The following is a 70,657-nucleotide window of genomic DNA, read 5'->3' on the forward strand; positions in this document are numbered from 1 at the left end:
AATGCAATTCACACTTTAATCTGATTAATATTTTATAATTGGGATACATAAATCAAGACTATATCCGTCCCTATTGATATTCAAAAACCCTCGCATGTTTCATCACGCTCCCGAGCAGGGAATTGAACATAAAGAGTCTTAAACTATCATTTCCATAAAACGGGCATCGCAAGAATCCTGTTCTCGCTGTTCAAACGCCAATCCATCCGATTAGGGTTTACAATTATTGACAAACCGCGACGGACGCCCGCAAGGACCGATTATTTCCCACCCACGCTAAGCCGCCTTGACGATGTCAAAGTGCGTGCCTTCTGCCAAACGCTCTCGCTGCCTGCTCCTAAGGCTCAACTACCGCGGAAATAATTCCCAACTAATTACTTCACGAGAAACGATCGCGAAAAGCCGGAAAAGCGGCGCAGCCAATCAGTGCGCGGCATAATTGCTTGAAGTTTTCCAACCACCCACCCCCAAACCCCGGTCAGAGGGTGGAAAAACACCGCCACCACAAAGAGGGCACGTTTTTGGCATGTGGGCGCCACAACGAGGGAGAACCGCTTTGACCGAATTAAATCCACAATTTGGTGGTTGTTTTGGAGTGGCAAGCGAACGGTCCGGAAAAGCAGGTAAGCCACGATGCGCGCCCTCAAGCGACTTGGGTGACTTAAGCCCTCACAGTTCCACGACGATTGGGTGTTCTGGTGGCGTGTCCTGAAACACGACCTAAACTGTTTACGCCCGCCGGTTACCGATGGCGACCCAAAACCCAAAGTAACGCCCGTAGGACTCGGGCCTCTAGGCGCTCGTTGGGCGATCATTTACCACGCCAACGCAACCTGGCGACCCTCGCGACATATGAAAACGACGAGGACGAGCGCATCTTCTCTCTCTCTCTCTCGCGGTGCGGCCAATTATTTCACTTCGCATTCGAATAAACTAATTAACCTGATTGGATTCACCGGATGCGCACGTGCCCCGTGGTTTGTGGGGGGGGTTTTTTTTTGCCGCAAAATTCCGAAGACAAGCATTAGGCGCTTTCTTTTCGGTCCAGTATTACCTTCAAAGACACGAAACGACATCATGCACCGTGGTATTAGACGTTCCTTTGAAACGGGACAATCGCGGGTTGTACGGGTTCCGTGCGCACGTACCAGTGATTACAAATGCGTGCCATCAAAACCGGCACACGGGGACGTTTGGCTTTTCATCACGGCAAAGAAATGGGCGAACAAAAACGCCCGCCATGCGACACATTCCAGTGAACTCGCGTCTGAGAACCGCACATCAAATGGTTGGGTTTTAAGAGCGGATCCATTCGTTAGTTTCTGTGCGTATTTTCTTTTCCTTTGCTTCACCGAAGCTCCCCAAAACACCGGGTCGAGGGTTTCAGTGTCGCAAAAAATTGTGATTAAATGTGATTCGCTTTAATGGCCACTGGAAGGTAGGGATGATTGTAAACTCTGCAAAACCGTTTAAGCTTCGCTTTGATTGAAACATGATTTACTCGCCATCGAAACGCTGGCCCCTTAAGCTGCTCCGGTCTGGTTTCACCGTCGATAAATGCAAAAGTCCCACCCTCCTTTTTGGGCATCCCACAATGGGGATGGACCGTTTTCAGGTCTAGCCACGCCAAAAACAACCATAAATTACCAGTTCCCGATCCCGAAACTGGTTTGCGTGTATCAATCAATAGCCAAACCGTACGATCGTGCGTTTGTTTGAGCACGATTGGAGTTATTCGGGTGTGCCCTTTTTGAAAATTCCTGCCCAAAAGTGGCATTTTGGGGTGCTTCATGGGACGCTGTGAATTAAAAAATTGGGTGGCTTATCATAAAACATAAAATCGAAAAAAAGGGAAAAGACCCGACGAGCGCCTCACCAAACTGGACAAGTGATTTCGAGTTTTACGACATGTAAATGACTCCTGGCTGCACCCGTGGCCAGGATCGCGCACACCCCAGGCCCCAGCTCCGTGTTACCGTTAGGATCCTGGGCGAAAGAAGGGGAGAAGAAGAAAAAAAAACTACCGTTCACCGTATTTTATCGATTTTATCGATGGAGTGCGATCATCAAAACATCCTAATATCTCAATCAATAAGCTGTTCGGGTGGGGAAGGTTTTTTTAGTTTCAGTTGCGGTTGCGGCGTGGCCGATGCCTCGAAATGGCCTCATGTTTATAAATATGTTCATCTCCGACCATCGGTAGAATGTTCGCAAAACAAATTAAAACCACCCGAGCGCCCGCCAACCGCCAGCACAGTGGCTGAACCGGTGTTCTGGAACCACGGTGATGGCGCTTCTTCCCATCGGGCAAGGCCGTTTTCGGGGTACGCGCTGTGGACAAATCTCTTCGTGACAGCGACAGGCGAAGAAAAAAAAAAGACGAAAAGGAACTCGTCCGCGCCGGGGGGAAAGATCCCTTTTTTCCGTGTGCGCTTTTGCGCCGCGAGCTTTCACCGGAGGAATTAATAACCTGTCAAACCAAAACTAGCCGTCTTAATAAGCGGCTCGCGGTTGTTCGATTAATTATTCATAGCCTTTTGCGGTGTCGTTTTTTTGTCGTCTCTCTATTTTGCTCTCTCGCACCTCTCTTCTGCCTTTGCGAGGATTAATTTCGATCACATTGAAAGTTTAGTTTTTTTTGATCGGTTTCCACCCGCGGACCGGCCGGCGCGGCTGCATAGCTAAAATATAATTTCTCAATTTTTCACCAACTCCTCACACCATCGGAGTCGCGTAAACGCGAGAAGTCAAGCACCCGTACGGCTGAGCAAAAAGCAAAAAAAAAAAAAGGAACCACGGAAAACTGGCCTGGGAACTGGGCAAGATGGGAGCAAAAACAGCTTCACCCGAAACTACCGTTGGAGTCGCAAAATCAATCCCTCGGACAGCGTTTTTTTTTTGTTTAAGTTGTACACCACTATAAGCGGTTTTTGGGAGCTTTTTGGGGGGGGAGAAAAAAAAAGCTCACCGGAGGAAAGAATGTGGCCTACGAACTCGAACGCCCAACGCGTGGGACAAATTTGGGTGGAATATTCAAATACATAAGCCTTACGCCAGCCAAAACAATGGAGAGCCCGCCGCTGGAAAGCTTTCATAAAGAAGTGTAAGAACTTGTTGTGATTGCTGTTGTGATGGGGCACAGCAAACAAAAAAAGCGCATTTTCTCGTAGCCGCATACGCTCGCGAATGCACCGTTAACGTATTCCGTTAATCTGTGGGCATTAAAAAATAAAGGCGATCCTAGCTTAGGGAAAAGCTCTCGCTCCCCAAAAAACTCCCGGACGAACTGCATTTGCATAGGAGTTTCGAATGCTGAATGCCAGGTGTTTTGATCAGTTTTATGTTGTTGTCCTTCGCGCCTGTCATGTCGAGACAATTTTATGGTCGAGCACTTTTTCTTCCTTTCCACGGCGTTATGGCGTAGATTGATATTTTAATGTAAGGTGGCAGATATTTTTTTTTCTCTCCCCCTTTTCAAATTTTCTCCCAACATTCAAAGCTCGTCCTCGATCCAAAAATCAGCACCGCTTAGACACGGATGCGGTGTGCATCAAAGCGAACCGCACCCAGCGCGAGTGATGAACAGAAGTTGAGCACAAACAGTGCGCAAAAAAGCCCGCCCGTAATTGATGATCACGTTAATTAGATGCAATTTATAATCACCTGCGCAAAGTCGCACCGCGTCGACCGAACGCGGAATGACACGAAAGCTCCCAGGGCTTGCTCGCTTTTCGAATCGCGGGCAAAAAAAGGGTCAATAAGGTGCGCCCGCTAGACCGCTGAACGCCTGGGTCGGGTGCCTGGAGGAGGCAAATAAAGTTATTTATAATTTCGAAAGAAAAATGTCCGCATAAAGCTGGTGTACCTGGCGCGATGGACTCGAGGAAAACGTGGCCCCAAACCCGGTCCGGTCCGAACGCGAGGAAGTACGGTAATGATTAAGTGATGAAGATTAATTTTCATTTGGAACTGTTGACGTTGTTTGATGGGTACCGGTACTGGCGGGTTTGGCGAGTGATTTAGGAATGATTCGCAGATGGTGTGCGAAACCGAGCCATGGAAAAGCGAGAGAGAGCGAGAGATCGGGCTCTTATCGAGCGTTGTCGCAAGTGGAACACAACAGCACGCGGTAATAAACTTCACACAAATGCACCAACAACAGCTCGTAGGGGGCATAATTTATTTATTTTTCTATTACACCACTCAAAAGCCAGTGAAATCGACGTGACGACAGTTTCATTTTCGATCGCATGAATATGTTTCCTACTTTTAATTGGCTGGGTGATGGGACACAGGCACATGTGAAATAAAATCCCACCCCAAAACGAACCGTTTAGAAGCGCTCGCTTCGGACGTCTTATTTAACGTAATACTTACAACTCCTCCGTCATCAATCACACGATCTGACATCGATCTCGCCCCATCCCACGCCTGCTCTAATGGGTTGACGTTTTTCCGAAGGAGGGGGCTTTTTTTCTACCCCGTTTAACGTGGGTGAAAAATCATAGTAGGCTACGCCACTAAAACGCTCTAATCCTCTCGCAATGCAAACAGATTACTTGCGCCTCGGCAAACGGACCCTCGGTTGTGGGTTGTTTTGTCGATTCGCACCCACTCGGGCCGATTTTTGTGCGCTCCTTTTTCGCCCAGGAAATGGACACGAAATTCACCACCGTAATCGAGGGGACAACTATATTTTATCGTGCAGTTTTCCCTCGACCCCGGAAGGGTCGGCCACCCTTCTCGTGGCTCGTTATTAATGAATGTGTGAAAGTGTTTTAAATTTATGCACCCTTCGGAGTTAGGTTTTGTCCCAGCACCGGGGCATTATCATCGCGGTGGATCATCCAGCAGTAACCCCTTTTTCCCTTCAAGCTTCGTTTGCTACGGTGGTTTTCCGTTTTCCGTCCCTCTTGCCGTGGCAAAAAAAAAAACATCACGACTTCGGTAATTGTGTAGGAGGGTTTTTTGCGGTGTGCGGCAACCAACCCGGCAGCATAAACGGCATGCGGATAGTTCCAGGCCTGCGGGAGTTTTTCCCTCGCTTCCGAGTGAAGCACTTCAAAGTGGGCGCAGATTTTCTTTCGTCCCCCCGGCCGGCATTCCCATGATTCCGCGCAAACCCAATCAGCCCGATCGAAAATCTGCAACCACCGTGTGGAAAGGGGCCCGGATTTTCTGGCTCGCGTGGTAATTTAATTCGATTCGCCAGATTTATGGGGCAGTTGTTAAAAGTGATTTTTTTTCTTGGTTTTAAATATTTATTACGCACGAAACATAAGTCACCGGATGTGAGCGTGTGTTAATGCGGCAAGGGCGAAGGTTATCCAGCCCGGTTTGGTTGGAGTTGGCGACGGTTAGGTGGATGTGGTCGAAATTCTATCGCTCCCAGCAGGCGACAGTGGGCCTGGAGACGGCTCGGTGACCTTCTTTTCGCGTCCTATTCCCGCCCTACGCTCGCTGGGGGTTTTCGCTCTCTGTAGGAGTGTGAAATTAAAAGTGATTCAAATCAAATATTATGGTTCGCTGTGGCCGTGCCTCGAGTGGGTTGATTTCAGTTTAATCATACCACGGGCTACCCACGGTTTAAAGCTCTCTCACGGATATACAGGTACAGGGTTGGAAATCGCTTGATCATGCGGTTTGGCTTGGGGTTGATACCGTTTGAGATAAATTACATGAGCACTTTTTGGATTGAGCATTATTTGCTTTAAATGATCGTTGGGACAATATTGATGAGCTTTGTGTGATGTGTTTTTTGGTCGATATATTTTTCAAGCTTTTATGTTGTTTCATACTGATTTTAACATCGCTTCTTTCAACCTTTTTTGTTGCAATATTGCGTTTATTTTTGTGTTTCAAAACTATGAATCGATTTAATGATATTTGATTTTGAAAAGTATGCAAATAAAAATCAGCATTCGGTCAAAGGATTCAAAACATCGATCATTAGACATCACAAGAAAAATAAATAACCAAAACTTTTTAGAAGCTTTCGAGGGTTATCAAACCTGTTAAAAAACATTGATGAAAAAACCATCACAAATGTGAAAATTATATACGTACCTTTTTGTGAGTTTTGTTACTTCAATTCGTCTCCATTTAACTTTAAGGCATTTAATTCAACAAGTATTTGAACCAATAGCGTAAATTGTATTTTGATTGCCATTGAAACAAAAAAAAATTCAGATTTTTCCGATTTCGTGCTTTGATAAATTTGATCATACCTAGTTATGTGACGCTACAATTTATTTTTCTCACATTGTGCAGGCATCAAATTATCAAATAAATATATCATTACAGCGTATATTACAGCATACTTTAGAGTTTTAATTTGAAGCTGCGTTAATACTCCTCCTACAATTAATTATTTTAGCACACAAATCTCCATTTATTCCCATTGTTGCGCTAAAGTTAGAACTAATTACATTTCTGCGATGATAAAAAAAAACCCCTTCCCACTGGCACCGGACGTAAAACAGACAAACTGTTACGCACATTATTTCGCCCAACTGCACGGACCAGCTGGGGATGAAGGTGCAGCAAAAGACCACCCCTGGGAGACAGAAGGGCTCTCCCACCTCGCAAAACTGCACATAAACACACTCGCATAAACTGTGCGCAACATTAAGCTCGCGCGGCCCCAGACATCGATGGCAGGAATTCAATTAGCACCTCATCAGAGGTCCACCGGTGGCAAATTCGCGAGCACAATCACGCCGACCGGTCACAGTTTGGTCCGGAATAGGCTCAGAATCGGGCGGAAATGGTGGCCACGTCCACCATCATTAGCCCGTCCAGCGGATGGCGCGCGCTCACGCTTTCCTACCGGCGTACCCGTTTCGGTGTAATTAAATTTAAATCGAACGTTCAATGGAACCAAAAAATAATGACCCAATATTAGCGTGAGCGGTGCCGCGCTCAGGATATGCTGGGTAGGTGTTGGGGAAAAAGGATCCTTCGCTCGAACACATCCTCGACACAGGGCCAGCCGGATGAGGAACCCTATTGTCCAGCACCGGACTCTCTCTCTCTCTCTCTCGCTCATGCCAGCCGGTTGATTGGCGTAACTGCAACGGATGTTCGATTGATGATGTATAAAATGCTGCAATCACAATCGCGCGCGATTAACAGCACCAAGAGTGCCCCTGGGTCCACGCTGGTTGCAGCTAATGAGTGCAGCACATTAATGGGTCCGTTGCGTTGCGCGTTCACCAGCGCACCATCGCAACCGCAGGAACCAAAAGCGTCCGTTGTTCCAAACGTTCGGTGGGTGTTTTGCGGTTTTTGGCGGGTTCCGTGGCGGTGGAAATCACACGCCATCCCGAGCCGATGATGTTGATTGATGGCTGCCACCGGTCGGGTCGGCGTGGAACCGAAGACGCATTTCGCAACAAATTTGCCAGCCCAAGTTCACCTTCATGCGATCGCGGGGAGAACATCGCGACATCCAACGTGCCCGGGGTAGGTTTGTTCAGTCACTTTTCTTATCAAACTACCCCCGTGTTGTGAGGGGTTTAACTTCATTGCATTCTCAACTCAATTCTGCAAAAAGGAATGCTGTTTCTTGCTGGCAAAAGTTCCCAACCAAAACGATCCAAGCCCACTGTGCGAGCGCTTAAAAAATGTGATTATATTTTCGCAATAATTCATCATATCGAATGAATCGGCAGAATAAAAAACGGCGGCGGTTTCTCCGCCAAAACGATTCCCCAACCACCGGTTGGAAGGACACTCAACAACAAAAAGAAAAAAGAAGGACCAACGTGGCATGGCCCGGTATGGATGCATTTCGTTTTGGAACCAACGCGCCTAAAACCTGGTGGAATAATTACCGCACTTATGGAGCCGGCGTTTTCGCGCCAAAACGCTTCCGGTCCATTATTGCAGTTTTTTGGGGGGCGATCGCGCCAGTGATCGCGCTTAAGGACACCCCGTTGGGTTTCTCCAGTTTTTGCATGCCCACGGTTACCCGCGAATGCGTGGGCTAACGTTCGCCGACCCGCGGGGTTTTCTCGTCGTGTTTTTTTATCCATTCGTCAGACGAACCCTTCTAAACCAGGTGAACAAGCCGATACCAGCCACATACCATTCGATCGTTTAATTACAATGTTCTCGTTCGAATGTACCACACACTGCCTAATGATCGGCGGTGGTGCATTGCACTGCTGGGCGACTCATAATTAGAACCGATCGTGGCTAATACGCCGCCGTGAACTCCGTGCGGTAATTACGGCAGGAACAAAGATCGCTTCGATCGCAACGTCTGTGAGGCCTCGCAAACATGATTGATCGACAGCTAACGGCGGGAAACTGAGCTGAGATGCCTGGCGTGGCACGGAAGTCGACGTTGACGTCCTGCATAAGGCTGTTCGTGAGAAACTGAACGGGGACTCAGGTTTGGTTTCGACTGATCTTTTGTGTCACATTTGGAGCATTTTGTGCGTCATGATTTACAATAAACAACCGTCTAATTGATTATGGGGCGTGAGAGGACTCAAAATCGCCTCAAACGGCTACAAAGGAGTTGTTTTGATCCGGTTTATGTTTGATCCATCGCAAGGATCGAGGATTTATGTAACCAGTTAGCTCACCACGACTAAACTGGCTCTTTTCTTCGTCACTTGCGTTACTATCCAGAAAGGTCGGGTAATATTTCTGTGGAAGGTAAAATTATTAATTAATAACGTCCAATTGTTTGGTTTGTAAATATTCTGCCGTACCTTCGTTATTCTTTCGATGCTGATACTCTCTCTCTTCAAGAAAGTTTACATCTCACACGTGACAAGACGACTCATGCCCTCCATTGTGTGCACCACCGATAGGTTGAACGGTTTTTCTCGCTAAAATTATTAATTTACGTACGCTGCCAGCGTACGCCATCGAGGAAGAAGAAAAAATCAAAGCCCACCTCAATGCGACACAGCTAGCCGTAGGGTGAAATTTGCGTAACAATTCGCGCTGCATAGCGCCATTGTTGTGGCGTGTATAAATTCCCATCTTGCGAGCTGTGTGCATATATGTGGTTTTACCCTGCCCTGGTTCTTTTTAATACTCCACCAACCGAACAATGCTGCCTGCTTTGAACGGTGAATTATTGATTTCCACGTGCTCAGCCGGCGTTCACGTTTCCTCCCGAAAAAAAACGCGGCCCAAAACCCCAAGCGACCGACGCTCTTAACACCGATGGGGGGATAAGGTTGTTTCGAGAAAAAAAAACCTCTGCCCTTAGATTGGGGCGCTCGTACAACGTGAACGAGAATGAAGAAATCAAACAAAAATTCCACCTTACAGAAGGTGCTCCTTAGTTTAGGCTTTTTTTCCCGTCATCTCTCTCTCTCTCTTTTGTCAATATTCTTTCGCCGTGTTTGGTTTAATATCAGCCCCAAGCTCAAGATCGAAGAAAGGTAACCCATCGTCGGTGCGCCTTTCGCGAAGGAGCTGCCCGAGACGTGATGAGCCGCTACATAAGTTCGTGTATTTTATGGTGCACCCCAAGGCTTGATCAAGCATGAACACCGGGTTTCGCTTTTTCCTTGTTTTTCATTTCTGTTTCTTTGCCCCAAGTGAGTATGTGTCCACGCACCCTGCCGTGGGGCATTAAGCGTGGCAAAAAGATGGAAGCTGCTTAAAACAAAACCGAAACCGAAACCGGAGCCAAAAAAACCGATAAGAAAAAGCGAAACAATCGAGCTTAGAGAAGGAGAGCAAACGACAAAACAACCAAAAGAGGAGTCCCATATGGCTACTAACTAAGTGTGCGTTTAGTCAAATTAAGCCTAATGAGCGGTGGTCGGCGCTCGCGGCCCATCCGGACGGCTGGTGCTCTCGATTTCTCATCACCCAAGGATTATCCTTCGCTTTTTCCACGGCCTGGAACCCGACCCCAGCCTGGGGCTTGGGGAGAAAATTATGACTTTATTAAAACAGGTGTAAAGGCTCATTTGCTAGTCGATTAATATTAACGTGCCTTCTCCACTGGGGTTGGGGTTTATTTTTTTTTTTGGGGGATTGTTCCCGAGCCCGTTTTCTGACCGGAAAAAGCCGTGACGATCGCGACGATCGCGGCGGCTAAAGGTATGCGACAAATTTCTCACATTTGTCATCCCCCGATCGCATCGGGCAGCTTGGAAATGTGGAGCTGTGACCAAGAAGGTGCCCGATTAATGCCGGTGCCAAGATGAGTAAGGGCGGTAGTTTGGGATTTGCTTTATTTTTAGGGCGTAAACTCGTTTCGTTGGCGGAAGGTTCACAAATCAACGCGCTAATGATAAATCTTTCCCCCAAACGCGCGGGACTAACAACGCACGGTGGAGCTTAAGTGATAAACGGTACACGCACAAACGATGCCCAACAGATTGTGTCTCATTTGAAACGTACAAATCAAAAGTATGCACAAAAGTTTGGCACAAAGCGGCGCTTTTTAAAATGTCGCTCGTAACAGGCAGGGTGATGATAAAAGCTCTCGCTTGAAAGTTCGACAGATCGGACACCATTAACGTATTTGAATAAATCTTTACACACACACGCGATGGTTTCTCCATTTCCTTAACCGTGCCTTTACAAATGACACCCATCAACACCTTTTTTCATTGGAAAGCTAAATACGACTCGTTACGAGGATCATAATGAGTCCCGAGGTCGATGCGAATCTCCGCTCAATGGTTCTCAACACCTTTACTATTGATATTTTAATCGCAACTATTTAAAAGTGCATGTTTTTCTTTTCTCGTACATTCATCAACAAACAAACAGAAGCCCCTTTTTCCGGGTTCGCAAAAGCGAAGCATCCTATTTATCTGTGGCCGCGTGCCTAGAATCCTTGTCTTTCGATAAGGATGTCGCGGAAGCTGAGAAAGCAAAAATAGGGAGTGGAGAAGAAAAAAAAGCTCGTCGCTGCGCATCACGTCAACGGCCGCAATGAAATGTTAATTGCAATTAACGCTCGCGTTTGCTTAATTGCTAGCATCATTAGAGCGTAACGTTTCGGATTTTTGTTTCGCCTCCCACCGATCCTAGCGCTTCTGTCGCTATAATGGCCGCTACCGAAAAAGCGCGTCGAGTCTCCGAAGGGCTGGTTGGGGCAGTTCTTTTTTTTTTTTTCTGTTCAACACTCCCAACACACCGTTCTCAATCGATTTTCGAGCATAGTTGGAGTTTGTTCCCGCTCGTTTGCCGTCGCTCATCAACATACCACCGCTAACGCTAATGAAGACGTCACATCGAAGCAGGCGATGAAGATTCTGATGATGATGAGCCCCATAGCTCTCAATGGCAAAAGGGCGCAGGTTTCTTGGCCCTTTGCCGTCGATGGATTCCATGTCTGTTGTCAGAAAATTGTTTCGCAGGCATTGCATTCAAGGTATGTGTGTGTGTGTCTGTTTGTAGAACCACTGATTAGTGGAGGCCGGGAATTTGAATTGGGGGGAACTGAGAATTTTCAAGGGATAAAATAAGAAGGATCCCTTGTACACTTCTCAACAGATTATGGCAATACAACTGTAAAATAAATTTAAGATTTTCTGCTGATTTTCGTGTCTCTTCTAAATCATAGATTTCACAGAAATGGAGCATAATGCTCTGCCCTAATGAAAATCAAACACGTCGAAAAAAAAAGAGTTATTTTTTTTTTCGATAAAAAACAAAAATTATATACAGATGTATTTAATCGTTTGAAAAGTATTTAATTTAATTTCGTAATTATTATTATAATTTATTTAAGGACGGCCAGGCGGTATTGAGATTTGAATACTTGTTTCTAGACTGAAAGGCATTGCCTTCCAACAGTCGCTTAGAGCCTTATCCCGGGCAGACTCAGTTAATTTTTCTAGTTGATAATTCCGTAATTCCAATCATCAAATTATCTTCAAAATTTTTTCTCTAAAAACATGCTTAAAAAATGCAAAAGGACAATCATTTCGAATACCCTTTTTTGGCCCTGTTTGACTACGATCTAAAACAATTGCTTAGTTAGCAGCTATCTTCCAAAACCTCCAGAGTAAAGATAATTTTCGGTGAGAAAAAATAACAGATAACATGTTTCTGCAGCTGTACCTTCGCCACGTTTTGCCACAACGCACCCATAAACCATATTGTTGCACTGCATCGTTACATAGCTCACGTTTTTCGTTGCGTTTTTAAGCCATCTAAACCATCTAAACCCTGCTCCTGCTAATAACGTTCTCGTGAAAACCGCCTGCAATTGTTGAGCAAATGTCTATCATTGTGCGGTCACGAACACGGCCGAAATTAAATCAATCATATGCTACCGGCTTTTGCTAGGTCCTGCCGATTTGCCGCCCAAACAAAACAAAAAACTAACCCCAGCCCCATGAGCGCATAGTGCCCTTGAACGAATCCCGCCAAGTGCAGCGGGATTACGCCACCGACGCCCAGCGCGTTTCCTTTCGCAGCTAATGAGTGTGATTCTCATCATTACCAGAAACGCCAGATGAGACGCCTAAGAACCACACCGAAGCAGGTTGCATCCAAATGGCCCCAAAAGGAACGGACACGCGGCGCCACTTCCACGAACTACATCACAGATGGTTCCGAGGATCGTGCACGAGTCTTCCGGAGGGAACGTGTGCTAAAAGACGTTCGTCTGGTTCCAGCTGATACTGATGGCTCCCCCCCAAACCAGAGCAGATGCTGCTCCAGATTCACGCCAAAGGCATCAACGCTGACGCCGCACGCATGCACCATTTGCGTGGCTTTTTTTTCTCTCTCTCTCTCTCTCTCCAGGACACTCGGCGTACATCCGGTAGCCTGCCACGGAAACCGATCGATCGAATCATCATATTTCACTTTAATCTGCCCGCCAGTCCCGTACGTCAGTTTAACACGCCACCGTGACTGCTACCGGAATCGGCTTCAACCGCAGAGAAGCTTACTGGCCCTTTCAGGATCACCGCTCGATACCGGCTGCGATCAGATCGCTCAACAGCGATCGTAAAAATGAGCATTTTATCGATCACAGAGCGCTTGAGGTTAGCCGGTAGCCTTCGTTGAGTTGCCTGCAACATTGTCGATAATCTACACCGACGTTTAGCGTGCCCGCGTTGTGATGTGAGAAAATTCACCCCACCGAATGGGTTCGTGGGGTTTTTTGTTTCTCCGGAATGGCATTGCGTTTAGCGAGCGTTTTTGGTTGTTTGTCCTATCCGCTGCTGCTGCGAAAGCACAGTCGACAATGCGCGGCGAACGATTAGAGCTACGAAAGGTGATTAGAGCTGGCAATTTGAAGGTAATTTTGCGAGCACCAATTTGAACGCATTCCCTCGGCAGCTCGGAAGCAGCATTTTGGGTGAGAAAGAAACGCACTTTTACAATAGGGCTGCCGTTCGTGCAACTTTGTTTCAATGGTAATGCGCTGTATGTTATCGTGAGTTGATAGCCAAAAGAAACTCATCGTTTAATGTCAAGAAGCGTGAGAAATGTTGGGCAACACCCTTATTAGAGTTTTTATTTATTTTAGCTTCCTGGCATTCAAATATACAGTATCGGTATGTATTGAAACAGCAAGACCATGAAATTAAATAAAAAAACAGCCCTTTTTAATGCTTGCTGAAATTTTATAATTAGTTTATGCAAAAGAATCAAGTTAGGAAGCTAGTGACACAATAACTGCATAACTATAATATGCTTTGTTGATTGATTTAATTTGCTTACTATGTCAGATTTGTTCATTGTCTTTCAATTTTAAGACATTTTTACATCAGTTTTTATCCTCTCCTGTATCTATTACCACTTAATAATTAACCTCGAGATTATAATCATCATTTACATGCGCTAATAGTTCAAAATCCATTTAACAGCTTTAAGAGCATTCACAAAAACCCCTTCCTAACAAATACAGTTAGATGTACATTATTATTATGTGCATTCACAGCTTCAGCATGTGCATCCGAAGCGCAGCCAAAGGACATTAATGCTGTAAGATTAACGAGACGAAGTATCAAGATCAACCATCCGTGCTTCGTTGCTGCGTGACCTGCTGTACTCAAACCATTAAACTGGGGTGTGAAAAGTGGCAATGTTCAACAGTTTCTTCATTTCTTCTAAAACATAGCAATTACTTTAAGCACTGATACCCCATGCATTGAAGGAGCAGCTATTTTAGCTTTTTTTGTCAGCCTTTTTTTTGTCGCCCAACCGTAGCTGCCTTCTGGGTGGAGGTTTGGTTTTTTTCCCCCGTTGGCAAGGGATGTGCTTAATTTGTCGACACCACCGACGAACGGTCAGGTCATTCGGTGCCATTTCGGGTGCCCCGGGTCCTAATGATGGGGTTCAACATGGACAGTCGAGCAATCGAGTCGCATCGGGTGCGGCTCCCCACGGGCAGAACAGAAGGTACTAATTTCCTGTGAACAACTGTTGCTTGGTTAAACGCAGGACACGCAACCCGGCACGTGGCTGTTGCTCGTTGGTCGCTGGCCATCGTTTCCCCCCGGGTGCAAGAACGTCACAAAGTCACAAAAGATCCATCGCGTTAACGTGTTTTTGTGTCTTTTTTTTAGACCAACGACTTTCTGGCGGCAGCGCAGAGTTTTTAAGCAAAAATATTTAAGCAGCCAAATCTCCTTTACAGAACTTCCTTCACTTGATTGAAACAAAATACTCAGATCGTAACGAAATACGCAGCGCGATCGCTCGATACGCTGACGATCGTTTGCATCGGTCACGAAAAGGCATTTCATTCGCTGACCATTTCTCCCTTAGCTGCGTTGTTTATTGGGATTTCCGTCTTTTTTTTCTGCACACCGGGGGCTATCGGTAAGGAAATATCAAAAATTGAAAATAAAAACTGACCATAAAACACACATCCGCTTACTAGTAGCCAGGGGGCGAGTGCAACGCAACCTCGTGTGGTCGTCGAACTATGGATGAATCCGGTCGAACCCGGTCAAAACGGCGCTTTTCTGGCTTCGCGGGACGTTTGTTTCATGTTCGGGGAAAAGTTGTGTTGGGAGGCTAAGCTCAAAGCTCAAATGAGCAATTAAAAGGTTCTCAGAATTTCGCATGCGTTCTGGCATCAATTTTGATGGTGATGGGGGATTAGCTTGTTTATGGTGTTTAAATGCTTACTGTTATTCGCACATGAACAGAACGACCAATTCTCGAGATTTGGCTTAGTCGAAATACGCCAAACACATTCTATGAGGCACAAAGAGTTCATAAAAGTAAACCTTTGAGTATCCTTCAAACTGACTTAGAGAAAAAAACATAAAAAGAAACTTGCTTTCAACCGAAATTAATCTTGGAATAATGATTAATTCATACATCAAAAAAAGGATGGTGCATCCTTTAGTTGGATATTTAATTAGTTGTTATGACAATTTACTAAAACAAATTTGTATGTTATGGCAATTTACTAAAGCAAATTTATATAAGTCGTATAAGCCACACAAATAACATCCTTTGTACTATTAATCTTGTTCACTTTTGTCCACCAAAGCGAAGAAAAATCGTGCATAATTCGACGCATACCTTAAAGGTCTGCAGCCATGGCGCACAAAAAATCACATCCCCTGCCGAGCCAACGCGTGGTGATGCGCCTCCAAAACACACCGTGCAGTCGTTCAAAAACCCCTTATATACACTACTCGCTCCTCGACCAGCCCGACAAGGTGAAACAAGGCGAAACGCGAACGGAGAAGCCCATCACGATCATGCTACTGAATTTAGCTCATTCATAATAAAACGGACACCATTAATATAGCGGATGTTATCGGTTTTATTACATCTTTATATGATTTGTTTTTCTCGCGCGGAAAACAAAGAACTCTACGGCGGGGTGTATGGTGAGCACACACACACACGCACACAAACACTCACACAAAATCGGCAGAGGGCAAATAAAAAAAGCATAAACCCCGCGTTCCACGCCGGCCTGCCTCGCGCGTTACGAGCCTCCCAGGACGCGGGCGTTAGGCCGTCGAATGTGTAAGCGAAGAATAAAATATTCTTCAGCCCCGGTGGTTGTTTTTCACGCGCGAAAACTCTTTGAAAATCGAGCGAATATATGTACATTTTTAGCGCAAGTTTGGTGGGGTTTTTTTTTCGGGTTTCGTTGATGTATTGATTTAAGACACGCCCAATGGCAGTTTTTTGTTGTTGGCGAAATTATTCATTACTTTGCCCAACTTACTGGGTGGTACCGTCATCAATTTTTATATGCTTTTGTCGCATCGGCGTTCAAAGTTGTCGATTACAATTTTTTTTTTCACCCGACACTCTGCCACTCAGTGGTTGCTGGGTTCGTTGTTGTCGCGAAAAAAACCCCGAACCTGTGCGAGTTGTTTAATGTTTTACGATCTCATGGCCATCTAGGGTGACAAATGGGGTGTTAAAGCTCCCACAGCTATAGCCTGGTTTTAATTAACAGTCGTGACGTGATGAATCGGTCTAGCGGGTGCTATTGAAAATGTCCTGTTGGGTTTTGGGTGCAAAATGCATTTTATTGGAATATACATTCGCCTCCTTATGACAGCGACAGTAAGCTTCATCCTCCTACTGCCTGAGGATCATCGATCCCCGCGATCACCAGCGTCATTAAATTGTATAATATCTAATTGTATTACTGTTCGCCATCGTAACGAGAAAACGTTTCTTTTTTCACCATTTAAAATTTTGACCGTCCAACCGACAACACCGACAGGCGATTTATTTGGCCCACCACTCGAGTATTCAATTACGCCGTTTATGAGCGATCGCGAGCCTTCTCACCACCAGTTCTGGTGGCTGTTCCTTGTCACCTCCCCCACACGATCGCTGGCTCGAGCCGGGCAGATCAGTTAATTTCAAGGTAGTACGCCACGGCTACCCATGGGGGCGTTCGTTCTCACCCCCCGGGGGTTGTGATCTGTGCGCGATGGCACCGACCATGATGCATCGCTTTACGGCAGCCAACACCGTGTCGGAAGCATCAGCGATCAGACCCACAGCAGCAGCGGCAGTAAAAGTGTAAGGTTTCAAATTTATAACCCATCCCGGCTACCGCAAAACGTGCTCGAAGTGCCGGATCCGGCGAAGCATCCCGCATCTATTCCGCTAGCCGTAGCTTTAGAACCAACGAAATACGCTTCCTTAGCAAAAAAAAGTATGCTACAAGCGAGGGTTTAACTATAGGTTCGTTGGGCAAAAGTGTTAAAAACGGTGTCGTGAAGCTGGTGAAATTTTATTCAGCGAAAGTAGGCATTCTACCAAATAATGCACGCATGCTTTTATGCCCTTGCCTGTAGCAATAGTGGGTCGTGAGAGAAAGTTGCATCACCGCCATCGAAGCGAATCTTCATTTCCCGTCCTTAAGCACGCGATCCTGACGCACCCCCGGGCAACCCCTATATCCGGCGGGGATGACGAATCCATTCCGGAAGTGCCGCGTCGCGTAAGGTTAGTCTACAAATTGTCGCCCACCGCGTTGCGTGGCAACCCCTTAAAGGGCGACGTTTCATTTTTCTTTCCTTTTTCCACGGGAGTACGGGAAACTTTTCACCCATCAGGCCTCAAGCCGGATTACGTGGCTCGCTGTTTTCCGGGAAAAGAAGCTCCCGACGCGGCACGAACCGGTGATTTTGTAGTAGCCATGTTTTGGGACACGCTTGTAAGACGAACCGTGCGGACTCAGAGCTCTCGACTCAGGTGGATGGAAACGCACCACACGTCGAGTTTCGGAGGGCATAATTTATCACACCGCACGCCGTGGGTATTAATTCAACGTGACAAACAGTTGGATGTCTCACCGCCAGCGGTCGGGTCTCGGCGGTGCCCCTGAAGGTGCGTTACTTACTTTGTCATGATCTCACCGTCGAGATCGAGCATCCTGCGAGCTTTTCGCAAAACGCATTTTGTCCGCATCATCCCGCCCGGTGAGCATCCCGCTGGTCGCGAGACGAGTCCAAGTCGTGTTCGACGGTGCCCTCAGCGAGAAAAGGTTCCGGTTCGTGCCCTCGCTGGTTGGTTGGGCCATTTCGGGGGCCTTCCAGGTGGGACCTCCCGGGTGTTTTCTTCGGAGCAGGTGAACCGATTCGAACCGCCTGACACCTGGGGCGGCGTCCTGGGGAAAGCGACCTCGAGGTTGCCATAATTCGGGCCCATCGAGGCGGATCTCCAACCGGTGGCCTGTCCGAGTGTATTACCGCCGGTTTTCTCTCGCTGTCAATTGATTTTATTCGATTTGGCTTCTTTATGGCGTTGCGAGGCGGTGTCTTCATTACTTATGTCACATTTGGTGGCTTTTTTAAGCGCTTCATCAAGGCGGGTTGCATTATAAAATGATCACAATGGGAGGATGGGCTTAAAATATGGGACTTAGAATGAACAAAACATGTCGTACATCATGTACCGATACAGCAGAACAGAAGCAGCGTTGTTTTGCATGTGTTGACGATGGAATTGTGGCTCGTGAGACGGAATCATTAACTAAAAACAGGCTAGTCTCTGTCTTTTATGCCATGTGAAATGGGAGAAATATAAATGCATCAAGGATTTAATTTATTGCAGAACTGGCTATTCAATTGGGCTTTTTTAATGTTATTTAAACTCAAAGATCATATTGATTTTGCGAAGATATTATTAAAAAAAACAAGTGAGAAACATCAAGAATCATTAGTTTGCAGATTTTTTGTATTCATTCATACATCCCTTCGTACATAATTTTAGTATAACTTATCTTATACAAATTTATTAAACATAAATCTATCAATATTTACAATATACATGTATTGTAAGTAAAACGATATGTGTAAGCTATAAGTTTTTAAATCAGTCAATAAAATATGAGGCATAAAAAAGTTATTTAATTAAATGTGTCATCAATTTTATTAACCATTTATGTTCGGAAATGATGAAAATTCGAATTTAAAAACTATCAGTTTAAAAAAAGGATATATTATAAGAATTGCATGTATTTTTGCCAATTCTTTTGAATAACACATTTTAACTGTTCTAATTCACTTGGTAGTTATCAAATTTCATCAAGTATAGCTTACTACAGTAATTATATCAGTTAAAATATACCTCAACTACTCACTTTCTTGCATAATTACTTTATTAGGGAACTAGTAGGAAGATGTACTAGAGTCTCTTATGGCAGTTCACCTTATTTACCGAATAAGTGAACTAAAACTACCCCGTGAAGCAGACTATCTATTTAGCCATCGGCAACGTGCGCTAACCGTGATGAAACAGGAACTAGCCAGGCAGGTTAGCGTCCTCAAGCCCAACCCTCGCAGCAGTTTGTTAACTATCACACCTTCCAATTATCTCCCTGGCCGTTTCATCCTCCCGGGGGCGTCCATTTTCTCCACCACCAGCGTGGGGCTCGGTACCGGCAAATTGAAATTATCGCATCCGAAAGAGAAAAAAAAAACCCCACGGTCCGGTCGATGATCGACGATCGCGATATGTGATCGCAATCCAAAGCAACGCCGCCAAAGCGTGGCCCCATCCCGAATTCCGTTTACGCGTTGCCGGCACGGAGCCAAACGCGCAAACGTGACACGCACCACGCCAACCGGGCAGGAATTAGATGGGAAATGGCCCGCAAGAAAAACAGCTTGATCGAGCCGGGATCGAGCGGGCCCGGCCTGGTACCACTGACAGCGGAATTGGGGCCAAAAAGCACTACCTCATCTATTAATTACTGCCGAGCCCGGCCTCCTTCAAACTGTTGCGCGTTCGAGCGTTTCCGAAACCGGTCGGGTTGGCGTTGGGAGAGCTGGCAAGGACGCATCGCGAGCACCGAACCGGTGGGGTTTGATTGGAAGGAAAGTTTTCACCGAATCGACATCCAGTCGCGAGGCCGACACGACCCCCTGCTTGGGTCGAGGGGGAGGACTTTTCGATCATTGATTCGAATTAGAAACTATCCCCGCACCACGGTTGATGATAGTGATTTGGAAAATCATCCAACTGTTGGATGGGTTTTATTTTTCACACCCCTCGCTGTCCCTCCTACGCCCATTTCCGAGCGGATCTCGTGGTGGGAGAAACGAGCGAGAAAATGGATTTTTACGACATCCATGCTGCGTTCTGTATTGCGTTGTTTTTTTTTTTTTAACAGCTAGTTTAAAGCTGAAATGCATAACACTTGATTGAATCGACCCTGTTCACCCTGTTGCCAATTTGAATTTGAGCTACCTGCAGGGCATCAAATATAAAAATTGTTTCTATTTTTTATCAGTAGTTGTTCTATTGTTCATCAGTATGGCGTTAAATCCGTATCTTGATGAAGAGACAACTATGCTATGCGTAATGGAGTTACTTTTAATACCCTACAAATCCTTAGCCGGTTCGAATTGTGCTGCTTGTTGATTTGTTCATCAAACCAAACGAGGCATATTCTACATTGTACTTACATGTAATTGCTTAGCGATTAACAGAAGAATTCTGCGTTTGTTCAAATAAATTTTTGTTTAATGTCGACTAACCACAACGGTAGCAGTGGTACTTAGAAAATCTACTATTACCAGTCGTTTCTCTCTCTTTTTGCTTCATGCTTCATCCGGTTCAAAATGAACTCAGCATGCTTTGGATGAACCTTTCTGGCCCTTCATTGGTTCACTTGAGCATAAAGTGTGAGTGAAAGCCAATACAGATTTAGTATGTTAGAGTAAAAGAGAAAGCGTTCGTACGAATGAACACATTGAGCGTTTCACTGGACATGTGATTTGATTAATTTAAATATTTGAAAATGTTGTCCGTTGGCGCAAGATTTCAAATAACGAAGAAATATTTCGTTCAGCTTTCCAACCAAATTTAAATCATTATATATTTCTCCATTCCCAATACATTGCGGTATTATTAAACAACAGGTGATTTATTTCTCGATTAATATCGATTTGTATTCTTAAAAACAAAGTTCATAATCATGACATTTAACTTATACTTTATTCGTAAAGTAAAGTACCCCGAGCTTGCTGATCTTGGGATTAGAATTAAAACAGTTATTTTCTAAATTACAATTTACAAAACCATCTCATTACAATTTACAAATTACCTCAATTTACAAATTACCTTAAGCCACGTTAGTATGCAGAATATAAAACCGTTGCTTCCAGGTCCTTTTCGGACAATTTTAAAATGATAATTTCCGAGACCTCCAGGAAGCTTGCGCATCCCTTCAGGGACATTCCTGCGACACTTTGCACAAGCCACCAGGGCTCTTTCGAATTCTTTCTAATTGTTCCACCAGCTTTTTGCAGATCTTGAGGAAATTTATCACTTCCACTTATCCAACCAACATTCTATTGTAAGATTTTACACTATCGTTCCATCACATACCACAACGAAGCAGCTTTCCTGTGCAAGGTGTTCGTTATCGGTACTGAAAGTACGATCCTCAAGCTTTCCTGGAACGAATCCTCGGGAAACCACCATCACTATTTTAGTGCCATGCTTCAAGGGATATTCCCATCGCCACACGATTAGATACGTTTCAAGCTACTCAAAAGTGGCTCGACACGGTTAGTTGTAGATATCGTAACTGAATCGTCGATCCTACAGAATTATACTACGTGATTTACAGTGCAATTCACCCGCGCAGGAGAACGATTAGTGATAGCAATCGATAGGTGGGACGTAAAATATTGACACAAATGGATAGCCTCATCGCTGCGCCCTCCATAGGCTATCTACCGGTCTGATAAGGACTGCTAACGATAAGACAACTGAGCTCCACATGGTGCTATCGATTGGCACAAAAGATACGTCTTGGTGGCCACGGCCTAATTGAGCACATTTGCCATCAAAATTCGGCCAAACACGGTTGTGACAAAGACTACTCCTCGCAGAGCGATCATGACTTTCTCCGGCCTTGCTAGTAGTGTTAGGACAGCTTTGCTGATTTCCGCTGTTATACTCTGCACGATGCGTACGTTTTGTTCGGCGGACGAGCCTCGAATTGTCGGTGGATTTCCCGCAACTAACATGGCGCTGTACCATCAGGTAATTGTGGAAGTGAAAGTGCGTTAGTACACAAATGACATAAGAGTAGTGTTTGCATATTGTTGTAAGTGCGGGAAAAAACCAATGACGCGCATCATTTCGTAAGCAAAACCCATAAAACTCCTGCGTGCAGTGAAAACTCTTGGGTTGAGGCGATATTGTACCTTGCCGTATAATACCAAGCGATCGCTCATTGTTGTAGGTTATTTTGGAATCCTTTTTGGAAGCCTTTAAAATACTAATAACCCGACTCGAAAAAAAAAACATCATTCTGCCAGGCAAAAAATAACCAAACGTCTACCAAAATTGTTCTGACAAAATGACGAAGCCAAAAGCCTCCAAATCGCGCTCTTATCTCGTATCCGGTCGAACCGTCCGGTGATCGAACCACGAAAAATGAATCACCCCTGCGGGAAGGTGGTACTCGAGACTCGAATAAAAACATCCCCCCAAAATAATGCATTTCAGGTGTCCGTTCGATCGAAATCCGCCGATCTAAGCACGTTCGGTCGAGGTCACATATGCGGTGGAAGCTTGATCAACGCCGGCACGGTGTTAAGCGCCGCCCATTGCATGGTGGACGTGAACGATAGACCACGGGCAGCGAGCTACTTCCGGATCGTGGGAGGAAACATCTATCGCAACACCCAAACCCCCCAAACGTTCGTCTCAGACGTGAAGAAAGTCGTGGTTCATAGCAATTACAACGCGAATGGTTTCCTCAACGATATAGGCGTCTTCATTGTAAGTTACCACCGACGTGTTTAGGTGGTGTTTTAGATTAATGTTGTACCATTTATCCGTGTTTTCCGCACGATATCTATCGCGATCGCTAAAAGCTCGCGAAAGAAGTCGCCAGCAATCACGTCTCGCTGCAGCCAATACCGCTGGCCGTTCAAGTACCACCGAATGGCACACAGTGTCTAACGAGTGGCTGGGGCAGTCTGTACTACGTAAGTACGCGTGATTTCACGAAATGCACCGTGTGCCGTGGGCTTATCTTGGTCTCTATTTCGTCTAATCTACCCAATGCCCCAGGATGGACCGTCAAGTGATGTGCTGATGGCGGTGAATATATCGATAATCGCGAAGGCTACCTGTAATGCCGCCGGCAGTTACGCCGGTTCGATCGTGAACGGTATGCTGTGCGCTGGTGTCATGAATGGCGGCAAGGATGCGTGCCAAGGCGATTCTGGTGGACCGCTCGTGTGCAACGGTGTGCTGGTTGGAGTCGTATCGTATGGTGTGGATTGTGCCCTGCCGCAGTATCCTGGCGTGTACGCGGATGTCCCGTATTACCGTGATTGGATCGTGAAAAACAACTCCCACGTGGCTAACCTGCCGTCGGTGGTGTTGATCAGCTTTCTTTCCTTTGCGTATTTCTGGCTTAGCGGTGTGCGACAGAATGCTTCGTAAGGACCTTGCTGTGATACGGTTCCAAACCGGCCGGCAGTTTGTTATGTTGCTTTTTATGGAAATGTTTTCGAATTAAAAAATAAAAACTCAAACGTACAAAAGATTTAACTTTCGTCTTGAGTCGGTTTATATTTTTGCTCCACCAACCGTCGCTCAATTTCAAGCTACCACGTACGTTTTTTTCCCTTTATAATCATATTTGTTAGTCGATTAGTAGAGACACAACCGAGCAATATTATCTTCTGTATCCCCAATTTACTGATGAGTGGAAAACACTTAGGAAGCTTAAGCAGGCCCCCTACACTCGGTTAGATCGTTCAGATAACTCCTTACGAATCCCACGTGTGCCCTCTTATCGAGCTTTCGGAAGTTGTAAAGACATTTTATGGCGATATGTAACTTTATCGTGAACTAACCGTCATTAACGATAGAGGTGTTTTAATTAGGAACAATCGGTTTGTTTGCCGACAAATCAATCGCCACTATTCGCAAGTAGATCATTCGTTGCGAAATATAAGCGCCGTTTGCAAGTACATATCATTCGTTGGGAAATACTAGCCAATCAAGGACTTAATTCGCTCATAATGTACACAATAGCGTGAGGGTGGATTAAGCAAGATTCAATCACATCCGGATTAAAGCCCCGTCTATCTTCAGGCTGACTCAGAGTACATTCAAGTGTGGATGACTAACGAATTTATTGATACCGAGAGAGTGATAACTGCACCGACGACAAGCAATTCGTGCTCTTGTATTGCCAATCAATTGATAACAATGAGCTAGGAGTTATCAAAGATTTGAGTAATTGTAATATTTCCTGTCTAATCCACAGTATGTATGTTTTATTCGGTAAAAATTATACTATAAATTACTGATAGTCCACTGGTCGCTCGGAACGGAGCGGTTAATATTTAGTGACACAGCTCCTTTGGTGGTGGAATGGTTGGTATTCTTCCGAGCTGAAATTTGTCGGCATTAAACGCTGCCAGCTGTTCAGGCGTCACGTTCTCCATCGCACTGTACATAGTGACCGATATGGGAACGCTTTGCGGTATGGCAGCTGGCTGGACTGGCGCTCCGAAGCTGTTCGTTCCCATCGAACCGCCGAAGGGGGTAGAACTTGGTGCGGGAACGAACAAACTTTGAGACGGCGGGTTGCTGGCAGTCGCTGGGGCTTGCATCATCGAACCGAACTGCCCAAATGAAGCGTTAGACTGATTAGCTCCGAACGGGACGGAGTTGAACATACCGGCACCATGCTGGGGCTGTGGGACAGCAGCTCCAAACCCACCGACAGATGGCGCTGTGGCTGGTGCGGAATTACCGAACATGCCGCTTCCGGCAAAGCCTGTGTTGGTTGGCTGTTGCCCGAAGGTGTTGGTATTTTGTGGAGCGCTTCCGAAGATATTGCCTCCAGCAGAAGAATTCGGAGTCGCTGCCACAGCACCGAACATACCCGTAGTGTTTTGAGTTGCCGGTTGCTGGACACTGCCAAACATGCTTCCACCTATTACCGCTGGACCACCAAACGCGTTCATGGCAAGTTGTTGGTTCATTCCAAAAATGTTACCACCGGCAGGCGGTTGGTTCGGCTTGGCAAATATACTGCTGGTCGTGGTAGGAACCGAGCCGAAGATATTTCCGCTGCTTTGCGTTGTTTGGCCACTAATTGAGCCACCTCCGAAGATACTACCGGCAGTAGCCGTTGTGCTTGTGGCAGAAGCGGATCCAAATCCGGCACCGAACGCATTGCCACTGTTGGCATTACCAAAGATATTCGAAGCGTTGCTGTTGCCAGTACCTATCGAGGCGAACGGATTCATTGGAGCGCTTGGCGCCTTTACGCTGCTCTCCTGCTGGTTGTAGAGCTCTACTAGGCTGCTGAGAATGTCCCGGTTCATGGTGGTTAACCACTGAAGTTTCGTTTTCGCATCATTTATCATCTGTGCGAGCTGCATCTGATGGGCGGGTATGTTGTTCTGCATTTTCGCTTCGAGGTACATCATGCGGATTTCTTCGAAGCTGTGATCGTCGATGAAGTTGGGTATGCAATTGCGCTCCTTGAAGGGACCGAAACAGGACAGTGGCCACTGGTTGCCTTTAATCGTTACGTCTATTTCGCTTTTGACTATCGAGCTGTTTCATATGGAAGAAGAGGAGAACTTACATTAGATTACAAACTGAAAATTAGTAGCAGTAGCTAAGTAGCTCGAAACGACCGATTGTACGTTACCCTATGTCAATGTGCTCATTGTTACACCTTGAGCCGAAACGGCAATTGTTGTTCAGGAAATAAACGCAGAGAACCATTTTCTTAGAGAAAATTCAATCGATGTATGTAATACAGACGGAATCCGAACAATTTGTTCTCGCTTTGAAATGTTATTTTTCTAAAAACGGCCAGGCCGTTCTTAAATAAATAACTAACAAACCAACTGAAAAGTTTATTACTTCCAGTGTGACACAACAAGCTCATAGACAAAAGGATGTGTTGGGCAAACGCTGTACAGTTTGACGTTTATAGGCCCAAACGAAAATGTGTCCTTACAATTTCATTAGTTCTAGGCTTTTATACAATTGTAATCAATCAATCAATGTATGTATAATCTACAGAAAGAACATAGCATTTATTTAGACAGTTGAAATGAAAAATATTCGCCAAAAACACGTGCACTGCGGGAGGTTAATTTCACGTGCGCCAACCCGTTTGGATGCAGCGTGCTGTCACATTGTTGCTAGATGTCATAGTTGTCAAACTGAGAAAAAACTGTGCACCTTTCGCATCTGGTTCTGCAGATAAAATCGATTTTTATAATTTTTGCGGTGTTCTCCGCTCGCCAACCGGCCAAGTTCCGTTCTTCCAAACATGGGTCGTTCGAGATCACGAAGTCGTTCGCCCAAAAAGCACAAAAGCAAGCACCGCAAGCGAAGCAAATCTCGTTCGTCCTCCCATCATCACCGCAGCAGTTACGATAAATACAGAGAACGCGGTTCGAAGTCCAGGTAATATTGCCGTGCCGAACGTTTTCCCCCCTTAGCGGCCAGGGTCGCGTTACGCTTGATTATATTCCTGATATCGCGGCGCATAACTCCTGCCGCATTCCTTACCCCACCCCTCGCATCCTGACCCTTCGAGTCCCTCCGTCCGGTGGCCGTCCGGCTTTGCTTTCCCTGATCCGTGTTTATATTAATCCCGGCAGTTCTGTTTGTCGCTCTGCGAGCAAACGCGAAAAAAAAAACACCTTAAACACTTCTCTATCAGAGTTTTGCCTCATCGAAATGGAAAAGACCCATCCAGACAGGACGACGGCTGGGAATCGATTTTTCACCTCACTCGCAGGTTAAACATGTCATACGACCACCGCCGCAAAGCCCCATTGCCGATAAGGTGGAAAAGTTTTACAGGAGCTGCTGCTGGAATGGCAGGGAATTAATCGGTCACCGAATGGTTGTGCATCGTCCCGACGGTGCAGTGGATGCAGAATGATTTCGATTTTCGATCGTCCTCCTTCACCACGCGTACGTAGCCAACACAGAGAATGTATCGAAGCGAATGAAATTGATAATAAGAGATAGTGTGGAGCGCTTGCACGACGGCGAGATTCGTCAGCGAGAATGAACGGTTTTCTTACAGCCGGTCTTGATGCCCGGCAGGAGCAGAGCGCAGTGTGTTATCGCTTTCGGTTCCGTTGCTGAAAGCATCTAATGCTACACGGTGCAAGTGCGATAAACGTCGGCGGTTTGCCAGCAAATTTACAGAGATACGCACTCGCTCGTAATCGGTTTGTTACCTAGCTTAAGTTAATACTCTATGTAAATTTGAAGCTCATAGGCTAAGCATAATTGTTTTCTGTAGTCCTGTCTATACATTTTCTTATATATATATATCTATGCATATACAAACACGCAATCATTCGCTAACGGAAACGCGTGATCCCGATGCTATTTGCTAATTAATCCCTTCGGTCGTTTTTTTCTTTCTCTTTTCTGTGCCTGTTATTCCGGTTTCCCCCTTGTGGTTCCGTTTCGGTACCGCGTACATCTTTCCTTGTTCAATTGTGCATGTCTGGGGCGTCGTGCAGGAAACGATCGGTATCCGAATCGTCCGACAGTAGCAGCGATGTGTCGAACAGTGGTTCCCGACATCACCACAAAAAGAACTCCCGCACCCGAAAGCTGACGGAGGTGGAGAGATTGGCCGAGATGGAACGCCAAAGGAGACAGAAGGAAGCGGAGCAAAAGGTAACAGCGCCCTTTTGCTAATGTTAAGGAAAGTTTGGTTTTATTTGGCGTTTTTTTTTTCTCGTTTTTGCAATGCTTTTAGATGATCGAAGAAGAGGCAGCAAAGCGGATCGAGCTGCTGGTGAAAAAACGCGTCGAAGAGGAGCTGGAAAAGCGAAAGGACGAAATCGAAATGGAGGTGCAGCGGCGAGTCGAAGCCGCTAAGAAACAGATGGAGCAAGAAATGATGCTCGAGCTGGAAAAGCGAAGGGAGCAGGCACGGGAAGAGGAGCGGCGTCGGGAGGTAAGCATCCCATCCATAAGTTCGCACCGGATGTTTCTTGCTTACGATATTCGCTATCGTGTGAAGAATGTTTATGATTTGATATGGGGCAGTGAAGCAGTACTGCTCTTGCCGGTACATGTTGGCTGTTATGACCCCGCTGTTCTATTTTTCCTTCTAAATCGGCATTCACTTGCCAAGTCTTTTCAATCATTTAGCTGAACGGCCATTCAAGGTGGCACCCCTAGGATACATCCGGTTATCATTTGAGAAACTATATATTTTTTGTTATCAAATCGCATTCACTCCCAATGCAGAAAATCCATCCGTTGAATGCACGCAAAAAAGTAACCTGCTAGCTGAACGATCCCGTTTCACCTTTTGTGACTAGCCCTTTTCAGATGTGTGTTACGGTGTGCCGGAACCGGCATACGATTACTCTGTTCATTTAAGTGCTAGTCCTGTATTATGTACAAACATAAGCATTCTCCGGTCGCTCCCTCGAACGGCGCGCGGAACTCAGTCCTTGGTGGATTGTTTAGATGGTTCACTATTTTTGGGCGGACAGAACTTCCACAATTTGCTAACAAGCTACTGTTAGCTCGCTTACCGACAGCAAAGAGAGAAGAATAAATTGGCCCAAAGGTTATGCCGTGCTTGCACGGGCGAACCTAAGCGTTACTCAATCCGTTACCGGTTGGTTCAGGTTGCTGCATTTCCCTTGTAATTGACGTCCAGAACCTGAAGCAGATTGTGACGCATCGCCAATGCGAGGTGCTCGATTGGGCGTCACAAGTCGATGCAGCATGGAGAAGAACGAAACATTCAACTATCCATGTTGCTGCCTTCCGTTGCTTGGTTTGATCAAATCACAGGAATAATACCCGGAGCAGGGCGAAAAGCTTGAAGAAGCTTGAAGAAAGGAAGAAGAGCTTTAACAGGATGTGAGCGATGTCAACGAAACACAGAAGCGAAAGAGCCCAAGCAAGTGCGTAAGTTTAAAAAAAACGAAGAGCGTCCAATTTTACTATTAAATTACAAAGCAACTCACCACTTGGCGGTTGTAGCCAAACGTGATATCCAGCACGGAGCCTGCGTGTAACGTGTGTTTGTTTCATTTTGTTTTCCCTTCAAGTAGAACAATGCAAGAGAAGATTGTATTTGAACATTTAAACATAATGCCATAACATGTCGTGCTGCTCATATTGATCCTGGCGATCAGGACGAACAGAATCCGCAAGCACTCTCGCAAGTTTAGCGCAAGGACATTATCAATTATAAGAATCAGGATCCATTTAGAGATATTTCGTGTCTCGAGTGTGATTAGTCGGTGCTGGTCGTTGGGTTTTTAGATGGTTGTGATTGGTATTCAAACTGTAGATCGCGTTAACTCGTTTTTTCTTTCATTATGAGTATAGTTTCGTTTTCCAAATTGAATCGCCTGAAAAGGAAAGCTTTGAGGAACAGTCAAGTTTATGCGAATGATTCGATCGATAGTATATGAAAAAGAAAAGTGTATCCGTCTACGTCCGTCTTGTACGTATTTTAATACGCGCTAGCTGAACACAGTGTACTTTTAAGCATAACGTGATGTAAACGATAACTGACCGAGAGCAAATGTATGAAAGCTACCGTACTGAAACGGATTCACTGGTCGGTTGCATTCCCGTGTGAAGGTTGTGGTGTTTTCTTTGAACTGAAACCGAACCCCGAAGGCTGTGCCGGGTGTGGCTAATGGGCCAACGCAACGAGTAGCTCCAGGACGACAGCGTTCGCGTGGAAATGCGCAGCCATTGTTGCCATCCTTTCATCCTACTTCTCCCGATCACTAGTCGATCTCTTATCCCTGATGGTTTGCGCCACGCGCCATTCCGCACCGTCGACTGGAATACAAGAACGAGTTCCTCTGACAGGCTCGCAGGCAATCTTTCGGTTCTCTTGTCGCAACCTTCCTGACGTTCTCGCCGTCGGCGTCGGATGTGCGCCCCCAGTACAACAGCGACCACCGTTGCACTGGGTGCAGTGTCCTGCGGCTTCGATGGTAGTTCTAATCGTGCTTTCCGTTCTTATAGGAGGAAGAGCTTAAAAAGCGCCAGGAGCTTGAGAATATTCTCGCTGAAAATAATCGCAAAATTGAGGAGGCGCAGCGAAAGCTGGTGAGTAAATCACAAACCATTCGTTTATATGCACGCAAATGCTTATTATTTTGCCATTTCTATCATACATTTTGTTCATATTATTTGCACGTTTTTATATAGAAAACATATCGACATAGTAGATGTGTTTTACGAGATTCAAGTAATATCATTATAAGAGGCTTTTAAGCCTCGATCATTTTCGATTATTGAAGGGCAGCGTGTAGTAAATTGATATCGTTTGCTAAATGCACTGTAAACCTGTGAATCATTTTCATCCTATCATCGTATTGCAATGTTATCAATATCAAGTACTAAGCATTTTTGCACCTCTTTTTTATGGACACTCGTTGCAGGCCGAAGATCGACTGGCGATTATCGAAGAGCAAAGAAAGATGGACGAAGAGCGTCAAAAAATGCGCAAAGAGCAAGAAAAACGCATAAAAGAAGAACAAAAGATGATCCTGGGCAAAAACAATTCACGACCGAAACTGTCGTTCTCGTTAAAGCCGGGTGTATCGTGAATCAGTGGATGATTGGTCGATCGCGATTGTGTGCACGAGAGTATTCCATTTTATGTCTCATATCTTTCGTGGGTTGATAGGACATCTCCACTCCATTATCCAATCCTTTCCTATTTCCTTACTTTTTTGACCCATAAAACCGTACATGTCATCCACCGTAAGCTGTAGGAAATTTCAATAGGGAACGTAGTGGAAAGGAAAAGCTACAGGAGCATCGAACACCCGGTTTAGTAGTGGAAACTACTATTTTTCACTGAAGGGAAGCATCATCTGGGGGCTCCTCAGATGAGAGTAGTATTTGCTCTTTGGTCCACGTGGGACATTCGGGCGAAAACTTATGTAAGCTTTCGGCATGCATGGAAGCTCAAGTCCCCGATTGTAATGTGCTGCGGTAGGTGAAATCGGTCGTGTTCTGTCCTTATTTCACTACGCCCAAGGTTGCACGGGTGGGTGGTGGTGCAAGTGGACTGAAGGGACAGAAAAAATGTTATACAATCGCGTATCGCGATGTCTGTTTTCTTCCACGTGTTGATCGATCATTTTTTATCGATCACGCGGAAAAGATCCAATTGGTCAGTTTGTTGTATCCATCCGCCTGGCGCGCCCTCTCTTCGATGGTGATATCAGCGTACATACCGACATAGCCATGCTATTTTAACCAGCTTTAAAGTTAAGGGCAAGTTTTTTTTTCTCTTTTCATTTTTTTATGATTGCTGCCATCTTCCGCTTCGACCTAGGGCAAAGGGGCGAAACACATCCATTTCTAACACCTTAGGATGTGATTCCATTTGCCTGATTTTAGTTCTTTTCCTTTTGCGTTCAATAGTTTAATATTTAGACAAGCATTAAAATAAGGGTTTCATCAGCAATAATTTGTCATCGTTGTACAGTCCTGTATCTCTTAAGTATAGCTTAAGAACCCGTTTCGTGCTTAGATTGCATGTACACAACTGCAGCAAACATCGAGGTGCAAAGGCGATCGTTTTGTTGGCCCTGTCCAAATACTTTTTGTAGCAATTCGCTTAGTTTTGCACACGGCAATAATGCGCAGTAAGCAAGTGACTGGAAATCTAGCATATAACGATGGTATCATGAATCGTGAAATAAATTTCGGAGAAAGTTTTTTTCCCTCATTTACACGTGTGGTGTTCTTGCTGCAAAAGCGAATTCTTTCTGATTCAGATTTAGCGACATCGATCACATTCGGCTGAGGCTATGGGACTGGAGTCCTATAAAAAGGCTAAATGGAACATCAACCGAAACACCGAAAGAAACCTCCTAAGCAGAATAACTAGGAAAAGTTCAGGATTGGAAAAAAAATTCCTTCCTTTGTCGAGGTTTCTCCAAAATGAACAGAAAAAAGCCAGTCCAGGATGACTAAAATTAAAACGAAAAAAAATTATATATTTCGCACTTAGTACATGGAGCACATTATTAATTATACCAAAAGTATAATGCAAACATCATCTGTGTCACGATACTGTTCTGGAGATTTTAAATTCTTGCTCCTTAAAAACTTCTCTTTCTGGATCAACAATTTTTCCTCGTTTGTAAATAATTAATCTCAACAATCTACCAACTCATCGCGTATTGAAATGGTGTTTGCTTAACAAACATCAAAGTATATTTCTATTTTGAGAGTATCCTTCGAACAAAGCACTATTTTCTGTTTGCTCCTTGAACTCCGAATCCACTAGGCCATTGAACCGAGCGAGGCAAATGGTGAGATGCCTTCGAATGAAAGTATTTTTAGCTTTTCCCAAGGAAACAGTTACTACCGTACCTATACCGTATACCTTTCGCATGCACCGCAAATTTCACTCTACATCCGGCTCACATGCTCGGCCGATGGCCCCAATTCCGTACCGGGAAGTTTGGTTACCTTGGGGAAACTTTCGACAACTGCTTCCGAAAAACTTTGTCTACGAAAATCCAGGCGACGATCTTGCTTCCACCACCAGGGTGCTTTCGTCCTAGGAATCGTACATCCAGCTACTCGCCCGGATGAATGCGACAACCCGCGAGGTCTGATTGACGGATAGCAGCTTCGTACTTCATTCCACCATAGCAACAGCTTACACGTGGAACGTTTTTTGTTATCGACAAACCCGTGCCTGTGCCTTCCTGCGGTCTTTGGGGGCTGTTTTTTGCTCTATCCGTTCCGTTTCCGCCGTGGCTGAAGCTTTCCGGAGCGGTCCATGCCTAGTGGGAACTGTAGAATGAAGCGGTGTAAGTTTTACTAATTATTTCTGATTATCATTACCCGGCGGCATGCTAACGTTGACCCGATGGCGCGAACCCATTCCACGGATTCCGGACCGACCATCTGGAAAAACCAACAAAAAATACCCCCCCTGAGCTCCCATCGCGCGTGATATAGTATAATTTTAAAACCGTTCAAATTGCTGTTGCTTCTGCCTTTTTCTCCCGTGGTTTGCGGCGTCACGATTCCCGGAATAAATGGAACACCCGTGTTCCACAGCGGCAGCGGTTGCTTCCCGTGCTATCCGAGCTCATTATCTAAAGCGAATTTGTGGAATAAAAACTTCACCATTTTGGATAACGACATAAAATGTATTTAGAAATATAGCTATGACATATGGATGTATACAGCGGTCTTTGGTTGGGGTGAGGGCGAGCCTTTTAAATAGACAATTTCGCTAGAACAAAGGTGGCTCGCGGGTTAGGGAACAACTGTAGCCGGAACCAAGCGGCGTCCTGGGCTGTGGTTTCTACTTCAACATCGACCGCGGTCGGTCCAGGATAACGTTCGCAGGTGACGATTTGCTACCCCGGCTTGATTCCGAGCTGCTTCCGATATTGCGGAGGGCATTTTTCATGCTGCTTCCAGGATTCGTTCCCGTTGATATCGCACCTGGGGCACTGGTTGCGGCCATCGTCGTGCTGCTTCTCTTCGGAGTTGATGCGGCTGTTGATGTTACTGTGGGCCCTGCCGAGCTGGACGTGGTCAACGGTGGAAGAGGACTCTTCGATCGGTGCTTCGATTGCATCGATCGTCCGTCAACGGTCAATCCGTAACCGTACGGTGCAACACGCGGAATTTCCAGCGAATGGATCAACTCAAACTGTCCAGTTCCGGCCCGTTTGTCTTTCGTGTTGTCGATTACCACTGCGAATGGGTGAACGAGAAAACGAAACGCTGTTAAAACGAGCGTGCACCTAACAGATCGTACGTTACCTTTCACGAGATCCTCCAACACGGCAGGACATATGACAGCTGTCACGTCGGTAGAGGATGACAGATCAGGGCTGGTGTTGATCTCGATGAGCATCGTGCGGAAGTTCTCCGTCACCATAAAATCGGCACCGTACAGCTCGAACATGTTGCGCTCCATCTTCATCCCGTCCAGGCTGGCGCACACGATCGACAGGATGTTCTTCTTCATGTCCGGGTAGATCTTACGCTCCCAGTAGAACCCCTTATCGAGCGACTGCAGATGCTCCTGGAAACGCTTCAGAGACCACATGTTGCTAGTGGGCAGCTCATCGGCACCGTCCCGGTCCTCTTTGGCGTAGTTCTTCTGGATGGAGTAGTTCGTCAGGTGGATCGACTCACTAAAGTCATCGAGGTTAAACTTGCGCGAGCTAAACCGAAGGTAGCAGTTCTTGTACATCCACACCTTGAGCATATTGTTCGTGTAGGTGATGAGGAAGTACTGACGGATGTCGAACTTGGTACAATGTATCAGCAACGGCCGCTCTGTAACGAACAGTACGAAGGATAAAAGACCGCACGGAAGTATCATTCTGCACGAACGTCTCAAACGGGTGCCGAATGCTTGGATTCGCACCTCGCGAATTGATTAGCTGCTGGCAGAAACACAACAGCTTTATCTAAAATTGAATTTAACACCGTTGGCACACTGACCCGATTGGCCTCATTTGTTAAACCGCTTACAACAAAATTGGCTTCCGTCGATCAAAAAGCACCCATTTTCTAGCGCCTAAGCCAATGCGCCTTCTAATTTTCAATTTCTGCACAAACGAAAAAAAAAATGAGGCCAATTATCCAATCAACTCACGGAATCGCGGAATTTTCCCCAACCCGAACCCGGGGTGGTATCTTCCTATCGTACCTCCCGCCCACGTCCTGCTGTAATATACAATTTTATGTGGAGCTTTTATTCGCGAACCACGGGAAAGTTATCCTTTTCGCTAACTTCACGCGGGAAACCTGTTGGATCGAAGGGTCGACCTTCACCCGGAAATGTCCCGGAAGCGCTCCCTAGATTTCAGCCCCTAAGGCCTAAGGGGATGGTAAAAGCAACCAACCAAACTACAAAGCACCCGCGCCCGATGGCCTATAAAAAAAGCTCATCGATCGTTTTGAAAAAGGGATTTTATTCTTTCCATCAGAAGTTCGAAGCTCCGGAGAACGGAATTCGAACGGACTAACCCGCTAACGAAGCGCGCGTTGCTTACAACCATCCCTGACCTGCTTGCACAACGGATACCTTGCGTAGGGCTTACTCCGGAGGGTTGCGAAAACCTCCCAACCCCCAAGCAGCGTGGCCTAGTTATTGAACAAAATATTCAATTTCCGGCCAAGTGTTGAAATGTATCGCACGCTTGCTGCACTTGCGCTAGGTCCGATTTGATTGCAAAAGGTTCTTCCTGTTGAACGTACTCCCCTACATTCAGGCAGATTCAGGCATTCATGCATTGCATCGTATGACCGACCGGCAGATAGAACAATTCAACATAGCGAACTGGAAAAATAAACCGCATGCAAATGCGATCCGTCGCCATAAACCGCAGAACCATCGAACGTGTGTGTGTTTGGGGGTTTTAGCGTGTGGAAAGTGGAAATAGGAGCCACCGTGAGTTGATTGAATTGTCACGTGGTGGAAATTATTACGCTTCCCAGTCGTACGAAATATCGCGGGCCATATAACCATATGGCATGCATGTGTCGAGGTCAACCCAAGGTGGATATATCCTTCGGTAAACGTTTGCTGGAATGCGTGACAGTCAACAAAAATGCCTACAATTGGAATGCGCGAAGGCTCCTTATGGCTTGTGTGCTTAGTGCTCTCCCTATCTAGCTCCCCTCAGGTGCCTTGGAATAAATCGTACGCTCATTGCAAACGATCACGCGTGAGGAATCCCGTTTTGCTTCGATTCTGAAAGTGCTAATTAAACTTTACCACCCCCATATCCTGCTGCCAGGATTCACCAAGGACGAATGTGCATGTGCTTTCAGCCGTACAGGGCAGTAGAAAGCTAAAGCTAAAGTGCGAGGTCGCAGGATGGATGGCGCTAAAACCCAGGCTCGTGCTCAGTTGCTTCGTGCCGTGAGGCAAAGCTCCGCAAAAATAGACAAACGATTATCAGCAAACTGCACCCACCGCGTTTGTAGCCGTTTGACATTAGGGTATTATCTGTTGGGGTTCTACTGTTTCGCAAGAACGGGCGTTTCCGGGGTGGTAGAATTCACAACGAGAGCGACCGTTGCGCCAAAGGAGCCTAATGCCACGGTGGGAAGGCACGGTTATGCGATGACGATCCGTTACCAAGGAAGGGTGTTAGGGAACTCGACTAACGCCCTGTTGGTGGCCCCGTTTTTGGCGTTCCTCACTTTCACATCGCTCGGTGCTCGCGTGGTGGCCTAGCGAGGCGACCCTTGCTAGCGATGGTATGAGATAATTGTGCAAAACTTTGATAAAAACCGACGCATAATGGGTGTTACGTAAATGAATGTATGCGGGCTTTTTTTTTACTGCGATACAATTTCAATTTGTAAGTGTTTAAATGTTGCAGCTTTTTCTAATTAAATCGTATCTTTAATGATTGAGCTTCAGCAAGGACTTTCATCAAAGTGTTTGAAAACATTCAATCTATCTAATGCGAAGAAAAGCAATCCATCCCAAAAAATCCCAAATGTTTTCATGCCCAAAACTAGAAAATAAAAAAAAACCCGCCACCCGTTCGCCAATGGCGGCCATAATTCTTTATGTTTACTCCTGCAGGACTTCTGCCGGTGCTTCCAGCAGGAGCGTCCTCGTGGCTCGTTATGTAGGACAACGGTATGGACGCAAAGCTCGTCCACCCGATTGAATTCACCTGATCGATTAGGAGCCCAAGGATGGAAACAAATTAGCTTCCACCGCCAAGAACGGATAATCAGGTAATGAAATCAGTTCAAAGAGTCTTTTTTCCGGCACAGGACAAAATCACAATAAACCTGGCAATCGAAGGCGGTTAGGAAGAGCACTGTGAAGAAAGTATTCTGAAGCCTAACTTGACGGTTTTCATCGGTGTGCTAATCGATTTATTCATGGGTCGTAATTTTGTGTGCAAAAAATAAGCCCGTATCGTTGTATCAAGCCCATTCAGGTGTACATTTCATCAACCACATGGTGTATCACACGAATGTGATAGAGGCAAATTTTCCTAGCACTTTCACGGAATGTTCATAATTTTGTACATTCATTTTTGATTGGATATTCAAAACAAAAATAGATCAAAACCTTGGTAAAACTTACACAAAATAGACTGGTTTGTGACCGGGACACAACAAATAAGCACACCACTTTGCGACACTTACCGATGTACTTCTGGGCAACGTACTTAACATCCGGATTGCTGTCCACGTGCTCCAACAGCTTGCGATCGTCGTTGAAGATCATTATGCCCAACCCACGGCATCGGTTGCCCGGCTTCAGTATCCACATGTTCCGTATCCCATCGATCTTCATGTCCGGGAACACCTTCGCCGCCTCGTGGACCAACTTTTTCACCTGTGCCACCAGCGACAACACCTCGTACCCCGGAATACTACCAAACTGGGCCTCACCCGCCAGGATCTGCTCCATTTCGTGGCGATTTTCCGTCGTCAGCAGCGGCTCACAAAACTCCTGCTGATCGATGTCCTCATGCTGCGCACACCCGAGATAGTACTGCAGGTACTTCATCGCGATCGTCAGCACGTCCGTCGACAGGACACCATCCGCATCGAACGCGTGCTCCAGGTGTTTGGACATGTGGTACAGAAAGCTGCACACGATCGTCAGCTGGTAGTCCTCCTGGAACTTCGTGATGATGTCCTCCGTATCGAGCAGATAGGTGCGCGGGTAATCCAGCTCCGCAAAGCCCTCCTCCTGGTGCCAGTGTGACGCATTGATCAACCGTATCAGGTTCTCCTTTACCGCGAAATCGTACGGCCGCTCGTAATGGATGCGGCTCCGGTACGGCGCGTAAAACCGATCCTGCTTACAATCGCGCATGTTCCGATGCTGCCAGATGAAGTACGGCAGGTACGGCTTCAAGTACTTCGACACAAGCGCCTCCTCGTACTCGTTGCCATTGGACGACTTCTGGAGCAGCGCGTGATGTGACAGCTCCCGCAACAGCACACTCCGGAACGTCTGCTTCTCGAGCCAGTGGCGCGTTTTCAGCGCCTTCCGGAGTGCCGGATAATGGCCCACGATCGAGAAGATGTGCTTTTTCTCCACCGCGGACGCAATCTTCGCCTTCAGCTGCTTTTGCTTGAGAAAATCGAAGCTGTAATTGCGGAAGAACCTGTGCTTTGGCGTCCGATTCGGATCATCATCATCATCCACCGCATGCAGGCGTGGCGTTACGCGTGGGAACGTGTGCCCAGGTTGGCTCACTTTCGGGTTCGGAAACGGTCTCGATAGCGGTGAAAGTGTCCGATCATCGGCGCGATCAGGCGATGAGTACCTCGGTGGGTCGCTGGCTTGCGGTGGTTCCACTGCCGGGAGACTCTTTAGGAAGCGCTTTGTGAGCTGAACCGGCGCTTGCTCGAAGCGTTGATCCAACCCACGCCCATAATCGATCTCACCCAGCTCAAGCGTTATGTCCGCTAGATCAACACCGGGATCACTGTCCCACACGTCACTGGTAACAAATTTGATTTTTAAATGCATTTCATTTATCTATAATTTCGTTCCAACTACAGCTCTGGCTATTATTAACACCTGCTGTTGCACTTGCGTTTTTTCTTTGTATCCGCAAAATTTAGCTACACTAAGATGTGGAAGGAAGGCCCCCCTTTTTACGTTTTTAACTGTCCGCTCATAACAACTACGCTCCAGGAGCCGCCCCTGAGGGGAGAGATCCAAGCGATGAACAACTACAACCTTTCACGTGATTCCCGGAACACGCGTACTCCCCTTAACTGGCCGGCCGGCCGGGCTGCTGTAGCACAGTCAACAGGAGCGCTGGTCAGCAGGAATCTGCAATCGCCTCGCTCGCCGGATTTAGGATGGGATTTAGGACACTTACACACCGAGTAAACGAACACTAGAAGCTACTGAAACACAAAACAATTTGGTTTGATTAAGGTGGAACCTTGAATTTTCACCAAAGGTACACGGAAAAGCGCATCATGGAAACTGGTGGCGTTTGGTGGTGGTTTGGTGGCTGCATTGTGCCTACTACGTTTTACATTCGCAAGTATGCTGCTGCTGCTGCTGCTGCTGCTGTTGCTAATGGCAGTGGAAGCGGCTGTGGTTGCTTTGATTCTGTTGCTGGTGCTGCTGGTGCTGGTGTTGCCAGCGGAGGCAGTGGCACCACCCATAAAGCAATGGCCACCGGTGACCGGAAGGTTACAGCGCGCGTGCCAGTGCGATTGTGGCGCAATGGACGGGATGGAGCTAGCGGACGGAGAGGAGAAGGACGAGGACGAGGTGAACAGTGGCAGGATGGGGATGGTGGCGGGTTTTCCAGCGTACGGCGCAAAGCTCGACCTTAGCAGTAGTTGAGAAAAGTCTTCACCGTTCTTGCCGCCCCAATCGCGGGTGACGGTGTTCCACGGCTGCTAGAAAGCGCCCGAGTTGCCATCGGCAGGATCCGGTCTACTTCCGGTCGCTGGTATCCCGCTGGCACGCTGGTGTAACGGTGAACACGCGCTCGATCCTGGCAGATCTTCGGCTGATTGTGCGTGGTGCAGTTTGGTGCCTCCCGCAAGTGCTGCTGAGCGGGTTGTCTTTGGAGGACGCGCTCGCAAGCTGAACCCAAGCGTGTAGAAGTTGTTCGAGGTCGTCATGCGACCCTGCGCACGGTTGGCGTAGCGTACGGACGCGGGAAACCCACTCGAAGGTGGAAGGTGACTTGCGCCACTTGGGGCGAGATTTTCCACGCTTGCGGTGCGTGGTTTTTCCGTGTCCGAATTGCACGGACTGCTGCTGCTACCGGCGTCATCACAGTCCGTTATCTTGATGGAACACCTGGTGCCTGATGCTGAAGCGCTAGGTACCGGGCGAGATTGTCCTTCATCCGATAATTCCGGCCCGCTTCGTTCCCGGCCCCCGATGGTGCCGTTCGACGCCGCGAGTGAACTGAGCGTGGTGGAGAAATTATGCTGGAAGAAGCTAGTCGTGGCCCGTTCCCACGCTTCCACACTGTCGATGTACGTGTCCCCTTCGGTGAGGAACTTTGACCCACTCACGACGCCATTGCGCCGGAACAGTTCGCCCGTTTTCGAGATGATGTATGACTTTTTCTTCTCGAAATCGTACCGCAGGTTGGTGCTTTTGTGTGAAAAGTTTGACCGCTTGTACAGCGTGGCGGACGTGACACCACACGGGCCTCGCACTAGGGACTGCTGACGTGGAAGGTCATCCTCCGGTTTGCCATCGCGGAACTGCATACACTCGATCAGGTCCATGATCACGGGAGAGGCCGATTGCTTTACTACTGCGGCAGCTGCAGCTGAGGTCGCTAAACGGGACACCTGCAGTACGTTTTGGACGGGTTTAATCGGGAGCATCCTCATGCGGTCTTTCTTGATCGAGCTCTTGGGTGTTATCCGGTGTCCACGCAGCTGCAGGTTTAATCCCATGTAGGCGGGCGTTTTTGGTATCACCTGTTTGTAGATCAGCTCGAATGAGCCGGTGGGTGCGTTCGAATCGGTTCGTCGATCGATCACCACTGCAGCGAAGAGAACGCCATGTTTAATTGCACGTTCCAGGATCCCCAAAGTCTAACGTTCGAAGATCCATGTCTCAAGATCCTCAAAGTCCACGTCCGTAAGTCTACGTTCCAAAGTCCACGTCTTGAAGATTGCGTCACAAAGTCAACGTCCTGAAGATTACGTCCCAAAGTCCACATCCCAATGTTCACACCCCAAAGTTCTCGTCCTAAAGTCCACATCGCAAGATCAACATCCCCCAGACCAGCTGTCCTACTTACCTCTGATCGTGTCCTCCACACACTGTGGACATAACCTCGCCGTAACACTCGTACTGGGCGCCAGATCCGGACTGGAGTTGATCTCAATCAGCCAAGGGTAGAAGTCCTCCGTGATCATAAAATCGGCCCCGTACAGCTCGAACGTGTTCGGCCGCCGGTCCATGTTGTCCTGGCACGCCAGCAGCGAGCCGATGATTGCCTTCTGCATGCCGGGGTAGATGCGCTCGGACCACATCTCGTACTTGTCGATCTGCCGGAGGTAGGCTTGAAACGTGTGGCAGTCCCACATGTTCTCGTGTGGCAGTCGCTCGTCCCGCACCGCATTGTGGTACTTCTTCTGGATGGCGTGGTTCGTCAGGTGCACCGATTCGTGATAGTTCATGAGATTGTACTGCTGGGAGCTGAAGCGCAGGTAGCTTTCCTTGTAGAACCAAATGTTGAGCGGTTGCACGCTCGTGATCATGAACCACTGCCGGATGTCGAACTTTGTGTTGTGGATGATGAGTGGTCGCTCTGAAATTGAATCACCGTCGTCCGGTTCCATCGAACAGTGTAAAAGAATCAGCAATGCTAAGGTATGGTTTTTTTTTTGCGGGGGGGTTGAAAAACTCTTCCCAACATATATATCCTTAACGATCACGCCCTTGGAAGACTAACGTTCGCTAGCTCGAGACACTGGAAAGAGAGGTTAATCTAAAGGCGCACACGTAGTTCGCACGACAAACTACTCCATTTAAGTTGTCGTTTACTAACGAACAAATTAATGAAGCTAATGCACAAAACATCCTGAATGCACTTTTTCTCTCCCCAAAATTAAAAAATATTGAGATTCCACAAAACGAACCAAGCGCGTTGTGATGCATAAATCGTACTGGTACCAAAATTTGTTTGTCGAAACGATTGGAGCCACTTTTCACCCGGTTACCGACGTTAAGACTGCGTTTGTATGCACGCGGTATGGTAAAAAAAAATGCATAGAACAACACCTGCCACCGGGACCTGCTGCTGAGTGTTGGAAAAACAGCTGGAAACCAAACTCCGTTGTTTCTATGGCAAAAAACATCGCGCACACACAGCACGGCATTCCAACATTCCACTACTACTCAAAACGTAAACGTGGGGTGGTTTTTCCTGGGAAAACCCTTATGTGTGCTAGACACGGTAACCCTTCTGTGGTAACCCTTCTAACGAGCCTCCACTAACACACACGCAGACGGTGATGGGGAGTCCTTACGGGAGACCTGTGTGGTGCATTCCTTTACTACTTACCGATGTACTTCTGGATGACGTATCTCGTTTTGCTGACAATCGGTGGATTTACCATGGCGATGATTTGCTTAATGTTGTTCATCAGATGAATACCCCGGCCACGACACTTATTGCCGGGCTTAACGATCCAGATGTTGAGATACCCATCCAGCGCGTACTGCGGCCAGTAGCCCTTGATCTGCTCGAGCACCGACTTCGCCTCAGCGAGGTAGTTATCGATCGCGTCGGAATCGCGCTCCTCCTTCAGCAGCTGTATCCGGTTGTCCTCGTGCGTCAGCAGATAGTGATGCGTAAGGAACACGTCCCAATCGTGGTCCCACACCTTCGTGTCCTCCTCGATGTCGATGTCGTTGTGCAGACAGTAGTCGAGGTACTCCTTGCAGCGCGTCAGTGCAAAGGTAATGCACGTGCTCGGCACGTTACCATCGTCTGCGATGATGGCATCGAGACCCGCACCGGCCGTATGCCGCTCGATCAGCCACTTGAGCAGCCCCATCGACGCCGTCAGCCGGAAGTTGTCGACGAACTCGTTCAACTCCTCCGGATTCCAGACGTTGTAGCACCGCGGAAAGTAGGTCTCGGACATGCCCTCCTCGTAGAACCAATGGAAATCGTGCAGCGCCGAGCAGAGGCCTTCCTTCGTAGTGAACGGTGCTTTCGCGAACCGGTTAATGATCAGCGAGGCGTTCTTCGTCAGGTCGAGCCAGTCCGCCTTCTCGCGGCGTGCCGTCCAGAGGAAATCGATCGGGGTGTGCTCGAGAAAGCGCGACATGATGCTGCGTTCGCACTTTGCGATGTGGTTTTTGCGCGATTCGCCTGGCTTGCGTTCCGGCAGCTGGGACACCAGGTCCTCCAGGATGAACCCCGACGATGAGGTGGATGCTTGCGCTTTCACTCGAAACCCGTCCAGCTTTTCTACCCACCCACGTTCGACCAACGCCCGGCGGACGGTGTGAAAGGACCCACGCAGCAGGAACACGCGGTGGTGCTTCGTCGCGTCCTGAACCTTTTTGCGCAGCTCGTTCAATCGGTCCGCGTTGATCCAGTTGTTTTTGTACGGGTTGATGAATTTCACCGTCGCCGTGAGCGGCCCCAAATTGCCCTCGATAATTTTTCCCGTCGACATCGACGTCGCTGGTTTCCCACCGTTGTTGCCCCCGTTGTCCTTATCGATGTCCTTATCCGCGTTGCAGCTCCTGCCAGTGGTGGTGTCCTCCTTTGCCCCGACACCACCCGACTGGCAGGTCCTTCTTTGTTCCGCGTCACTTTCGTTATCCTTATCGTTTTCACTGCACACACTGCTGCCGCTGGTATCGCCGGCCTTCTCACTGTCACTGCTGGTGCACCCGGTTGCAGGTGTACTATCGCCGCTACTGCTGCTCGTAATGCTGCCGCGTCCTGTATCGCTGTTACTCGCGCTGGACCTAGTTCGGCCCCGGTTCGAGCCACTATCACTGCTGCTGCTGCTGCTGCTGCTGCTACAGCTGCTGCTGCTGGTGGTCAGTTCGTCCTCCATTCTCATCGCCATCAGCAGCGGCTCGAGTGTCGAACGTGTGGCGCACGTGAGCTGACGGTCGTGATCACTATCAACTCCTTTCTCGCGGGCACCTTCCATGGAACTGTGCGGCAAAGCGGAAAACCAGCAGCAAAGCGGGCCACCCGTAACTGGGTAATTCTCGCCAGTTCGTGTGCCCGTCCTGTGCCCAATCACATCACTCGCGTAAGGCTCACGAAACAGTGCTTACGGAACTGTGTCATTCCGCCAAACAAAACAAAAATTGACGATCATACCGCGACGACTCATCACACCGCCCACATCGCACCGCCCTCGTTGCTGCTCAGCTGCTGGTCTAGTTTGGGTCACGTTTTCAGCAACCGATGTGGGTTGCTCGCTTTGCCATCAACGGCTGGCAAACGTTGGTTGGTCCTTTTCTTTTCCCACCTCCACCGGGCGCACTGTCTGCAAAAACTACACAGCACTACGACACGAAGGCTACGGCGAAGGGAGTCCTTCCGGAACGCAATGGAACGGAGGCACGGAGAGAAAGGACACAGGTTGGAAGCACGAAGCACGGAAAAACCCGGCGCGTCGGCCACATTCCTTCGCAAACACACTAAGCACAGCTAAAGCGCGTCAAAGCCACACTAAGCAAGCAGCTCCACCGGGACCACCGGGAAACGGGAGCAGGACACAGAGACTCAACACTTTCACACGAAAGCCAGCCTTTCGCCGTCGGGCGCGCAAGGACCTGCTGCTACCACTATCACTAATGCAACTGCCGCAAGCGCTACTATCGCCCATTCGAGCGCACATGGTTTTGTGGTGTTTCGAGCCGCGGTTACCGTTGTGTCTTTGGTGTAGTTTAGGCGGCGCATTCCGGAACAAAAACAAACAAGCAAACAAACAAAAAAACTAAAGCCCACTATCCCGAGCAAATGGACCCCACAAATCCACCCTACTACCCTCGCAGGACCCTCTATTTCGCCAACCCACAACAAAGGGCCATTGTGGGTCCCTTTAGTGTATTCTCGCTAAAATAATTCACACACACACACGCACTCACACAATCACTTTCACACCACCCACATGATCGGACTTCCGGTCCCACTGTCGGCAACCGGAAGGGAACTAGTGCCAGCACGTGGTTTCGTTTCGAGCCCGTTAGGCTGAGTGGGTCTACGTCGGCACTAATACTGAAGGTTTCCAGGAAAAACTTGACTTGAAAAGGTGCTTTATTCTTCGTTTTTTGCATACAATACTTATTATCCTAGTGCGAGAGACACAGCGTATATTCGCTTTACAACTCTAGTGAACTTGTCGGCTACATATCGCCTTGAATATCGTGAACAGTCGGGGAATATATATCTCCCAACTATTTGTTTTTTGTTTGCTTAGAAATGTCTAACTACTTATAACTAACTAATCTACCTAAACCTAACTAACTAACCTTAAACTAAAACCTAAACTACAAGTGCCTCGATGAGGCGGTGAGAAGAGCTTGCAGCTCTAGCTCTGAATGCTGTTGTTAGCTCAGCTATTTGTTCGTACAGGCTGGCCGTGGCCGCTGCCACCTGGATTTGATTGTTTGTGGTGTGCCTGTCTGCCCTCATTACCAGCCGTAGTATTTTACTAAGTTTGCCCTGTAGCTTGCTTTGCTGGACCCTGGCACATGTTCCCCAAACTGGGGCACCATATAGCACTGCTGGCAGGAGAATTTGTTTGTATACCGCTAAGCGGTTTTTCAGGGATAGACGGGACTTCCTGTTAATTAGGGGAAATAGTGCTCTGCTAGCAATAGCGCATCTATTAATAGCAGAGTCAATGTGTTCTGCGAAACGGAAATTGAAGTCAATGGTCAAGCCGAGATATTTCACGGTTGGGGACCATTTGACGTACGTTCTATTTACGTTGACCTGACTTGTGCCTGCTATGGCGCTAAATCTTTTGGGGTGATGCGTGATGATCGTCGCCTGCGTTTTGGTTGTATTTACTTTAATCTTCCAATCGGAAGTGTACTGTATGAAACAGTCAAGGCACCTCTGCAGTCTGCCCCTCAGCTCAGCATCCGACCTCCCTTTGATTGCGACGGCAGTGTCATCTGCGAACAGAAACATTTGCCCATCACAAGGTAGGGGAGGAACATCTGCAGTGTACAAAATGTACAGCAGAGGTCCGACTAGGCTTCCTTGCGGAACTCCTGCCGGGATCGGATGGTGACCAGAGAGAGCAGAGGACAGAGCTACCCTGAAAGTTCTTTGTGTCAGATAGTTTTTCAGAATCCCAATAAGATATATTGGGATTCCGAACCTATCCAACTTGTAAATAAGACCGTCATGCCACACGTTGTCAAAGGCCTTCTCGATATCGAGAAGGGCTACCGCGGTGGATTTGGACACAGCCCGGTTACGATCAACATAGTTCTTGAACCGAACCAGTTGATGTGTGGTCGAGTGTCCAGGCCTAAATCCGAACTGGACCGAGGGGACGAGATTGCGCTCAAAAACAAAATCTTTCAGCCGAAAAAGGATCATCTTCTCGAACAGCTTACCCAACGAGGAGAGTAAACTAATCGGTCGATAGCTGCTGGGAAAAATGGGATCCTTTCCCGGTTTTAAGATTGGAATGACTTTGGCACATTTCCAGGCTCGAGGAAAGTAACCGATCTCCAAACATCTGTTAAAAATCGCCACGATCAGAGCCAGCGCTTGATCGTGGAGATTCTTGATTAAGATGTTGAAGATGCGGTCGAAACCTGGAGCCTTGAAATTTCTCAAACCTCTCAGTCCCGCACGGACCTCTGCCAGCGAAATCCTGTCAGAGGAGGATAGCACAGCGACCGCTTCCTCTACTCTTAACGTTGCGGCTCTGACAACGGGTTCCATGGGGCTGATGGAATTTAGACCTAGAAGATGTGCACTAGCGAACTGTGTCGCTAAGGCATTGCTCTTTTCCAAAGAGGTGACCAGAAACTGTCCATCGGGAGCCAGAGGCGGTATAGGCCTTGGCTTCCGTCGGAGGATCTTGGCCATCTTCCAAAATGCAGGTGAACGATCATCAAGCCGCTCGAGGGCGCGTTGGAAATTTTCATTTCGAACCTCGTCAACTCGAGCAGAGATTTTACGCCCTAAAGCTGCTGCAGCTTTCTTAATCTGAGGGTCGCCAGTTCTCTGAAACTGGCGCCTTAGCACGTTCCTGTACTTAATCATGCCTATCGTATGTGCATCTAATTTCCTAGTAATACTTGCCACTGGCTTTTCTTTGACACAGGTCGTCTCTGCGTCCAGGATAGCTGCTTCAACTGCACAAACAGCTTCGTCAATGTGCTGGCTGGTGGCTTCAGGGCTGATGGTCACGCCGCAGATGTTGCTATCGACGAGGCTGCCGAACCGCTCCCAGTTGACGCTGGTGTAGTCTTTGCGTCTTGGTCCCGGAGACCTAGAGGAGCTGCAGGACACTGATGATACCACCGGGAAGTGGTCCGAGTTGAGCTCGTCAAGCGTCTCGGGCTTCTCGATTTCCGCGTTCACCAGGAAGATGTCCAGTGTGCTGCTGGTGCCTCTGGAGCTGATGAAAGTAGGTGCGTCCGGGAACTCGATGATGAAGCCTCCCGTCTGCGCATGGTTGAACAGCACCTGCCCGTTGCAGTTCTGAATGCTGTTGCCCCAGGACCGATGGCGTGCATTCAGATCTCCTCCCACGATCAGTCGAGCACGAGTCCTACATATCTTCGAGATGTCCTTCCGGAAGGCCTGTTGCGCACCATCGACTGGACGACACTGTCGGGGGCAGTAAACAGCAACAAACCGGACGACTCCAGACGACGTGTTGACATCCGTGGCAATGGCTTCTATTACAGCAGTTTGGAGGTGCTGTACAGGCATGTGGCTGATGTTGCGCCGCACCGCAATCGCAACTCCTCCACCTTTGACAGTTCCTGTCCGGTCAAGCCGGATTATGTTGTGATTCGGGAGGGAGAAACTCACCTCCGGTTTTAGGTTTGTCTCCGATATCATCACCACGTCGATGTTGTTGACGCGCAGGAACTCGGCAAGTGGCAGCTGCTTGGCTCTGAGAGAGCACGCGTTCCAGGTGGCAAATTTGATTTGCTCAGCCATGGGTCATCAGTAGCTCAGCTATGATGGTCATCTGATCCATCCTGGTGCGGCACTTCAGCAACCGCTCCTTCATAGTTACGAAGATCCGGAAGAGTGATGCCAAGTCATGAGGCTCGGCTCCTTCTGCGGATCCCACCGGTTCAGCGGCGCTCGGGAGGGGAGCAGTTCCGCTTTGCTTTGCCATAAAGGCATATTCCAAGCCTGGAGGAATGGCCGGCTTGGGTGCTTTGGCGGTGGGAGCCTTGCTCGGCGGAGCTAAGGGCGGAAACGCCTTGATAGAGGCCAGCTGAGGTTTCCAGGACGGGTGGGTCCGTTTTTATACCCTCGAGACGGTCGTGAAAAGTGGTCCTTGGTGGTTGCGCACCAGGAAGGATTCCACAATGAATGCCCGTTGTTCGGTTACGCGCCGAACGACACCCCGAACCAGATTGCTGCGGCAGGTGGGGATCGATGTGGCTTCCGTTACAAAGCATTCAAATCGTGTTAGTTCCCATTGGAGCCAAAGTTTGAAAACATGTTTCAATGCTGAACGACTTAATTTAAGGAGTTTGAAGTCAACTTCTATGGGGGGTTTTTCTTAAAGTATGATAAAAGGTTGTTTCAGAGTTTCCTCCGATGCTGTTAGATGCGTTAAGCGTCTTGAATTATTATCGATAAGATTTTTAAATTTGAATTGCAATATAATTGAAACTCTTTAACCTATTAGTTCTTGATATTGTTGTTGCTTTATAAAGTAATTTTTGAAATTCTTCTCTTCTAGAGTTATTTGAAATTGCTTCGTTGTATAGATTTGCGTGGATTTTATAGAGAAGTACTATATCATTTATGTTTATTTTCGGCTGAATGTTTTCAACATGTTGTGAGATTTCTATGTTGACTGCTTTGAAAAATTTTCAAAATAATATATGTGTTGTTATGATTTAAATCAGTTCATAGAATAAATTGGCTTTCACAGAGTTTGTCTCAATATGAACACGTGTTTCGAATTTGTGCATGAAAAATGTTGAATGTCAGGGCCATTCATATAATGGTAATAATAATAGTAGCATAGTACAGTTCTATTATATTTATCAACTTTATATGTGTCTATAATAGCTCAAGGTTTCGAAGTAAATGTTTTAAATTTATCTATGGTATCTGTAGTCGAAATTATTAGTTGATTTGTCAATGCGTTTCAACAGATTTCAATAATTAACGGTTGTTTTAATATGTTCAGTGCATTTTTGATTAATAAAAAATATATAATAAACATTCAATCATCTAAAATTAAAAAGGACTTTCTCAAAGGATCTGTTCTTCAAATGATCTCCCGCGGCACTTGTGCCATTTGTGCAGTAACGCATTGAAGTGGTGCATATAAACACGTGCTTGATATAACCTAATTTGTTATGCGCCGAATGTACGTAGATTTTTCACTCGGTCGTTTTGTGACAGTCTACGGCGGACCGAGAAGGACAGCAATTTCAAAGAAGTGAAGTGCTGTAAATAGTTGCGCAAAAAAAATGTACGTAGCCGTGGGAGAACTTTACAAGCGTGTGGTGCGAAAGGAAAATTGAAACTGTGTCTGCCGGAATGCTCTTGGCCACAACCGCTTCCGCCAGCAACCGTCAAGGTACGGTATAGTGCAGGGTTTCGCTTAAGAAAACATACTTTCGGGCAGGAATCGCTGGCAGCAGTAATCGTCATCGTCGTCGCTGTCGGAGAGGCTTTGATGCAAATAGAAACATTCTTCCAGCAAATCAGCATCCAGAAAAAAAGCAAAATCTTCTCCGTGGCAGCACCGTGTTTTCGTTGTGCGTCGTCTGTGGTGATGCAACTCGATCTGTGTTTTTAACAAGAGCAAATCGTTTGTTTTTTTTTTCTATTTGCTTCGCTTGTGCATGCATCTTGAAGACGTATCTTGCCTCCCGAAATTTTCTCACCAAAAACAAACGTTCTTGTCTTAGAAGTGAACACAAGACGAAACAAACTATCTGCGTAGCACACAACCACGATCCGCGCAGGGACTCGCGCTTTACCGTGCAATTTTTAGTGTGCATCTCCTGAACCGGATGTTCTCTTTGATTTTCGAGCCGACGAAGAGACAGATGAGCCGCTGGAACCGCTGAACGAATCGCCGAAAGTTTGCTTACACCCCGTGACTATGCGATGGCCGAAGAATAGCTTGCTGGGTACGGAACCTCGTTCGCAATCCTTTTGCGAGGTGTATTAGATTATAAAAAAAAATGCTTCGGTTCTATTTCCGACCATCGTCCTCACCGTACACCGTGCCGTCACGTCAATAGCAGTGTCGGCTGGCGTCCGTCGATAGTATCCGCCTTCCGCTGGCCACCGCGGCGGAACAGACCGAAGGCCGTAAAGTTACGTAATAATAATAGCTAAAAGAAGCCCGGTCAAAATTGGATTTAGTAATACCGCTCTTTATATATGTACGGCCCGGCGGTCTGCTTATCGAAGGCGACCTTGGCGAAACCAGCAGAAAAGCAAGCGGTTTGGCGCTCGCCCGTTCGAACGTGTCAATTAGTGCAGTTGCCTCCCGAATAGAAAACGCTCAAGAAATAACCAAAGCAACCTCCTAGGGGGCGGTTTTCTAGGTGGGAAGTGTGAGCCAGTAAAAAGTCCGTGCAAGAGAGAACGTCACACTTAATTGGTCACACACCAGCAATTTTCGCCGCCGTTTGTACCCACAAAAGGCGAGGCGGCTGGGTTGGGTTCGTCTTCGTCGGCGTTTTAAAATTTTGTCGGTGCCGTTTTTGCCGTAAAAACCATTTCTTGCCTTCCTGCATTTGCGTGCAGCTTTCCAAAAGGCGCGCGATTGTTGCACCTTGCTTCCGTTCGTCAGCACAATCAAACCAAACAAACGGCTGGTTCGAGCGTTCACTTCGGAGGACAACGCCGAATGTCCTCTACTGCCGTTGCCCGTTGCCGCTGTCGCTGCGCCATCGCACAAAACGAGAGAAAACAAAGCGCATCGTCGTTTATTTTTTGCGCATCCGAAGCGAAAGGCCTTAAGTGTATTTACAAACACATTACACCCGGAGGAGGAAGCGAAGACGCATGGTGGAGGTGTCCGTGGCCGCGTGTGTGCTTGTGATTCTACGTACGTACCGAATGTGCAGCATAGTGTTTGTGCCCAGCTCATCGTCCTGCGAGCGTACCAATTCATCCTAGGGTCATTGGAATCCTGTGCTCCTGCTAGCGTTCACGTCACATTTTCAAAGAATCATCCTGCGGGCATAGTAGCAGCTTTGGCAGTGCCCAGAAACAACCATGGCTTTCAACGAGGTAGGTGGTGGTGTTTACTTGAGCAAAAAATTTACACTCTTTTATCAATTTTAGCGCAAGAATATCAACTCCCGGTGTACTCTGCACATCCGTCGAATACACCCGGGGTACGTGAAGATTCGTCCGCAGATGGGGATTAGACTGCGGATGAATGTTGCAGAGCGTTTATCTCTGACGGCCTTGACCGGGATTCCTGCTCACGTTGCGGTTTAAATGCAACAGGAGAGTACCGAACGTCAGAGACGCTTCTGTACGGTTCTTATCGATTATGGTCGCTGTGCGTCATCGAAGGATGTTATTGATGCTATTGAAACGTGGCAAGCATCTGCAGGATTCTTGGTTCCGATTGATGCTACCCAAATGTATCTGAGCCAACGGGTACGGTGAAAAGATGATGGAAACAATCATGTTATGCCTCTTTTTAGCATTCTTACAGTTGCGAGAAGAAGTTGTCGTCACTAAACAGTGTTCAGCATCCGGCGCTGGGGATGTGCACGATGGAAAAGGCCGTTAGCTAAAATTAGCGAATTTATTGCGCTAACAACAGCAGCTGTCTTGGATATGGCATTAAAAGTTTAGTATGGGTGCCACAATGTGGATTGTAACCCAGATGTAGACTGTATTTGATATGTGAATGATCTAAATTAATTCGTTTTATACGGGGCACATTACACTAGTTTTTCGTAAAAGTACGTTCAGTACATTCGATATCAGTTTGTATGTTTGCTTAAGCTTTATTATTGCTTCAACACGTCATACTAGGATGTCGAAGAATGTTGTGGCGATTTGTTCATCTGTTCCGCGAATGAATCATACATTTCCAAACATTGAAGCTAAATGCAAGTCACAGTTCATATCAGTCCCGTGCGGTTAACAGAAAATCTCGGGCGCCCGTGGATAATGTTTCGTGTGGGTGATAAGAATTCGGGAATGTTACATGGGATGACAGAAGCTTACCAAAATCGATGTATATATTGATTCGTAGTGTATGCTTGTGTAGTTTCTTATCTATTTTGGTTGTGTTAAACGTTCTTATCATTCGTAACAGGAAGCAATCAAAATATTTAATCAGAAAGATGAGTGGTAATGGTTAATTTTGTTAAAAATATTTCTGGTATGAGATTTCATTTGGTTTAATGTAAAAGTATTGCTTAAATGGTCTGATAATATTAATGCTACTCGCACAGTGTCAATCACTTGTGATATCATAACAATATCGAAATGATAAACTTATGTGTCAGTACAATCTTAGATTTGTTCTTAGACTTCATAGCTCTTCGATTTCTAACGATACACGTATATGGCTTTAATAGTGTATATTACACAAAATAGTTAGCTAATTTATTCCATTGTCGAATTTATTAAAAATATTTTATATTGTGGTATGGAACTGTTGATTGCTGCCAAATGACTTGCGGCACACTAATTGAACAATCAACGAGTTGCAACTGATGTTTGCTACTGTTGAAATATGCGACTGAAAGCAAAAGTATGTCTTCTAGAACACACTGACACACCTAAACTACCGTTGCATAGTGCTTGCGCTATGGTGCATAGCAGTGTTCACACATTTGATTGGGTATAAAACAGGAATTGCCTGCACGGTGATCGCAGTAAATGGCAAAACGGCGAAGGGTTGCAGGTGATCGCGTGCGACTTATCTGAAGCCTGTGCCTGGGGTTTCACCGGCTGCTCACACGCTCATTGCTAAACGCAGTGTCGGTAGATGCACGTGCGGCCATTTTCTTTTTTGCATTTTTCCATGAGCGCTCATGATAATGATAATGAGTTTCCCGGCGTGAGCACACCTTTTCTTCCCCCACAGAATGGGGCTTTGTATGATGTTTCGCATTACTTCCATCACACTTCCCGGGCGCAGAACAATTCCATCATAATAGTTCTGCTATTTGTTGTCTGCAAACTTTCGCTACTACGACATGTAGTTCACGAGAGGCATTGTGCGTAAAAAAGAATACATGCACTCATGTTCCTTTGCCGTGCGACAACACTATGGAATGGTGGGTACTAAGTTCAAGCTCTATGTAGAGTTCACTGCATATTCATATGATCGCTCTCTAACATGTCATGATCATTTACTGGAGTGAGTTGATTGCGGTTTAATTTCTTTTGAAGGTGTTGTTTTGAATGAAGGACATAACTAACGTTTCTATTCGTAGCAAGAAGCTTGAACATAAATAAACTAAGCGAAATTAAATTATCTTCCTTTTTTCACTCAACCCAACTGTTCCACTTTCATGTTGGGCAATGAATGTTAAGCAACTCATCAAGTTAGCTTGTAATTAGGTTGGCTTCTCTATCGAGCAATGCTCTATCGATAGATCTTGAGGTGATCCGTCAAGTGCGTTCAACGACTGGTGCTCGTAGTGTTTTGAGAGTTAGAGTGTAGCTCAGACAAATGAAACTGCGCACACAATACTTTTGTGTTGCTAAACTAAAGTGCAATTCAAGTGTACAATCTGTTGTTTAAAGTACAACGTGCAGCTGGTTCTTGCAACTTGTTGCAAAAATGTTAAGTTTGTGCATAGAAGATATGAAATTTGGAACCGGAATACTGCCTTTCTAGCACTGTAATATTTCATATTATTAATTTTCCAAATTTTTTTAAAAATAAAGAGAAATGTACATTAACATGTTTTGATGATAAAAGTGAACATCAAAACATGTTAAATGTTGAGTTCCGGTGAATTGGACTAACAAATCTGGATATGAATAATCATGTAATTTTATTACCGCTTAGAATATCTATATTCCGACATGCTGTTCGTGATACTAACAATCTTTCCAATGTATAATTGATGCAATCTGTAGTTGAAATGTTAAAGTGTAACCATCGTTAAACCTTGTGAAATTCATTCTTACAATTCGGCGGTCTAAGTTGGTCGGAAACAATAGGGCGGGTAATTAAACGACTAATATTATTTCAACGACAAATGTAGGTCGATCGTTGGCTTGTTGGCCAACGCATGTTTCTGTCCTCTATCGCTCCAACCTGCGCAACCTCCAAGCGCGCCTGCCCAATGAGGCTTTCCGCAGCCCAAGGGAAATGTTCATTGAAAACTTGTTCAATGTAAAGAACTGGCTGCTAATGGCGGGAAGGCGAGTGGACGCGATCAAGATCACCTGGAAGAGTCGGTGCGTAGAAGGAAGTAGAAGCGCCTGCTAGCCGTCCCGTTGACTTACTTTTGGTGACAGGGCGGAATGCTGCAAGTGGAAATGAGGGTTTTTGCTTCCCTTGTATGCGTACGATCGGGTCTGTCCTCTCCGGTTCTTTCTGCTTGCTGACGACGCACCTTTTCCATTCCACACACCAAACGTGTCTCGTCTCCCCAGCGTCACAAGACAACGCCAGCTGCAGCAGTCTCAACATTCCATTCCCTCTTCCAATCGCCGGTTTGAAAGAGTTCGACCTCCGGGGCGAATGATGGAGTAAATTTCTCCCACAAAACCCACGGATCCCACGGACGCCTCACGGAGGAAGTGCTTTCATCCGGAGAGTAGCCCGCGCGCGGATCTTGCCGTGTACCAAAAAGCGGACTTCTCCGCTGAATCCGTCCACGGGTTTGCGCACCTACAGCAGCAGGTTCGCTTCACGTTCAGCCGCACTTGGGCGCAATCTCTTCTCGAGGCAGGCTTCAAACCCGCGCGCAGTCTCTCGAACCAGACCCGTTCGTTCAGTAGTATCTTTCTCCCATCGGTAGCACGCGGTTGTGTGCAGTTCGCTTAGTCCCGCGCTTTGGTGTGTTCGGTGGCTGGATTCTTCTTCTAATCGACGGTGGTCGAAATGCGTTGGTTTCTGGTGCGCGTCCTGGTGCTTCCGCCCTGGAAACCTCATCTGAACCGGATTTGAAGTAACTCAAATCGCCATCTCGCATTCGAAATACGGCGTGGAACCTGTTGAGCGGCACGAATAACTGTGCATAATTTACACCGAGATTCCGTGGGTCCGTTTCGTTTGTCCCCTCGGGGGGCGTCGTTTTTTTTAACAAGCAAAATTGTGTACTTCTCGTGGGGTTTGCTTTAAAGCTGGCGGCTGGCATCTACGTCATCGTCGCCGTTTGTGTGTTGAAAGTGGATTAACTTCCGCTTATGTTGTGAATATTGGGGAAACTAGGGTGTTTGAAGAATTGTTAAAGTGTGCATTTATGAGTCAGAGTGTGGTTTTCTGTTAGTGATTCACTTATCGGTGCTGTGCATGACATTGGCACACTAGTCGCGGGAAAATTATCGCTTGCATTTCAAGTGCATAGTGTGTTGCAGTCGATAGCGTGTGCATCGCAAAACCGATCGCTTTCGTGAGCCAATCGTGTCGAGTGTGTTTTTCAGCAGAAAGCCGTTTTGGGTGTGAAGGATTGATAATTGGTTTTTCGTCTCGTCGTCGTCCCATCGTAACCTCGCGCTATGGTGTACTCAAGCCGAGACAGCTGCAACAACTATCCCGTGTCCTCGTTGTTGAGGACCTCCGTGTCGTATGATCCGACGGCCACAACCGGGGTGTCGATAGCGGATTCCGAGATGACGTCGCATGCGCTTACAATGGTCGATGAAACGACGGTGCACGATTGGCAGATAAGCGCGATAAGCGGCAGCTGCAGCGAGAATCGGGAGGCCCTTCTGGCGGCATATCGACAGCCCTCGAGCACTCCCGAGCGGCCGCTGTCGGCTGGTTCCGGTTCCACCTCCTGGTCCGCGGCAAGTGGCATCGAATCTGCAACGGATGAGTTCACCGTTAATCAGCACCACCAGCAGGAAAAACAGGTATCGAGCTTGCTTCGACTTTTTTTCCACCCCTTTCGAGCCGTTTGGCCATGCTACGGGATCAGCGGCCGGCACTGACCGGTTTCTAATGTTGGGCAACTTGGCCCAAATGTAGGAGAGGCAAGAAAAATATGGTCGATGATAGACAAAAGATGGCAACATCAAACGGCCTGCAATGCGCCTGGGAGTGCGAAGAGGAATCGACGTTAATGTAGGGTTCTCTACCAGCGTACGGTATTTTCCTCGTAACCAAAGTGTTCGCAACATTACCTTTACTCTCCAAACTTGTTCGCTAAGCATTGTTTTGAAATGTTGTTGTTTTTTTCTCTCTCTCTCTTCACCCCATACCACCGGCATTTCGGTATTTGTAGAGAAACACGGTTTATCATCGTTCATCTTGACGGGTATGGCTTTTGTAGTGGAGAATCGATGGGTGGAATGTATTAATTGGTTTTTTTAATTAAAGGTGCTAATCACCAAATCCGAGCTCTTGCCGAGCTTATCATTATCGCAAACGTTGTCACCTACTTTCGTTGGTCGCTTCTTGTCTGGTTCGCTGGAACAATCATGGAATGATAAATCATTCTATATCGCAAAGCTATTGTTTGTGTTTGCGTTGCAGATTCTGTTTCCAGTGCGAAATTTACGAAAAGAGGTCGCATTTGACAACTCTTTGGGGCCATCATCAACTGACAATCGTTGGTAGATTAATCGTTATTGTTGATGTGTTTTTGTTGTTGAGTTCCAACTTGATTTAAAATGCAAGACAATTGATATTTTAATGCTGCGCATTCTAATGAGTAAGAATATTTGATGTGTTCCATGTTTTATTTATGGATAAATTTTTCTCATTTCAATAATTACTTGTGAATAAAACTTTACACTATCTCATTGTTTCATTGATTGTTAATTGTTGATTGTTGAGAAGAAATGATTCATGCTGATGAAACATTTGATTCAATTTTGAAATATTCGGAAAGTAATAGTTGTTCAAGTTGCTAAAGATTTCAAATTGAATACGAGGGGTTTTAGTGATGATTATACGAAAAATGTTCTTTGTAGCACAGTTCAATTCGAAAAATTGATTCACATATTTGTATTTTTGCGTTCAAGAGAATAAATGCATTTCAGGCCTCTTTTTAAATAAGCAGATATTTTGGAATATCGTAAGCTAGTGTCATTTAGTCAATTTTTTAAAAGCTTTCTTAGTTGTAAAAGTGAAAGCTTGAAGCTGATGAAGACTGCATAAGCGAGCAGGTGAAACAATCGTGAAAATACATTTTAATACGTTATGCATGGTTAGTTAGCTTGACAAAATTTGCTTCCGGATTATTAGTATACTATTAGATCAACTTATCTAGTCGATCAAAATAACGTCAGATAGATGGATCGATGTATAAAATTAACGATGGATTGGAAAGTTTTTTCACTAAAAATTAAATACAAAACATTCTCTTTTCTCGACGAAGTATTTCTTTTAAAAATTTTGTAACAATTATTTAGTTAATTTGACATGAGAATGACCAACATATAACACAAATTATATAGGTGGCTAATACAAAGCAATGATTTGGATGAGTAACGATCACAAAAATGAAAAAGTGCTTCAAGAGCTTAGTGATATATTTGTTGTGTGTAACTCCGGAAGATGAAAGACATGGTGTAACAACATCATGACTAAATCATTGCGTTTCGAGGTTGGATATTATTTAGTGAGAAACCTAGAAGAGAGGCTTATGTGTATTTTTTAGTTCGTTATTCATTTTTCCCTCATTTACTTTTACTTCATAAATGCCGCCGTTTGGGGAAGCTGTCTGTTGTTTAGATACACGGATGCAGAAAAGTTTAACGACCCAAAAGCTGTGTGGATTATTTCCTCTTCATTAACGACTTTCTTGCCTAGGCTCGACCGGTAGCTGCTGCATTTGCACGAACGTGGTCGTTGGTAAAATAGGTAAAACCGTCATCAACAGAGGGGATAGGCTTGCCGTAAAAAGCCTAGACATGTACTCCATAGTTATAGTATCTCAAGTCCAAGTTTATTAGTTTTTTTATTATATAATTATTGAAAAGTTATATATTGCTCATTATGCATGAAAAACTGCTAACCTTTTTATAATTTCGGTCGATAGTGGTTTAAACTGTTTACCTTTTATTTTGATGTGAGTTTGCGAATTCATGCGAGTTTGTTTACATCTGTGTAGATTGTATGTAAGCCTAGTTGCATTGTAGGCTCATGCTTGCGCGAGAGAAGGATTATCTTTAGCAAAAGTACAATATAAGCAACTATAGAATGTAAATCCAGCTACGATTTTTATACCGTCAACCTTTTCCAATTTCATCGTAGGATAAGCGTGCATAGGAATGAATGAGAAAATTAAAAAGAAGAGCATCTACACCATGCACAGTATGGTGCTGTAATTGAAATCAACATACTGAGTCTCCTATCCGTGTTTGCACGGGGACATAATCGTGCAACCGTGGCATTAGGAATCTGCTGGCATGGGCGTCGGGTGCCCGATTATCCTTCATCGAATCGATGAAAAGTAATTAAATTTTCGTATCCGGGATTCCGGAGCCGTCAGTTAGCCGTTGGCATGGTATCGATTTTTGTATCAATTTTGTGCCAAAAAGGTTCGTGAAAAGTATGAAGGGGCTATCTAATGCTGCAATATTGGTTGAGTCTAGGTGAGTTTTAAACGAAGGGATTAGTTGAAATGATTTGATGTCTCATAATAAATTAAATTTAGATTGCAAGCGTCAACAAATATTACCATCCAAAGTGTTGGTGATTACATGCTCATTTTTACAATTTAATAGCCCATTTTGAAGCATTGAGATCTGTTTGCAACCTTTATTATTTATTAAAATTGCTTTCAGTTGAATATTAAAGCTTTTCAGATTAGGGAAGACAGTCTTCATTGTTCGTCCAACACAACATAATGAAATGTTCATTGAATGCATAGCTTGTTGGCCAACAAGATTTGAAATGCAATGAATGCATGTATACTAAATGTTAAAATTGTTGCCAACTGTATTCGATGTATTTTATGTGACGTAGCGTATATCTTGCCATGGTATCGTTGAAAATGCGCCCAAGAGTTAAAAAAAAATGCTTTGCTTCTTGATGGCTTGCGTCCAACCGAGGATGGCACAAAAGACACTTTAGTAGTCGCTTCCGATTGTGTCGATGCAATCCCGAAGTCATTTCGCCGTTTGCATGAAGTCTTTCCCACATATTAAAACTGTGCCAAAATAATATTTCAAAATTATAGCCGTGTACCATATGTGGTATTGCTGCTCCCGGAAGTCGGGCATGAAGATTCTTAACTAACGTAGTGCATTTATCAAAGGCATCCGAGCGGGAAGAGAAAATGCGTAGATTTTCATATGTGTTCTGGATTAATTATAGTAAAAATATATTTGTAAGTCTTTTCGATAAAATGTTTATAAAGTTTACAAATAAAACTAACCCCGAATTTAGAGGGTTGTTATTGAATAACCTGATATTAAATATTATAGATATCAAAAAGACATGGTTCGTCATAGCATAATAGTAAATGGTAATTAAATTAATATTCATAAACCGACCTTTCTCAAATTTCTTTCTATGTCATAGCAAATTGATCTTCAGGCATAGTTGTGGAGTTTTTCTATAAATGGCTTTGTTTTTGTTTCGACTCGGATAGATTTGTTGAATTTAATCACATTGACTCTGGAATCATGTGTTCATAAATCAGTATTACTATGTTCGTCAGACCCTTCAATATATCCTCAAATCTTGAAATTTGTTTTTTTTTGGCAAAGAAACTAATTTCCTTATTAAAATTCTTTGGACGTTATGTAGTTTTTCAATTTGATTATTAATGGAAAATGGTGAGTGTTAGTGGGTCTTAGTTTGTTGTGATTCATTCTAGTGTGCTCAGGCAAAGAAGGATTACTATGAATGATTGTTTTTCGTAAATCTTTTATCGCAATATATTTAATTCCACTGAACGGGAGGCTTATGCTTTAGAATACAAACTTTCATTGCAATAACGCGATCTCTGAACACTGAATTTATGCGCTTTTTTGCCTCTTAACCTAGTAGTCGTCTTACGTTGTGCTTGACAATTCGATATACAGAAAACCGGCTTTTTGTGACGTCCTTGTCGGCATGCGCTGAACATATTTTCCATGGAATTTTTCTATTTTCCGATTCCCTTGTTCTGCATACGGTTTCCTGCTCTCATTTTCCTTGCTCTCTCGCGCTCGTATATATGCTCTTCGAAGTCGTTTGATTTTCTCTGCTCGAGATTCATTTTTCCATGCAATGTTTATTTGGATGAACTGCTCGAAAACTGCTCGACTGAAGCATAAGAGGGCTCGTTTTAGTAGGCTCGAAGAGTACAGCAAATATCATCCTTTCGTCCGTTCTCGTCGATGGTATTACGACTTCGGGGGATTCCTTCCGAGAAGGCCGACGTTGGTTTTCAGCTGACACTCTCAAATTAGAAGTCCTTCAACTGTGGCCAGCGGTGTTGGTCGTGTTACTGCAGTAGAATTGTTGGACGGTGTCCTTTCGTGATTTTAGGTGGTTGTGAAATAGCGAATGTTTGCTAATTACTATGAAACACTGTGACAATCTGCTCCTTGCTACTATTCTGAGCTGAGCGCTAGTGCAGTGAGTGTGTGTGGGCCTGTGTGTATGAACATTGAAATTTTTGCGAAAAAGTATTCCCCGTGGATGCAACGCTTTATTCACTGTCCATGCTAAGAGGCGATTCATTTTGTATGTTTCGTGCTTGGCTCGTTTTGCCATCAGGGAGCAATTAACTAAAGCCGCACCGATAGCCAGCATATGTCCAGCGGGGTCCAGGTGTTCAGAGTGCTTTGCTATGATAATCAGCACTGCGAGTGAAAAGTAAAATGAAAGTGTTTGTGTTATTTTTCAGTTGTTTTGAAAAAATAGCTGGAGATTGACTAGAATAATTCGTGCTAACGAATTTGTGTTGTTGGCGTTAGCGTCCGGCCGTGATTATTGGCATTTATTGAGTGCCACTGAGCTGGAAATATAAATCGCAGCCATTGATAATCGCGTGCAGCAGTGTAAGGCAGGTGGAAAGCGGAGAAAGATCAATTTCTTCAAGTACATTCTATCGTTTACGATATTTCGCCGCTGGAAAACGGTCCACAAGGCTGAGGAGTGCCCATCGCCCGGTGGATTTGCGATGGTACTCCAAAATGCCTCTGGGATTGGAACCTCCTCCACGTCTGCTTTCGGTGCTGATGCTCGACCATCGTCTCTCTACCGCCCTGGTAGACACGGCGAGCTGGTCAGTTCGATCACCATCGACGGAGACGGAAATGGCAATGGCAATGGCCACGCCGGCAAGTTCATTCTTCCCTCTTCGGCTGCGTCACCGTCGAGTCCCGAATCCGCCACTGATTGCAATCGAAATCGGCTAGCGGTGACGACCGAACCGAGCGGCCCTTATGACTCATCCTCACCGGTGAATCATAATCACGGCTTCAGCAATAATAGTAATAATAGCCACAACACGGGTGCCGGAGCAAATGGAAAACGGCAGCATCCGAAGGCTGGTGGAAAGGGCGTTTGTGCATCATTTTTCTCGTCGGTGCGCTCGTCACAGCAGCAAAATGACGTGGTTAGTTGTCGTAGCACGAGGGCAGCAAATGCCGGATGCCGGATGTCTATGGTAGGTTGAGCGCGAAAGGATAATAATTCGGATATGGGGGAAGCGAGAGCAGAGATTTTCCTCAAATACGGCTGATATCCTTGTGCATTTTACTTATTACTTGCATTGTGCTAGGTCTCAATGGAATGTGTTTTTTGTTTTGGTTGAGCCTCGCTCACAACCCTAGTCGTTTTTCATCGAAAATGGCGGTTATACTTTACAGAGCGTGATAAAAAGTTGAAAAGAATATTTTTGCAACGTGCATTGTTGCTTTTGTGTGCATCTGATGGACGAACGATATCTTTTCTACGATTTCATGTTCGTTCACAATTTCAAAAAACGGTAAAAAAATTTTCCTGGAACACGAGTATCCTAATCGATTTTTACACCATTTTTCATCGGCCAGTTGGCCACGGCATGGGGTATTGCTTAAAGAGGTCTGCACGAATACCGCAAAAGTGTTTCGCTTTATGAGCGGACTGCCGCTACTGGGAAGTGGACATATTTGCATATTTCACATCATGTGGTTTTTAGAAAATTACGAATATGAATAATAACTTTTTATTGGATTATATTCCTAGCGAGTGTGCGGCATGTAATGTCCACTTTCGTACATTCCTCGTTATACATTACGTGGTCTGGTGTTAAAAGTTCCACATGCGATGCTTTTTTCCTTTTGGTTTACACTCCCATATGCTGATGGAACGTTATTCAAGCAAAAGCGACTTACACGCTACGAGGTTTCTGTTGTCGTTGGCTCTCCAGTGATGGAATCCAGGGGTTTCTTTTTGCTTATTGCGAGTATCGACCTTTTGCATGTTTGCTGTAGATGTCATTTAATAGATTACAGTTCTTTTGCGCTTACGAAATATTTCCGGTTCCTAAGACTTCGATAGTTTGTTTGTAAAAAAATCTTTTATTTATTTAGAATCAATATAATACAAGCACCTATATATTTGAATGCTTTTAACTATTTTAACTATATGTAATAAATTATGAAGGAAATGTTCATATTTCTCCTATAGAATGAATTGTTAGACCGCGATGGTGTAGCGTTAAAAGCTTAAAGGCACTCCACCACCAGCGCTTTCGCCCCGTAGTACTCCTTTGCCAGGTTCTGTTTGGTAGCAGGTGACCTGGAAAAGTTATTCTTAAAATAGGATCGTCCCTTCGTCTTTCGAAACCAGCGTTAGAACGACCGTATCAAGCGACCGAGTAACGTGTGAAGGTGGATGTAGCCATTGTCGTCCGTCCAATACTTTGCAATCCTTTTTGATGCGTTTAACGCGTAGACTCTTTGCCTATTTATCCATTATCCTACTGTTGGGTTTGCTAATTTTTGTGGGAAAGGATCCATAAATGCTATAAATAAAACTCCCTGACTCAGATGGTATGATGATGTTTACACTTTGTATTACATAAATCATTGTTGAGAAAAATATCATACCGTTAATGTCTGGAAGCAGTTTGTAAATATGATAAATTATAAATTTTAATAATTAAGTATATCGTAGTTGGATGTAGCTAATGCAAAATTATTATATTGTCATATGTAATGCTTTCTGTTTGCCATACCATGGAAATATTATTTATTATTAGTTTGAATAGTAACATTTCGACGACATTTTCAAAATATGATATTGTTCCATATATTCGTGAGCTCGTTTAGAAATTCATATTAATATTTTGTAACAGCATAAAAATTGTTGCTTTTATATTTTCATAATATATATTGATCTTTTTTACTTTAATCTTAATGACATGAGATGGGAACAAAATCATTTATGAAGCTTTCAATATCACCTACTTTTATTGGATCCGGATTCTGATCAAGCCGTCGATGAAGGTTGGCGTGCTTAATAATCGTTTATCTGTAATGTAAATGAGAAACTGGACCTGGATGTATGTTATTTGCATTATTTCTTTGATCCAGGATAAAACCAGCTAGTTCAAGATAAAGTCACTTTCTTCTTTGATACTCTTTCTTTTTTCCTCTTCTTTTCTTTTTCGCTCTATTTATCTAGCCTATGCTATATTTCTTTATTTTCTTTCTTTTTCTTCTTATATATCATTCGCGGAGTTGATTCTGGTTTAGATGAAGAAATAATTTATCTTAGTAAATGGGAACCTCCTTGTTGGAATCTTCAAACGCTAAATTAACTGTCGATGATAGTGAAAGTAAAAGTTGTTTTATCGATCTTTTCTCTGCTATATGTAGTGATAGCTCGCATTCAGTACTATTTACATTACTTTTGTTAAAAAAAAAGAAAACGGTACATTTGCAATAGAATCCGAAAATAGTTTGCAATCAAACTGTTCATTGGTGCAGTTTGTTTATGATGAAATATAAATGATTTTCATTATAACATGTATGATATTAAAAAACCAGTCAAAGTTGATTGTTAAAGATGTCATTGTTTCTCAATATGAATGAATATGTGGTAGAGCTATGATCCTTATGTCCCTCGGCATGGCATTTTTTCATTCCGGATAGTATATTCTTGTGCACGAGAAGGACTTTAACATGAAGTTTATTAGATACTTTAATTATAATTATCAAAGAATTCCCCAGGGAAATGTGAAAAGGGGGACAAATAGCTCATAATCAAACGGTGTATCCTATATTCAGCTTAGAGACCTGTGGGAACTCGATCCAGGATTAACAGATGGAGCAAAATTGCAACTACACTCACTAACTAGGTTGGGACACCTTTTTTTCTACGCCAGGATTTATGCGCGATGGGATTGGAATGTATTTGGAGACGGGTTTTCATTTTTTGGTCCTCCCAAACGTGTCAAGTGGAACCGTTTCGGAGATATCTCGTGGGCCACCATGTTGACTCCCTGGAGAAGTACCCATATCCCTTATAGTTTTAGAAAGCAGCTCGTATAAGGGAGCTTTCGCGTGGCTGTGGTAATGGTAAATTAAAAATAGCAAGGCTTTCATTCGCCTTTTCCCCATCCGCTTGACACATGTCATTCGGTTAGAGCTGGCCTTCCCTAGACAACACTGTGAGGCTCCGAAATGTCACGTTCCACCAGCTAGATTATACGGAGTGACGTGCAGCAATATTTAGCCCGCTCTTCGTTTTTCTAGTCGGGTTTTCTGGGCTGTTTTTCAGGCCGTACGAGCGGCGGGATTTAGAACCTAAGACTTACAGCAACGTGACAAACGTGTCTCTACCGCGCGTTTGTTGCCGGATTGGCGACGTTCAATCAGCGTGAGTCCACAAAGTGCTAAAAGTAAGCACTCCAAACATAATACGTCCAAACGTGTACACTATGTTTCGGTTTGGGAATTATCAGTCCATCAACGCGAGTTACGCAGAAAGCCCTTTGGGGAATAGGTGACGAAATACGTTACACGTGAATCAGTCAACGTCGATGATAAGTTGAACGTATCGTGTGAAAGCATATGGGTTGTAAAAGAAACGTTAGAGTATGTGCGTTTGAATCAAATATAATTCGTTCATGTTCTTATTATAATTAAAATACAATTAATAAATGTATATGATTGTTAAATTATTTTTTTTCAATAATTAATGTTGTTATTGTAATCAAAATACAGTTAATGAACCAATTACTTTATATTAATGTTTATTATTTTTTTCAGGTGAGTTGCATAATGCCTTTGGGTGGAATGTGAAAAACAATTGCTGTAATGACAGGTGATGTACATAAAATATGCGATGTTTTTATTAGTTAAACATTTACAGTATTTATTTATGTGGACACCATGGTTCAAACTTATTATATACACATCGAAAGTGTACTGTCAATTTCATGAAATATCATTATTATATTTTTACTGTAGCTGAATTGTTCGGATTTTGATGAACGTTGTAATACAAAAGACTGAATCCTCTAAAAAGAGACAAGAAACAATGGACAAAGGGAATTTCCTGTGTCTATTGGGTTGCAGGGATTCGATCCCGCGTATTCCGTGTTGGGATCTAGAACGGGATTCATTACACTAGAGCTTTTGTGTGTATGCACATGGCTAGCAGTTGGTTGTGGCACGTGATTTGAATTGAAAAAGTGCAATTCGAAACCATTTCCGTTGTACACATCACCTCGTGTTTGTAAGAAGTTCTGGTGCTTCATACAGTTACTAAGCTAGTCTCTATTTGTAGTTTCAATGTTTTTTTATGATGGTTTTTGTCAACTATCCCTCATGCGTTTGGATTCCCACTTGTGTGACGCTCATCATTATAGCTCATCGGATGCTCGAATTTTAACACAAGCGCACGACAAAAGCTGTTACGACAATTGCGACTCCCTTAGCAATCGATGTTAAAGCAGTGCGGTACCACCAGGGAACGATTTTCTAACGAGAAACTCGCATACAAATAACAATCGACTTGTAAATAACATCTAGCTATGGCCTTTTCGTATTGATTATTGCTTGCGACGCGTATTCACTCGTGTTGGCGTGATTCTGTGGGCGATGTTTGTAGTTGATGCATTTTTAATGGTTTTGCAATGGTGTCACGATTTTTAACTAAGGCGTGAAGCTTTCATCGTGACGATCATAAGAAAAAAGAACATTATTGCATTTAGTATGAGTAGAAAATGCAAATAAGAATTAGAACTAGAACAACAGGATCTAGTTTTTGTCTTTTCGTCTCAAGCCTACACAAACTGAATATTCGACGATTGGGAGTGCATTGATGCACTTGCAGTTGGGGCAATATATTATTTATTCATTTTTGTAGTACCCTTTTAAGCTTTTTTCATGGAATGCTAACAAATCTGCTTTAAATGTACAAACAATATTGATCAATCGAACAAGTGCTAACAAGAGAGCTTGAACATCTCGATCGTTTTGTGTGGGAAGTTCAGCTGGTACGAGATGGAAATCAGCTGGTTAGATCGCTACTGACCGATCGCAGTTGAGCACGATCTTGTGTAGATGTTGGTATTTTGTGCGATCGTTCAACACCACGCCGGTGTTGGTTGTGCACGTCCAGATCATGGTGTATGTGAGAGCTTCGATCGTTCCACCTCCCACTGAGGCCCATTCATATCCATATCGTGCGAGAAACCGACGTGGTACGCCGGAATGTTTATGTTGGGGCCGATGTTTGGTGTGTCTGTGGAGCCACGTAGCGTGTTGCTGCTCAAGCACGGTTCACCCCTTGGGCGGTATATGCTCTCAAACGTTCATGTAGCGCAACATATTATTTTTCCATGATCGTGCGAGAAGAGAAGGATAACCGGTGCTTTTTTTTCGGAGTGTGTGCTTTGTAAAATCGAAACAGAGAGCCAAGAAATCGTGACTCGCAAGACACCACAGCCGTCTGGCGGCTTCGTTGGGCTCACGGGCCACCATCATCCCTGCAGCTTTTCCACGGCCAACGGAATGGCACACGGCTGCGTCTCAGTGGTTGGTTCATGTAATGGAGGTTTCGCTCACCGCTCTCGTAGGGCTTTGGGTTGATGCGGTGTGGGTTGCTTCCACCCCGGTTGTAGCATTGTGCGCTAGGCGGGAGCATATGCCGCCATGCGCCAAGGTGTTGGTTCGTGCGCGACGGCTGAGTCTGTTGCGCGAACGGTTGAGGCATTCAGTTTCAGTTGAACTTTCGGTTGGCATACTCGTCGTCGGCGCGATATGTTGTCTCCCGGGGCGGCAAATTAACTGCGCGTAAAAGCTTCGGCAAATATCCCGTTCGATGCTGCTGTCTTGGCGAATTGTACAGTGAAAGAATTTGAAGTAGCTTGAATTTCATATGCTGTGTTACTCTACGGTTGGTGAATGCTTGGTGGAAAAACGCTCAAGCTATTGTCGCTAAATAGTGTCCCAAAATGCGTTTGGTTTGTGCTCATGAAAGATTAATGCTGCGCGTGAAACTTAGGCAGTTCGAGTGTGAATTTTATGAAGCTTCGTATTTAATCATAAATGCGTTGAATCAATGTGCAAACGTTAGTGAGATCCTGTAATTGATGAATGTGTGCTTTAAATAGATGGGTTGTGATGAGCTTCGGTAGTTAGTGGCGTGTGAAACGCAGTGGGAAAATCGTGCACGTACGCATCGCTTGTTTTTTTGTCTAGCATCGAGTCTACATATCTATCAAAACTACGCAGCTAAATTTCGTTCGTATTCCTACTGAGCACCAAGTGATCAAGCCACTAACAAATGGAATACGTCGCATGGAATTCTCGCTGTCGACTTCCTCCTAAAGTATCTCTACTAGTTGAGAGTTTGTGAATGAGTTAAAAGCACAAAAACCCGAACCGATTTAAGTAAAGGAACTATACTGTGGAAACAAAACGTGAATGATATTAATTTTTTCAACAACAAATGCTCTGCCATTTGTGACTGCAAACACCGTTTTTTCGAGCAAACGTTTTTGTTTGCCAAAAGCGGTTGGGGTATTTTTGGTTGTGATGAGATGTGATACGCAATGCATAAAGTGTGATTATACAATATTTAGACAACAAACACAGACGGTAATGAGAAAACTCATTGTCGAGAATGACTCGTATGGTTTCGGAAAATTATCTTTCCACTAACACTCCAGCCATCCAGAATGGTATTTGCTCTTGGTATTTTAACGCGAAAAACGGATAACGGATAAGAAATGTTGTTTTAAATGTGATTGTTTGCCTTGCTGTGCTACACTTTTAAGGACGTGTTTCTTACCACTTCGTCATTGTCATCTTGTTGAAGGTCGTGATAAAAAAAAACGGAAATAACACGCGGCGTCAATGCGTGACGGTTCGGCATGAGTGGCACGCAAAGTTTTAGGTTTGAGCCAATCTCTGCAAGCACTCTCTGTGAAAGTGTGCTATATGTCTCTTTTTTTTGTTATTGATATTAATGGTTTCACACAACGTACTTTGTTTCAAATGTGTTTTTTTTTCGAATAACTTTAGACGCATTTCTGCAGTGCGATCGTGTTTGTTCGAAAATTTTAAATGATTTAATTTAAAGCAATTTAGGTGGATTCAACATTCAACCATGCTTTTACCGTGTCATTTACAAGCGTTGGAGTAATACAAATGTGGCTACTTGATAGAATGCTCGAAAAGTGAAGTTGTTTTGTTATCTAAAACAGCTGTTATTTTGTTATGTTAGTTTGTGATAACAAATTATCCCAGCTACTAACTGTCGTAGCGCCGTTTTAAGAGTGCAATTCTCGCTCAGTTGTTTTGTTTTATTTTAATCTTCTTTAACTGATGCATTTACCCAACTCGGAAGCAGAAAAAAAAATGCGCTGGTTGTTTTATTGCAAAGACCTGCCACCAAACGAATACAGGTTGATTTAGTGAGGCCCGAGCAATGCAGGTATTTCAAATGAAGAAAGGTGGAAAGCTCTGTTGGTGGCTGTACTGTAATAGCTCCCGATAATGGTTCCGATAAAAAGTAGAGCATAACGAGCGGGCCGGAGATCCAGCCCTGGACGAACGAGGGAAATGATTTTCAAGTTCGATTGCCCCGCGGAATGTCGGCAGCTTTATTGTGTGGCTCGGGAATCTACGTTACTACTATGTAATAATGTTGTAAGAAGTTTGCGAGTTGCAGAAACACGTGCTGCAGTCAATCATGGGTTGAAATGAGTTCTCATATTTTGTGAGATTTTATTAAGAGAATTTTAAAATTATTTTTGTTGCGATACATGCATTAAAAATGTGCATAAATATAAATAAAGAAGAACAATAATTGAAAATTAATGACTTAAAGCAGTTAGCATTGAACACAAGAGCAGATGAATTTTGTATGAAAACTTTTTGCATATGTTAGAAACAAATCCTCCCAGTAGTGTTGTCAGGGATGTTGTAATTATATAATTGGCTATTCAGATTAGCTCCTGCATTTAATTTACACAAAACAAACTCTGTTGCACGTGATCTGTTTCGCCATGGCACGGTTTTTGCTGCAGCTTCATTCCATCGAAAGTATACAAAACGAACACCGCGAACAAATCCATTCGAAAGCTTTCAGCATAATCGTGCAATTAAAACACGATACCATTGAAAAGTAGTTCGCCAATTCGATTGAAGATTTTGGCCAAGCAGCACGAGACCCGTTTAGTATCGCTGGTGGGCTTAAAATAAACTCCAAACCTGTTCGATGAACCGGTTGGATTTTTTGTTTTGAGAGAAAAAAAAAGCCGACTCACCACTTGCACAAACATCAGAAGAATGCTGCGTGGAGGCACCGTTTTCGATTTTCGCCGAGAATGGTCGTCCATCTCATGTCGGTGATAATCCGAAGCGAGTGATCATAAAACCTTGTGTAGGTTGGAAAGTGATAATACGCGTTTTGAAAATTTTACTGTATTTTGGAGATGTGTTTCAAGGCAAGTAAATTTATCTGCTAACAACACAGGATCAGCCACATTGTAGATCTTGGGAAACAGCTTAACCAAGATGCACCCGATGAGTCATTCGTATGCTAATGTTGTGGAATCAAACTAAAAATTCTTTTCCGGACTCCACAGACGTGCTCTGAGGCTCAACTTTTTCTCGACCAACGCACACCGCATGGCTATAGTCTTATTTATTCCCGTGGTCAGTGCGCTTCGCTTCGCTGGCCAAAGCGAGTTGTCTTTCACCTACTGAACGATATGAATATTTATGTTCATGAGGTATGAATCCCCGATAACCTGCGGCTGACGCGTTTGTGTTTTCTTCTTCTTCCTCTTATTATTCTCTCCCTCAATTTTCACTGCCATCGGGACAGGTTCACAGCCCGCCTTCCAACACTTGGCGGCGGGCAATGTGATCATGATGCCACGTGAATACCCAAAAAGTAAGGGAAAGAGAGATTCACCCGCCACTCCTCGCAAATGAAAACCCAACGGGGTGTGTGTGTGTGTGTGATGGTGAGATTGGCATGACCGACGCGAAGTAGTGGGAGACTTTCGACTGTGGCCAGATGCCATCTTCTTTCCGTTTTTTTTTGTGTGTGTTTTTCGTTTCGTTGGTTGAGCTGGCGCGCCGAGACCGAGCTGGTTCGCGCAAGGGAAGCAGCTAAAACAAACTATTCAAACATTCCGCAGAAAGTGATGGAACCGCGGCCGCGGGGTGTGTGCATGGTTGCGGGTGGCGTGTGGCGTGTGGTAGTCCTCAACACCACCACGGAAAGGTAACCTACTTTCTCCCGCGCGAACGCGTCGAAGCCACTTGGGTTTGGCTTCGGTTTGCGCCCAATTTTTCCACCCAAACACGCACAAAACCCGCTCGTGGGGGCCGAAATTGCCGAAATAAAATACTTCCAAAAGCGAGTGAGTGAGCGAGCAAACGTGAGACGGGTCGAAAAAGATGGTCAGATAAGGGCCGGAAATCAAACATACAACACAGAACCCGCGTCGAGGCGTGTGCTT

The 70,657-nt window shown here is 45.4% G+C and overlaps 5 protein-coding genes across 5 annotated transcripts; 2 read left to right on the forward strand and 3 right to left on the reverse strand.

Annotated features, from left to right (window-relative positions):
• The first annotated feature begins 21,778 nt into the window (after nucleotides 1–21,778).
• Nucleotides 21,779–23,465, forward strand: LOC128727445 (trypsin-2-like). The gene is made up of 4 exons (XM_053821361.1): nucleotides 21,779–21,948; nucleotides 22,417–22,692; nucleotides 22,788–22,901; nucleotides 22,987–23,465. The coding sequence occupies exons 1-4, from the start codon at nucleotides 21,802–21,804 to the stop codon at nucleotides 23,362–23,364; spliced, it is 915 nt and encodes a 304-aa protein (XP_053677336.1). The 5' UTR covers nucleotides 21,779–21,801; the 3' UTR covers nucleotides 23,365–23,465.
• Nucleotides 23,466–24,275: 810 nt separating this feature from the next.
• LOC128727438 (nuclear pore complex protein Nup98-Nup96-like) lies at nucleotides 24,276–25,674 on the reverse strand. The gene is made up of 2 exons (XM_053821354.1): nucleotides 25,598–25,674; nucleotides 24,276–25,500 (listed from the first exon to the last, which is right to left on the reverse strand). The coding sequence occupies exons 1-2, from the start codon at nucleotides 25,672–25,674 to the stop codon at nucleotides 24,276–24,278; spliced, it is 1,302 nt and encodes a 433-aa protein (XP_053677329.1).
• A 548-nt stretch (nucleotides 25,675–26,222) lies between these two features.
• LOC128727448 (UPF0430 protein CG31712) lies at nucleotides 26,223–31,648 on the forward strand. The gene is made up of 5 exons (XM_053821364.1): nucleotides 26,223–26,367; nucleotides 27,447–27,606; nucleotides 27,689–27,889; nucleotides 29,941–30,024; nucleotides 30,360–31,648. The coding sequence occupies exons 1-5, from the start codon at nucleotides 26,231–26,233 to the stop codon at nucleotides 30,525–30,527; spliced, it is 750 nt and encodes a 249-aa protein (XP_053677339.1). The 5' UTR covers nucleotides 26,223–26,230; the 3' UTR covers nucleotides 30,528–31,648.
• Nucleotides 31,649–33,259: 1,611 nt separating this feature from the next.
• On the reverse strand, nucleotides 33,260–38,437 carry LOC128727437 (tubulin glycylase 3B). Its single transcript, XM_053821353.1, has 3 exons — nucleotides 37,096–38,437; nucleotides 33,727–34,248; nucleotides 33,260–33,657 (listed from the first exon to the last, which is right to left on the reverse strand). The coding sequence occupies exons 1-3, from the start codon at nucleotides 38,435–38,437 to the stop codon at nucleotides 33,260–33,262; spliced, it is 2,262 nt and encodes a 753-aa protein (XP_053677328.1).
• An 893-nt stretch (nucleotides 38,438–39,330) lies between these two features.
• LOC128724050 (uncharacterized) lies at nucleotides 39,331–47,588 on the reverse strand. The gene is made up of 4 exons (XM_053817815.1): nucleotides 46,715–47,588; nucleotides 41,973–43,445; nucleotides 40,704–41,216; nucleotides 39,331–40,442 (listed from the first exon to the last, which is right to left on the reverse strand). Exons 1-4 carry the CDS (start codon nucleotides 47,586–47,588, stop codon nucleotides 39,331–39,333), a joined length of 3,972 nt encoding a protein of 1,323 aa, XP_053673790.1.
• Nucleotides 47,589–70,657: the final 23,069 nt, after the last annotated feature.

The sequence above is a fragment of the Anopheles nili genome, chromosome 3, assembly GCF_943737925.1.
Source record: "Anopheles nili chromosome 3, idAnoNiliSN_F5_01, whole genome shotgun sequence".
NCBI lineage: Eukaryota > Metazoa > Arthropoda > Insecta > Diptera > Culicidae > Anopheles > Anopheles nili.

Coding starts and splice junctions, on each gene's coding strand:
- LOC128724050 (XM_053817815.1), bottom strand. CDS start 47,588: ATGGCTGAGCAAATCAAATTTGCCACCTGGAACGCGTGCTCTCTCAGA. Junction 43,446..46,714: donor CAAAGAAAAGCCAGTGGCAA/GTATTACTAGGA, acceptor GCTGTAGCAGCA/GCAGCAGCAGCAGCAGCAGT. Junction 41,217..41,972: donor CGTCATCCAGAAGTACATCG/GTAAGTAGTAAA, acceptor ATTCAATTTCAG/AGCGACCACTCATCATCCAC.
- LOC128727438 (XM_053821354.1), bottom strand. CDS start 25,674: ATGGTTCTCTGCGTTTATTTCCTGAACAACAATTGCCGTTTCGGCTCA. Junction 25,501..25,597: donor AATGAGCACATTGACATAGG/GTAACGTACAAT, acceptor CATATGAAACAG/CTCGATAGTCAAAAGCGAAA.
- LOC128727448 (XM_053821364.1), top strand. CDS start 26,231: ATGGGTCGTTCGAGATCACGAAGTCGTTCGCCCAAAAAGCACAAAAGC. Junction 26,368..27,446: donor GAACGCGGTTCGAAGTCCAG/GTAATATTGCCG, acceptor GGCGTCGTGCAG/GAAACGATCGGTATCCGAAT. Junction 30,025..30,359: donor AGGAGGCGCAGCGAAAGCTG/GTGAGTAAATCA, acceptor CACTCGTTGCAG/GCCGAAGATCGACTGGCGAT.
- LOC128727437 (XM_053821353.1), bottom strand. CDS start 38,437: ATGCATTTAAAAATCAAATTTGTTACCAGTGACGTGTGGGACAGTGAT. Junction 34,249..37,095: donor CGTTGCCCAGAAGTACATCG/GTAAGTGTCGCA, acceptor TGTTCGTTACAG/AGCGGCCGTTGCTGATACAT. Junction 33,658..33,726: donor GTTGGAGGATCTCGTGAAAG/GTAACGTACGAT, acceptor ACCCATTCGCAG/TGGTAATCGACAACACGAAA.
- LOC128727445 (XM_053821361.1), top strand. CDS start 21,802: ATGACTTTCTCCGGCCTTGCTAGTAGTGTTAGGACAGCTTTGCTGATT. Junction 22,693..22,787: donor ACGATATAGGCGTCTTCATT/GTAAGTTACCAC, acceptor GATCGCTAAAAG/CTCGCGAAAGAAGTCGCCAG. Junction 22,902..22,986: donor GCTGGGGCAGTCTGTACTAC/GTAAGTACGCGT, acceptor CCAATGCCCCAG/GATGGACCGTCAAGTGATGT.